General features: G+C 44.3%; 2 protein-coding genes across 3 annotated transcripts in view; one reads left to right on the top strand and one right to left on the bottom strand.

Moving 5' to 3' along the window:
* The window catches only part of LOC139172186 (ankyrin repeat and fibronectin type-III domain-containing protein 1-like), a 445,282-nt gene extending 432,178 nt beyond the window's left edge, over positions 1-13,104 (bottom strand). Inside the window, exon 1 of the mRNA XM_070761028.1 lies at positions 12,981-13,104. Coding sequence (XP_070617129.1) covers positions 12,981-13,054 — 74 coding nt within the window. The 5' untranslated portion in view covers positions 13,055-13,104. The remainder of the gene's footprint in view (positions 1-12,980) is intronic.
* A 26,978-nt stretch (positions 13,105-40,082) lies between these two features.
* On the top strand, positions 40,083-64,362 carry TEDC2 (tubulin epsilon and delta complex 2). 2 transcript variants are annotated; one of them, XM_070761026.1, is made up of 11 exons: positions 40,133-40,269; positions 41,608-41,777; positions 42,837-42,935; positions 43,809-43,861; positions 44,247-44,868; positions 49,755-49,808; positions 55,070-55,154; positions 57,195-57,303; positions 60,144-60,257; positions 62,175-62,404; positions 64,028-64,362. In XM_070761026.1, exons 5-11 carry the CDS (start codon positions 44,342-44,344, stop codon positions 64,175-64,177), a joined length of 1,269 nt encoding a protein of 422 aa, XP_070617127.1. In that variant the 5' UTR covers positions 40,133-40,269; positions 41,608-41,777; positions 42,837-42,935; positions 43,809-43,861; positions 44,247-44,341; the 3' UTR covers positions 64,178-64,362. The 2 variants fall into 2 exon arrangements, with proteins under 2 accessions (XP_070617126.1, XP_070617127.1); XM_070761025.1 differs by lacking the exon at positions 41,608-41,777 and having other exon boundaries at positions 40,083-40,269.
* Positions 64,363-71,562: the final 7,200 nt, after the last annotated feature.

Genomic DNA, 71,562 nt, shown 5'->3' with positions numbered 1-71,562 from the left:
TGAGAAGGGAGGACTCGCTGGAGAAGAGCCTCATGCTGGGAAAGATTGCGGGCAAAAAGAAGAAAGAGACAACAGAGAATGAGGTGGCTGGATGGAGGCACTGAGGGCAGTAGGGCGTGAGTTTAAATGGAGAATGGTAGAGGACAGAACATTGTCCATGGGATGGTGATGGGTCAGAATCCACGACTAACATCAACATCTACCTAATACAGTGGTACCTCTACTTACGAACTTAATTCGTTCTGTGACCAGGTTCTTAAGTAGAAAAGTTTTGTAAGAAGAAGCAATTTTTCCCATAGGAATCAATGTAAAAGCAAGTAATGCGTGCGATTGGGGAAACCACAAGTAGGGTGGAGGCCCTGTTTCCTCCCAGGAAGATTCCTAGAGAGGCCCCATGGAGGCTTCTCCCCACCTTTTCCGGGCCCTGTTTCGGAGGCTTTGGTTTTGTAAGTGGAAAATAGCTCTTGGGAAAGAGGCAAAAAAAATCTGTGAACACCCGGTTATTATCTAGAAAGGTTTGTAAGTAAAGGCGTTCGTAGGTAGAGGTACCACTGTATATAAGTGTTCTGTCTGGGTTCCCCCAGACCTCAACACCAACTGGAAAAAACAGCCAGACACTCTGGTAAAAGCCAAAAGTATTTTATAACTGGAAAAAATAAGCACAGAGGAAAACCTGTTCTTCCCAACAGACAGGATATAATACGGTACAGCAGGGTCCTGATGTCCAGACAATACAGCAAGCTTCTTGCTGGCACACACCCCAAGGTTTCAATAGTCAAAGGCACAAACCAGGATTCCAAGACGCCAAAGTTCACAGTCAGGGTCCCACGACTCTCAAAGATAAAACTCCACAAGCCAGGAAGGGGTGGGGGTCTGCCTTTTAGCCTTTCCCAAGAGCACCACACCCAAACCCAGCTGTTGCCACTTTAATGCTGAAAGTATTTAGCCAATTGATTCCGTCTCTGAGTAGCTCTTCGTTGTCGCAGATCAATTATGGCTTGTGCACTTTCCTCTAAGGGAATCCAGGCTGCTTGCTGGGGAGAGCTCCCCCTGGTGGGACTCTGGCTGTCCTCCCTCTTCTTCAGCCTGGGATTCCTCCTCCTCATCTGTCTGCACCTCCTGTTCCTCAGCCTCTCCCTCTGAGCTGGAAACCGACAGAAGGTCAGCCGTTCCCGGAGGGGCCTCAGACGGAACACAACAATAAGTAGCCCATGTTTGAATCCAGAAGGGTATGGCTAGTTGACAAGAGCTAAATAGCTTGAAATAGATCTATACTAATCTCTTTATTTCAACAACATTTTGCAATGGGGGGTTACTGCCCCTTTAAAAAAAGAAAAAGCAACCATAAATACTTATTTGCTTTAAAAGATGGGAAGGGAGAAATAAGCCCAAGAAATTAATATACCGTATATCAGCGGTCCCCAAACTATGGCCCGCGGGCCACATGCGGCCCTCTGAGACCATTTATCCGGCCCGCCGGTGAGTGACAAGAGCACAGGGAAAAGAGAGAGAAAGAAAGAAAAGGGAAAGAGAGGGAGGGAAGGAAAAGTGGAGAGGAATGAAGGAGGGAAGGAAGGAAGGAAGAATGAAATGAATGGAGGGACAGAGGAAGGAAGGTCTGTTTTGGGGGGAGGTAACTTTTTTCAATTTTTCTCTCAACATACATTCAAACAACACAGTGTACCATCTAATTTTCAATGAATAAAATGCAGTATTTTGTTAGTAACTAATATAAATCATCAAAAAAGTTGCAAGTTTTTTTTCTAATTTTGTCATCCAGTTACATTCATTTTCTTTTAATTAAATTTCCTCCTTAATTTTCCTTCAAAAAGTGCAACAACAATTATATTTCTAACTTATTAACCATTATGCCAAAGTGCTTCCTTCTTTCTTTATTCATTTTTCATAAGCCAAGAAAACCTTGTATAGCCAATCAGATGTTAACAAAAGAAAATTAAAAACAAAACATAAACATATATGAATTTCAGACCTTCTCCCCCCACTAAATAGTACATTCCCATTTTGTTTTTTACTTTAAAACAAGGTATGTGCAGTGTGCATAGGGATTTGTTCATAGTTTTTTTTTAATAGTCCGGCCCTCCAACAGTCCGAGGGACAGTGAACTGGCCCCCTGTGTAAAAAGTTTGGGGACCCCTGCCGTATATTGTCTCTGTTTCAAGAGCTGCATTTCATTTTAGGCACAAAAGCAGGGTGCTTGGAAAAGTTACTCTTCAAATCCCTTACACAGACACACACACAAATAATAAATGTGTTTGCTCTGACCTTTGGGGGGGAAGGGTAAAACGTTTTAAAAACTTTCTCTCTGTTCCTTATTAAACCAGCAGTCCTCGCTCATTTATTCCACCCTCTCCAGACGATATGTTCCCTGCTGCAAATGTGAACTTTCAAGAAACAGGAAGTTTGCATTTTCATGAAGATTTTAAAAAGCCTTAATTTGGGCAGGGAGAGAGGAAAGAGAGAGTGGTGGGGAGAGCATAACCAGGATTTGGGAATTGTTTCCGGAATGAAGGACAACCAGATAGAAGAGGATACGGATGAATACCATAATGTTCACCACCACCCCACTCTAAAAAAAAAAACCCACCCAGCTTCTTTGCCAACACAGTAAGGAATGCTATGGTTACCAAACCATAGTAGGGTTTTTCTCTACTTGCTTCCCAATAAAAAGGCTTCAGTAAAATTCAAACTGGATCACATGCACCATGAAAAGAAACAGAACAAAATTGAGAGAGAGGAAATGCACATATGTAGCCCCAAGACGTAGGGAGCGGAAGGCAGCTGGAAGAGTGTGTGTGTGTGTTTATTTATTAGATTTCTATGCCACCCTTCTCCTTAGACTCAGGGCGGCTCACCACAAAGATTAATACGAAACACGTAAGAAATCTAAATTAAAATACACTCTAAAACCTCAATACTTAAAATTAAGCAATCACATTCACCCCATCATCCCATCATCCCATCATCCCATCATTGGCTGGGGCTCGATATTAAGGCTCAATGGCCCCAAGCCTGTTGGCAGAGGTGACTTTTTAAGACCTTGAGGAAGGCGGAGAGAGTGGGGGCATTGCGAATCTCTGGATGGAGGTTGTTCCAAAGGGCCGGGGCCACCGAAGAGAAGGCTCTTCCTCTAGGCTCTGCCAGACGACATTGTCTGGCTGACGGAACCTGGAGAAGGCCAACTCTGTGGGACCTGACCGGCCGCTGGGATACATTAGGCAGAAGAGGGTCCCGCAAGTAATCTGGTCCAACGCCATATAGGGCTTTATAGGTCATAACCAACACTCTGAATTGCGTTTGGAGACTAATCAGCAGCCAATGAAGCTTGTGGGGTGCTGTAGAGACATAGGCGTATTTCAGAAGGCCCATGTCTGCTCGCACGGCTGCATTTTGCACTATCTGCAGTCTCCGAACGCTCTTCAAAGGTAGCCCCATGTTGGTTAGCTCTGGCCCAGCTCCTGCCCCAAGGACTGTGGATGTGGGGGAGACATCCACATGCTGCAGGCCTGTTTTGCCCCCCTGGTGGAATCTGATGATGAAGGCTCCTCTGACCAAGAAGACATGAGTGACAGGGAGGAGGAGAGTGTGGCAGACAGCTCAGAAGGAGATCAATTATCTAGCTCCTCCTTGGATTCAGAACAAGAGTTAATGATACAGCCACGCATGGGGAGAGGGATGCGTAGGCAACAACAACTGAGAGATTATTATCAAAGAAAATGAGGCCACCTGTGGTTGGGTGGGGCTGTGGTAATTAGTGAGGCTGCTATAAATAGCAGCCTGTGGGTTTGGCCATTGTGGAGGATTATCTCATCGTTGTGTTTCATGACTGCTTTACTGATTTTGACCTTTTGTGTGCTGATTTTTCCCCGCTTGGAAACTAAACCAGAGCAAAGTGTGTTTCACTTTGTGAAAGAAGAAGGACTGTGAATTGCAAGCTAAGTATCACAGAACTGATAAGGGACTTGTACAAATTACCAGTTTGTTTGGAGACGAGTGCTCTTTGCTATACCAAAAGAGGGCTTGGTTTAAGTGAATTTTCATTATAAAGAACATTGTTTTGAATTTTCAAACATGTGTGTGTCTGAAATTTGTAGCTGTGAATTTTTGGGAGGATTCTACCAGAGAGCCCTACAGAACAGTGGGGTGCTGTAGAGACGTGGGCGTATTTCAGAAGGCCCATGTCTGCTCACACGGCTGCAGTCTCCAAACGCTCTTCAAAGGTAGCTCCATGTTGGTGGGGTGGTAGGAGAAAACCCAAAGAACCCCAAAGAATGAGGGGGAGGGTTGTGTCTTTACACTGTTGGTTTTTTTTTAAAAAAAAGCCACTGACCAAACCTGGATCAGGAGAAAAGAGAAGCAATGGAACTATGACGTTTGAAAAGGAGCGTCTTGTAAGAAGACAGATCATTTTGGATGAAGCTGTCCATCCTCACTTATTGTCTTTCATAGCCTTATCTCAACTTCCAGAAGATAATTGTGGTTTGTTGGTTAAGGTGACCCATTATTCTCCTTTGACAACCTTTAGCATTTAAAAATTGAAGGAACAACACTGTATAGGAAGGGGGGGGGACTGGATTTTTTAAAAAAAGGCCTTTTTGATGGCCTCAGCTGGTAATAAGTGGAGAAACTGTTTTCAAGGGCAGCAGAGAAATTTTGAAAAGAACAACATACCGTGTTTCCCCGAAAGTAAGACAGTGTCTTACTTTCTTTTTACCCCCAAAAGCCCCACTACGTCTTACTTTCGGGGTATGTCTTACATTGGAAAAAAATTGAAAGGGTCGCGTTCCCGAAGGCATCTCCCCAGAGTCCAGAAGGGCAGCCGCGGGACAGGAGCCTCGTGAGCCCTTTTCCAAGTTCAACCTCAGGGCTCCAAGCGGCGTGCACGCGTGGAGCCGCAGACGCGTGTCGGGGAAGCGTGTGTCTGGAGGGGAGGAGCCGCTCTGCGCAGTTGGGCAGCCCCACCTGCCTGCTGGAAAGGAGGCGGGCGAAGGAGGGCGCAGCTCCGGCCGCTCGCCTCGGAGCCGGTCGGCCTCGCTGGCCGCTTGCAGCCGAGCCTCGGCAGGACTCGGTTGCTGGGACGAGCGCCTTCGCTGCAAGCCGCCGCCTGCTCGGCTCGCTTCGGACCAGCGCCGTCCTTCGCTTTGCCAAGCCGGGGAAGAGGCGGTGGCGCCGTGGCGAGGCGAAGGCGAGGGGCGCGCGGGGAGCTTGGAAGCGACGTCATCGGGCTCCCCCCGGCAATACCCCCGTGTTTCCCTGAAAGTAAGACATATGTCTTACTTTCAGGGTACGGCTTATATTAGCCGACCCCCCTGAAACCCCCGATACGTCTTACAATTGGGGGTGTCTTACTATCGGGGAAACAGGGTACAAACTGGGGCCCAGACTCCAACATGCAAACGGATGACAAACGTTCATGGAAAACTCCATGAGATGTAAAGTGGTAGTATTCAAAGCAGGAAGATGCAGCCTCCTTCATTCCAGATGCAAATGGACTTTGCAAAGCAACATCACTTCTCTTTATCCCATAGCCTCTCACACCTGCACTTGAAAGAACCATGATTTGACTAAGCCGGGCTTACAAATAAAGACAAATACAGTATATGTGTCCCAGAATATTTTAAGTTTCAAGTTTCAAGTTTTATTGGATTTATATGCCGCCCCTCTCCGAAAACTCGGGGCGGCTAACAACAATCATGAACAATACTGTATACAATAAAATCCAATACTAAAAGCAAATTAAAACCCCTTAATATATAAACACCAAACATACATACAAACATACCATGTATACAGTTGTAACGGCCTAGGGGGAGAAAAAAGTCTTAATTCCCCCATGCCTGGCGGCAGAGGTGGGTTTTAAGTAGCTTACGAAAGGCAAGGAGGGTGGGGGCAATTCTAATCTCTGGGGGGAGTTGGTTCCAGAGGGCCGGGGCCGCCACAGAGAAGGCTCTTCTCCTGGGTCCCGCCAAGTGGCATTGTTAAGTTGACGGGACCCGGAGAAGGCCCACTCTGTGGGACCTAACTGGCCGCTGGGATTCGTGTGGCAGAAGGAGGTCTCGGAGATATCCTGGTCCGATGCCATGAAGGGCTTTAAAGGTCATAACCAGCACTTTGAATTGTGATCGGAAACTGATCGGCAACCAATGCAGACTGTGGAGTGTTGGTGTGACATGGGCATATTTAGGAAAGCCCATGATTGCTCTCGCAGCTGCATTCTGCACGATCTGGAGTTTCCGAACACTTTTCAAAGGTAGCCCCATGTAGAGAGTGTTACAGTAGTTGAGCCTCGAGGTGATGAGGGCATGAGTGACTGTGAGCAGTGACTCCCGGTCCAGATAGGGTCGCAACTGATGCACCAGACGAACCTAAGAATATTTTCTATCAGTATCTTAGATTTGTTTAATATAATCCTTTGCATGAGTTATATTCTCATGTTTTACTACTCAATGTTAGCATATTGTACTGCATTTTAACTTATTATTTATTCAAATTCCCTCTATTTTAGCCAATTTTATTCTATTTTAACCAGTCACAGTTTTATGACGACCGATGTGGTCCTTTTCCTCGCTTTGATATGGTCGATTGACTAATCAAATAAAGTTGATATTGGTGTCCCAGAATAGGGTTGCAGGATCCAATCTGGGCTGGTACAGGGACTAGAGGTCTTCCGAGTTTTGGGATTTGTCCTGAAGTCCACCCTCAGGAACACAGCCTGGGAGATAGAAGTTCCCTGAGGATGGGCTCTAACATCAGTCCAAAAGCTTGGAAGATTAAAATTCTGGTCCCGGTGACCGACCCAGATTGGGTCCTAAACCATGCTTGCCTAGAGTTATGCAACATCCTTTAGATTAGATTACATTCACAGAATTGGAAGGGACCCGGTAGGTCATCGAGTCCAACTCCCGGCCCAGGTAGGAGACCTTACACCATTTTTGATGAATAGCCATCCAATCTCTTCTTTGAAATCCCACATTGCCATAAATCATACGACACGGTTTAGAAACATCAGCGTCCGGGCAGTGGTGGACCTCTACTGGTTTGGCCTGTTTCAGGTGAACTGCTAGCCACAGCAGTGGGAGGCGCCACCCAAATGTCCTCACGGACGTTCTGCGCATGTGCAGAAGGTTCTGCGTATGCACAGACGTGCCATGCGCATGAATCAATAGCAACAATACCGTATTTTTCAGAGTATAAGATGCACCTTTTGCCTTCCTAAAAGAGGCTGAATATTTGGGGGCGCCTTATACTCTGACTGTAGTTTTTTTTAAAAAAAGTTTTTGGGCCATAACTAGGTGCTAACAATTTCCAGGCTCTTAACTTGCAGACTCTTTCATTGTTACTCTCTAGGAAGAATGTTTTACAAGGCTTAAGTCTAAGCAGGCTTTTTTTCATTGCTCTACTTGCTCTGAATGTTTCTTTCCAGCCCTAATGAAGTCCTAACAATCTTCCCAGCTCTTACCTGCTTGCAGGCTCTTTCATTGTTACTCTCTCCAAATAAGGTTTTTTTTAAAGCCGTAACCAGGGATAAAATAATGTACTGAAGCTGACCAGAGTTAGAACACTAGCCAGATTAATACCTGGTAGACAGATTCCCCCCCCCCTTATTTTCCTCCCCAAAAACTAAGATGTGTCTTATACTCCGGTGCATCTTATACTCTGAAAATACGATAAGTGAAACCCACCACTGCGTCCAGGGGAATGACGTATTTATCAAATCCGAAAGCTTCCAGTTTCATTCTGATGCATTGCAACTTACAATGCTCAACATACTCATGGTGCGTCTAAAGCTACCAAAAAAACCCCAGTCATACATTAACATGATGAGCCAGGGTGGTGCAGCAGGTAGAGTGCTGTACTGCAGGCCACTGAAGCTGACCGTAGATCTGAAGGTCAGTGGTTCAAATCTCATCACCGGCTCAAGGTTGACTCAGTCTTCCATCCTTCCAAGGTGGGTAAAATGAGGACCCGGATTGTGGGGGCAATAGGCTGGCTCTGTTAAAAAGTGCTATTGCTAACATGTTGTAAGCCGCCCTGAGTCTAAGGAAAAGGGCGGCATAAAAATTGAATGAATGAATGAATGAATGAATGAATGGATAAATGAATAAATAAACAAACAAACTTCAAAATGCCCATATTATTTAAATGGCCACTTCATATTTTTTTTTACTTCCCCTTTTAACACCTCAGCTGTCGAGGGAATGTGCCCTTGCACAGTATAATTGTCACCATCACATATTAGCCCACTAGTTTCACCAATACAGGAATAAACCAAGGCAACAAAAGGTACATTACAGGTAGTCCTCATTTTACGATCACAGCTGAGCCCAGAATGTCCATCTCAAGGCAGTTGAGTGAGTTTTGCCCCATTTTACGACCTTTCTTGACACTTAGTAAGTGATTCACCACAGTTGTTAAAGGAGTAACCCGGTTGTTAAATGAATCCAGCTTTCCTCATGCCCAGGATCTGTGGCCTAGAGGTGGAGCGCTTGTCTCACAATCAGGAGGTTGTCAGTTCGATCCTAGGTAGAGGCAGATGTAGGTTCTTCCGCTTGGGCCGCAGGTTGGACTAGATGACCTGCAAGGTCCCTTCCAATTCTCTTTATCTGTTAAATCATTGATTTTATTTTTTTGCGTGTCAGAGGGTCATAAAAGGGGATGATCCTTGGACAATACGACTGTCATAAATACGAACCAGTTGCCAAGTATCTAAATTTCGATCCCAATGGCCCTGGGGATGCTGCAGTGGTCGTAAGGATGAAGAACGGTCATAAGTTACTTTCTTCAGTATTGTAATTTCAAATGGCTACTAAATGAATGGTTGCAAGTCAAGGATTACCTGGCATATAATGGGTGAACTCAGTGAGCTGCAAATCATGATATACGTATCATTTATCAAATACAACTGACTGGGTTCACCCAATAATTGAAATCTCTATAAAGCATTTAACACAAATTTAACACACACACAAAAAAAATAGTTTGCCGTGAAAGGCTTCTGGATTGGGGTAGAAAGGCAAAAGGGAAGCAGTACGCTCCATCCCATATTTGGGTAGACCAGACTGCCCCGATAAAAAATCCTTAACATCTCCCCTGGTGTAGCTGATAGCCAGGAGAGACTGTGACTTAGAAGTTAGTAACGCTTGTTCCTGTGGAGGAAAGCCATGGAAAATCTAGACGGCATTACTAAAAAGCAGAGACATCGACCTGCCAACAAAAGTGTCTATAGTCAAGGCTGTGGTTTTCCCAATTGCAATGCATGGCTGTGAAAGTTGGACCACAAGGAAGGCTGAGCGCCAAAGAATTGAGGCCTTTGACCTCTGGTGCTGGAGAGGCTTCTGCGAATCCCTTGGACTGCAAGGCGATCCAAGCAGTCAGTCCTAGAGGAGATCAACCCTGACTGCTCTTGAGAAGGCCAGATGCTGAAGATGGAACTCAAATGCTTTGGCTACTTAATGAGAAGAAAGAACTCATTGGAGAAGAGCCTAATTCTGGGAACGACTGAGGGCAAAAGAAGAAGGGGGTGACAGAGAATGAGGTGGTTGGATGGAGTCACTGAAGCAGTTGGCGTGAGCTTAAATAATAATAATAATAATAATAATAATAATAATAATAATAATAATAATAATTTATTAGATTTGTATGCCGCCCCTCTCCGAAGACTCGGGGCAGCTCACAACACGATAAAAACAGTATTATACAGGCACAAATCTAATATTAAAAAAAAACTAAAAACCCTATCATAATTAAAAACCAAACAGCACATACATACCAAACATAAATTATAATAAGCCTGGGGGAAAGGTGTCTCAAATCCCCCATGCCTGGCGGTATAGGTGGGTCTTAAGTAGTTTACGGAAGACAAGGAGGATGGGAGCAGTTCTAATCTCCGGGGGGAGTTGATTCCAGAGGGCCGGGGCCGCCCCAGAGAAGGCTCTTCCCCTGGGGCCCGCCAGACGACATTGTTTGGTCGACGGGACCCAGAGAAGGCCAACCCTGTGGGACCTTATCGGCCGCTGGGATTCGTGCGGTAGCAGGCGGTTCCGGAGGTATTCTGGTCCAATGGACTCCAGAGGATGGTAATGGACTCCAGAGGAAGGCCTGGAGGAATGTTGACCATGAGGTCACAATGGGATGGATACAACTTCACAACTAACATCAACATCTACCTAATATATAAGTAGCCCAGGTTTGAATCCAGAAAGGGTATGGCTAGTTGATGACAGCTAAATAGCTTGAAATAGATCTATACTAATCTCTTTATTCCTTTGTTGGTAAATATAATTTTAACTCTATGAAGCATCTAAAGACACAATGCAATCAGACACTGTAATCTTTAAAATATCCAGGATAATAGTAATAAACTTTTATTTAACGACTAGATATAATACAACTAGCATTACAATTTACTATGCCAACAGTTTAGTATCCCTCATAGAGCCCAGGGCTCTTGTTTGTTTATTTCTGTGAGACTCTCATGTTTAATAATGCACACAGCCACTAAATTCACACCAGCAGGTTCAATGATCTTTCATTAATCAGCAACTCGGTTACAACTCAGAATACAGCACAAACACATCATGTAGAAGCCCTTTGAACAGATCCTCGTGGGTGTTAAAGAACTCACTGGCAGGCAATGAAAAAGGGAACCACATGCCAATCCACCCTTTGACTGAATTAAGTCTGCACACCTTCTTTAAACTAGAATAGAATAGAATAGAATAGAATAGAATTTTTATTGGCCAAGTGTGATTGGACACACAAGGAATTTGTCTTGGTGCATATGCTCTCAACGTACATAAAATAAAATATACATTTGTCAAGAATCATGTGATACAACACTTAATGATTGTCATAGGGGTCAAATAAGCAATGAATAAACTATGATATAAATATGGCTTAACGACAACACACAACTGCCCAGATTCCAGCAACACGATTCGCAAAGCACAAAACATGCTGTTTAAGCTAAAAGCCAGCAACCCCCCAGCAATGCATCATGTGAATTCACCCTCTGCTTAAGGACGGGGTGGGAAGTGGGCTGGAGGCAGATCACATTAGCAAAACCTCTGCTTCCTCCCGTCAGATGGGGTCTGACCTTTTTCCCTTTCGCTTGACGGGAGCCAAAGCAGTGTCTGCTGAAACAAGGGAGAAAGAAACTCCCAACATCCTGGCAAGAGTCAGAAAGGCTCTCCATCTAGCCAACAAATCCAAAAAAACGAGCCCCATAATAGAATAGAATAGAATAGAATTTTTATTGGCCAAGTGTGATTGGACACACAAGGAATTTGTCTTGGTGCATATGCTCTCAGCGCAGTGTTTTTCAACCAGTGTGCCGTGGCACACTAGTGTGCCGCGAGACATGGTCAGGTGTGCCGCGAAGCTCAGAGAGAGAGAGAAAGGAAGAGAGAGAGAGAGAAAGAAAGAAAGAGCAAGAGAGGGAAAGAAAACAAGAGAAAGAGAGAGAAAGCAAGAGAGAGAGAAAGAGAACAAGAGAGAAAGAAAGCAAGAGAGAGCAAGAGAGAGAAAGAAAGAGAAAGAGAGGGAGGGAAGGTGGAAGAGAGAAAGACATAGAGGGAGGTAGGGAGGGAGAGAGAAAGAGCAAAAAAGAGGAAAGAAGGAAGAGAGAAGAAAGGGATGGAGAGAGAGAGAAAAAGGGAGAGAAAGAGGGAGGGAGAGAGAAAGAGAGCGAAAGGGAGGGAGGGAGAGAGAGATAATTTTTTGTCCAAACTTTTTTTACCTGCCCCCCCCCCCCCCTCAATGTGCCCCATGGTTTTGTAAATGTAAAAAAATGTGCCGCGGCTCAAAAAAGGTTGAAAATCACTGTCTCAGCGTACATAAAATAAAATATACATTTGTCAAGAATCATGTGGTACGACACTTAATGATTGTCATAGGGGCCAAATAAGCAATGAAGAAGCAATATTAATAAAAATCTTAGGATATAAGCAACAAGTTACAGTCATACAGTCAACATGGGAGGAAATGGGTGAAAGGAATAATAAGAAAAACTAGTAGAATAGAAGTGCAGATTTAGTAGAAACTTTTATTCTCACTCTGTCTAGAACAAGGCCGTCCAACCTGGGCCAACTTTTAAGACTTGTGGACTTCAACTCCCAGGATCCTGGCTGGGGAAGTCAACAAGTCTTACAAGTTTGCCAAGGTTGGACACTTGGAGATAGAAGAAATCAGAATAGATACCCAACCCCTGCCACGACATCCAAGATGCACAGCTAACCAAAAGCACCTTTTGCCAACCCAGTTCCTTCCCAGAGGGGAAATTTTGGTGCCCATAACTCCCTGCCCTTTGGGGCCAAAGATAGGGGATTATGGGCCCTGGAATCCATTATACCTGGGCAGGCAGAGGATGGACATCCAGTACAGCCAGCACAAATGTTGGGAAGGATGGAGGAGGGGAAGAGGAGGGTAGGGAAAGGAGTGTGTGTGTTTTACTCAGGAGATACCCCTCCCCAAGTACTTTTTCCAAGAGGCAACTGGACTTCTTAAATAACCACAGCTTGGATGACAGGGAATCTCCATGAACATTTAAGTCAGGAAAGTTTTCTGTACGTGGGTCAGAGACGCTTGGGCGATGGTGCTTCTGAGTAAGTTAAGAGTGTGTTGCAGGGAAGAAGGAGAGGAGGAGGAGGAGGAGGAGAAAGAGAAGAGGAGGAGGAACAGAGGAAGAGGAGGAAGAAAAGGAGGAGGAGGCGAGGAGGAGAAGGAGGAGGAGGAGGAGGGGACGGAGGAGGAGGAGGGGGAGAGAAGGAGGGGAGGGATTCTCCCCCTCCAAGAAGAGGGGCTTTACTCAAGAGAGGAGGAGGAAAAGGAGGCAGCCTGCCCGCAACCCTGAGCCAATCAACCCACCAAGCAACCAACCGGCCAGCCAGCCACCCATTACCTTGCCCTCGTTCCCCCCTAAAAAGGCAGGCGGCAGGGGAGCGCGAGGCACCGCAGCGACCTACCCGGGGATGCAAACGGAGCACCGCAGCGCAACGACGGCGGCAGCAGCGGCTCCTTCCACCGGCCGAGGATTCATCCTGCAAGGCAGCTACTACCACCGCCTCCTCCTCCTCTTCCTCCTCCTCCTGCAGAGACTCTTCGCGGGAAGGGAAGCGCAGGCCCCACCCCCACCCTCCAAGCCCTTCCCCTTCGCGGGGAGGGGAGAGGGGAGGGGTAGCCGGCAATTGCAGCAGCTGCAGCCACGCGGGAAGCTTCGCAATTGCTCCGGGGCTTCTCCCGGGGCAATTTGTGCTCCCGAGGGGCAGGTCTGGAGCCAACTTGGGTGGGACGAGGGGAAGTTTCCTTTGCAAGGTTTCCCCTCCGAATTTTCAGCCCGTCTTCCCCGGTCCCTCCTCGGGGAGGCTTCGGGGATCTCAGAAGGGGCTTCAGGAGGCTTCCAAGGCGGCGGAGCCCGGGAGGAGGACGCGCGGTCCGAGCCGCGCGTGCCGCCGCCTCCTCCTCCTCCTTACGCGGGGCAGGCAGGGAAGGAGCCGCCGAGAGTTTCGGCGCGGCCTGTCGAGCCAGTTTGGCTTTGAAGTGATTTTCCACGAAGTACGTCGGCCCGGGAAGATGCAATCTGGCTAATGAGATGGTGCGGGCCAGAGGGAGACGCAGGGAGGAGTGCCGGAAAGGAAGGAAGCACGCGCCGTTTTCCGAAGGCGGCCACGGCGGAGCTGCGCGGCAGAACTCGGCCCTGCGGACGGGAAGAGGCTGAGCAACGAGGAAGAGATTTTTTTTTGGGGGGGGGGGGGGGGCTTTTCGCTTGCCTGCCTGCCTGGTGGGGGGGCTTTTAAGGGAAAGGGGTGCCTGCAAACTTGCAGGGATGCCCAAATTTGCCAACTCTTAAGACCTGTGGACTTCAATTCCCAGAATTCCCCAGTAACTTTTAAGACTTATGGACTTCCAACTTCCAGAATTCCCCAGCCAACTTTTTAGACCTGTGGACCAGTGTTCCCTCTATTTTTTTTGGGGGGGGGGGCGGAAAAGTATAGTGTCTGAGCGGCAGTCCCTTCGGGACTGGGCGGCACAAAAATAATAAATAAATAAACAAACAAACAAAAAACCCACCCTGTTTTGCCTCAAAGAGAATTTCAAAATAAAATACTGTACTGTGTGTCTATAACAGTGAGCTCATAATAGGGCAACTCTATCAATATCAAAATGCCACTTAAATAGTTGAGCTAGTTTCAAACTAGATTTTGATTTTCTTTCTCTCTTCCTTACTCCCATTCTTTTTCTTTCTCTTTTCCTTCCTCTCTTTTTTCTATCTGTTTCTCTCTTCCTCTCTCTCTCCTTCCCTCTCACTCTTTCCCTCTCGGCTTCTGGGCAGGTTTGGAAAACTCTGAGTTGATGATGATTTTTAAGTGAGCAATTGCTCACTGCTCAGCTTAGAGGGAACTATGCTGTGGACTGCAACTCCCAGAATTCCCCAGCTAACTTTTTAGACTTATGGACTTCCAACTCCCAGAATTCCCCAGCCAACTTTTTAGACTTATGGACTTCCAACTCCCAGAATTCCCCAGCTAACTTTTTAGACCAGTGGACTTCCAACTCCCAGAAATCCCCAGCTAACTTTTAAGACTTATGGACTTCCAACTCCCAGAATTCCCCAGCCAACGTTTTAGACCTGTGGACTTCAACTCCCAGAATTCTCCAGCTAACTTTTAAGACTTATGGACTTCCAACTCCCAGAATTCCCCAGCCAACTTTTTAGACCTGTGGACTTCAATTCCAAGAATTCCCCAGCCACCTTTTCCTGGATTCAAGCTGTGCTGACAAGGGAATTTTGAAAGTTGAAGTCCTCAGGTCTAAAAAAGTTGCCAAGATTGAACATCCCTGCTAAAGGATACGTGTAAGAAGACTTTGACTTAGAATAATTTTATTGTCGCTTTAAGTGTACACCCATCGGCATACATTAAAATGAAATATCATTGTATACAATTCTCAAAGGGTCACCATCTCCAATATGCACTACACAAAGATGACAAAAATATAAATAAAAATGTATGCATATATGTACATATGTTATATGAACAGGGGGGGAAAACAGCCTAGTTCGGAAAAATAAATGTATGTGGCGAGAAAAACAAAATCAGGAGTTTACAGATGGAACAATGGATGGATGGATGAATAGATAGATAGATAGATAGATAGATAGATAGATAGATAGATAGGATAGATAGGATAGATAGATAGGATAGAGAGAAAAAGATACTGTAGATAGAGTAGATAGATAGATAGATAGATAGATAGATAGATAGATAGATAGATAGATAGATAGATAGATAGATAGATAGATAGATAGATTAGATAGATAGATAGATAGATAGATAGATAGATAGATAGATAGATAGATAGATAGATAGATAGATAGATAGATAGATAGATAGATAGATAGATAGATAGATAGATAGATAGATAGATAGAATTCTTTATTGGCCAAGGGTGATTGGACACAAGGAATTTGTCTTTGGTGCAGATGCTCTCACTGTACATAAAAGAAAATTACATTTGTCAAGAATAAAACACTTAATGATTGTTACAAAGGTCAAATAAACTATCAGGAAACAATATTAATATAATATTGTAACAGAAAGCTGTTACAGAATCCTGTAGTCCTGTTAGATAAGTTGCTTTGCATAACAAATACAACGTTGCAGTTCAGTTGAATGCAAGTGTTTCATACTGTCACAATGTGTTGGCAATACACATTTTGTGCAAACCAAGAACTGTCGCTAGAGCATAGAATGTGACCTTGGGAAAGGATGTCTCCACTAGATGTGGCAGGAATGAACCTCCCTGAGGCCATAATTCCCTTCTCTTTGGGTGAGAACTCTGTACTGCAGACTCGCATGTTGTGTCCAGTGGTTTTCTCTGTAAAATACAGGGAGTCCTGGATTTATGGCAACCGGGAACAGAATTCCCACTGCCAAGCAAGGTGGTCCTTAAGTGAGTCATGGCAAATTTTTGTCTCCTTTTTTTGCCGCGGTCGTTAAGCAAATCACTGAAGTTGTTAAGTGAATCACCCGGTCATTAAGCAAATCTGGCTTTCCCCACTGACTTGCTTGTCAGAAGAAGTCCCTTGCTCAAGCTTAGGAAGGAGGGCAAGGGCAAACCCACTCCTCAAAAGCCTTTGCCAAAAAAACCTGCAGGATTGGTCCAGGCAATTCCTAGGAATCAACATTGACTTGAACGCGGACATATTCTTTTTATTACTGTAGGTTTCACAGTATAAGATGCACTTTTTTCCACTCCAAAAAGATGGTGGAAATGTTGGTGAGTCTTTTTTTAATATTAACCTGTTTTAAAAATACTAACTTTTAGGACCTGTGGACTTCAATTCCCAGAATTCCTTAGCCAACTTTTAGGACCTGTGGACTTCAACTGGATTCAAGCTATGCTGACAAGGGAATTTTGAAAGTTGAAGTAATTTTTATTGTTGTTGTTGTTGTTGTTGTTATTATTATTATTATTATTTAGATTTGTATGCTGCCCCTCTCCGCAGACTTGGGTCAGCTCTCAGCAACAATAAAACAATGTACAACAAATCTAATAATTTAAAAACACTAAAAACCCCATTATTAAAAGCAAATATACACACAAACATACCATACATAAACTGTATAGGCCCGGGGGAGATGTCTCAATTCCCCCATGCCTGATGGCAGAGGTGGGTTTTAGGTAATTTACAAAAGGCAAGGAGGGTGGGGGCAGTTCTAATCTCCGGGGGGAGCTGGTTCCAGAGGGTCGGGGCCACCACAGAGAAGGCTCTTCCCCTGGGTCCCACCAAACAACATTGTTTAGTCGACGGGACCCGGAGAAGGCCAACTCTGTGGGACCTAACTGTAATTTATAGTCATTTTTATTGCAATTTTCCAATTGAAAAACAACAATAAAACAAACAATACTACATACAAAACAAACATGTACCTCACATATATGTAAAATATAATTCCAATAATACAGCTTTACACTACTGTAATTTCCTTCTCATTTCCATAACTTCCTATTTACGGCTATTGTTATATACTCAAACATTTTCCCCCTCTTTTCCTGTTTCGTATATGCACTGTTACCTGTTATCCCACAGTTTCATGCTCTTATTCACATTTATACACAACCATTTATATTTAAGGTTACATCTCACACATTTCCACTTTTTTGTGGTTGTTGCATTTCTTCACATACTTCATTCTTATTTTAATTTATACATTAATTTCTCTTTTCTTTTTGAGTTGGTCTTATTTATTTATTTTATTTATTTATTGAATTTGTATGCTGCCCCTCTCCGTAGACTCGGGGCGGCTAACAACAATGATAAAAACAGCATGTAACAATCCAATTAATAAAACAACTAAAAACCCTTATTATAAAAAAATATTATATACCGAATACAGCCATTTTTGGCCTCCTGAAGCCCTGCTCCTGCTTCCCATTGGCACGCAGATGGTATGGGAGGCCTGCAGAGTTCTCCTGGGGGCTGCAGGAAGGCAAAAATGTCCCCATTTTTGCAACCAAAAAAAGCCAATTTTTGCAAAAAAAACCTCAGGGCATGCAGAATGTTTGCAAGGCCTACAAGTGCTCCTAGGGGTGGGAAAGGACAAAAAAATATTTTTTCTTACTTACCTCTTTGAAATCTTATGCATCTTATACACCAGTGTATCTTATAGTCTGATAAAGATGGTATTTGATTCCTGGGTTGATGTGAAATACAAACCTAATGGGTTCTGGTCATCATTCATATGAGGTTAAACTGCACTTAGCTGAAGCTCAGATGCAGTTACCATTGGGTTAAAAATAATGATTTGCCACTTAACCGGTCAGCCAAAATTCTGAATCGGATTATATAACCACCATCGGTTGGGACAGCTGACATCACAGCTCTGTGTCATCACACCAACAACACAGCACACCCAGCTTCATTGTGACTTCTACCCAACACCTATTATTAGCAACCACGCCCCACTTATTAGCAACACACACTTTGGAAAGATGGGAGGGTTCACGCCATCAATTTCCTGAATTATCCCTGAGAGGGAAGGGTAAATATTAGCTCAAGATATCGTTTCTTTCATCGGGATTCATTGAATAAACTACGGGTGAGCACATTCATGCATGATAACTATAATAACATGGTTTACAAGCCTGGGAGGCTGGGTTCAACCTCTGAATCATAAACTAATCAGATTGAGTTTGTAGAACGTTAGACTCACACGTGTTTCACTGGTCTGTGGTTTATGATCTAGCCAAAGTGTCTCCCATCTGGATAATTATGCATCAGTTGGTGCAGTGAAGAGAGTTTATCTGTTCAAGAAAAGGAAACAAAAAGATAGGTCAGGCGTAGGATCATTGGGGTGAGTCACAGGAAGCATCAGTACAATGCCTCTGACTTAATGGATTCATTCGGATATTATGATTATGATTGTTGTTATCATTATTATTATTACTTAGATTTGTATGCCGCCCTTCTCCGAAGACTCATATGTAACGGGTGATAATATTTTATTATAAAATATTAGGTGCGTTGGGTTTTATTGTTGCTTTTGTCTTACAAAATGCAATTTCAATTTCAAAAGCCAGGCTGCCAAAAAAGTGTGTTTTGTGGGCAATTATTCAATAATAAATTAGTGGCAAATCGGCATAAGAGAAGAAAATATGTCTAACGAGCATGGAAGGAATGTATCTTTGTGGAATAGAATAGAATAGAACAGAATAGGGAGTAGAGTAGAATAGAATACAGAGTAGAGTAGAGTGGAATACGAATAGGAATAGAGTAGAGTATATAGAATAGGAACAGGAGCAGCTAGGATAAGTTGGAAGGGACCTTGGAGGTATTTTAGTCCAGCCCTCTGCTCAAGCAGGAGAACCTTTACGCATGATGGCGAATCTATGGCGCATATGCCAGATGTGGCACGCAGAGCCCTTTCTGTGGGCACGCGTGGTCATCCCAGCCCAGCTCCAATCACGTTGGTCAACATCCCTGACCTATTTCAGAGAAGTCACTGTCGAGAACAGGGATGGTGAACCTTTTTTGGTTCACGTGCCAAAAGGGTGTGTGTGGGTCTGCTAGCATGTGTGCATGTGCCTACTCCCCTTTCCTTCCCCCCCCACGCATGCACACCCCCTCCGCACTGCCCGCCCTTCCACACATGTGCACAGGCCTTACTGAAGCCTGGTAGGTGAAAAAAAATGCCCAAATGGACAAACCAGAAGTTTGGGAAAACGTATTTCTGATTTGCTGTTGTGCTGTTTTTTGCACTCTGGAAAGTTAAAAAAAAGTTTCCTGAAGCTCCGGAGTGCATAAAACGGCACAACAGCAAACCGGAAGTGTGTTTTCCCAAACTTCCGGTTGGTCTGCTAGGTGATTTTTTTTTTTTTGCCTCCTGGGTTTCAGGGGAGCTTCCCTGAAGCATCCAGAGGGTGAAACGGCCTTCCCCAAGGCCAAAAATCAGCTGACCAGCACGTCCATGCACACTGGAGCTGACACAGGACAAAGTCTCACGTGCCCTCCAATATGGCTCCGCATGCCACCTGTGGCAAGCGTGCCATAGGTTCGCCATCACAGGTCTAGAATCTTCTTAAAAATCTCCAGTTATGGAGTACCCACAATTTCTGGAGGCAAGCTGTTCCACTGGTGAATTGTCCTCACTGTTAGGAAGTTTCTCCTTAATTCCAGGTTGCTTCTTTCTTTGGTTAGTTCCCACCCACTGCTCTTTGTCTGGCTCTCTGGTGCTTTGGAGAATAATTTGACCCCCCTCTTCTAGGTGACAGCCCCTCAAATACTGGAACACTGCTATCATGTAGCCCCCAATCCTTCTTTTCTCTAGACCAGAGGCAGGCAAAGTTGGCTCTTCTATGCCATGTGGACTTCAATTCCCAGAATTCCTGAGCTAGCATGATTGGCTCAGGAATTCTGGGAGTTGAAGTCCACAAGTCATAGAAGAGCCAACTTTGCCTATCCCTGCTCTAGCCCAACCAAACCCGATATTTTGCTTCTCAGATGGTCTCAAAATGAACTGTTGGAAGTCAAGGACTGCCTGTAGTTAGAAAGGGTAGCAGAAGTCTCAATCTCCCTCTTTTGCACAGTGTTTAAGCCAGCAGTGGTTGGTTGGTTGGTTGGTTGGTTGGTTGGTTGGTTGGTTGGTTGGTTGGTTGGTTGGTTGGTTGGTTGGTTGGTTTATTCATTTGTTTGTTTGTTTGTTTGTTTGTTTATCCAATACACAAGTACATAGAAAGAAAAATAGACATGTAGTAATATAAATAAGGGTAAAGTGAACTTAGAGGAGAGGATATATGAAAGAAAGAAAATATATAAGTGAGAGAAAGGAAAGATAATTGGACAGGGGACGAAAGGCACACCAGTGTTTGTTTCTGGTTTGGCCCAGTTCTGCGAACCAGTAACTCCAGTGATGGGAGGCTCCACCTACTAACCGGGATGCTTCTGTGCAGAAGTGTTGCACACACACACGAACCAACAGTAAAGGGTTTTAGAAGTCACTCCTGGTTTGCGCCCAGAATTCATTCTCTGGCTGTAAAGGATTAAGGTTCTAATTGCGACCGACGTTTAATAACAACTGTTACACTTCCAGAGTTCAGGCTTTACAGGGTTTCAATATTGGGCAACACCACTTTATATGTTGATCCATTTATTTCGGGATTCATAGTCTGCTTCTCAGTTCAGCCATTTCTCAAAGGACAGGGCGATATTTTCTGAAGCAGAAATAACATTAAAGGAAATGACAAAAGAACGCAGCGGTGATATCTCAGGGGCCAAGGAAATAATACAAACCTCACATTTTAAATTCATGTTTTATTAAATACACACAAGCACGCACACACACATACCCACTCATATTTTCCCTTGTCCAGAACATTAAACTGGATGCAGTGGGACTCTTTTATTATTCAGTTTATTTTTGCTACAGGCTGTTCTAATCTCTACTCACAAGAACTACTTAACGATCTGTCTCGCTGCAAAACTGGGGTATAACATTATTAAAAAAAACCCATCGATCAACAGAAACCAGCTTCAGGTTCAATTGTTGAATCATTCATCCTAAACAATGAATTAAAAATGAATTGGTGAAAGATGAGCTGCCCAAACTGTAAACTAGAAAGTCTTTCCCGTCATTCTTAGGCTTAATTGTGAAGACAAGGGTGCCCATTTTACAGGTTGTGACATTTTAAACCCTGTCATGGCCAAAGCACCAGCCTTAACTCTCCAAACAAAACAAAACAAAGGGTTACAATCTATGTATTTTCAACTCACAACTGCTTTGAAATCAGCAGTGTGTCATGAAATGGTGGACTGTTACACACCTGAGAAACACAGAAGTTGGTCACTTAAGAATTCTTCCTGCTGTAATATCAAGATCAAGTGAGGTACTAATGCCACTCTATAAAGCCTTAGTAAGAACACACTTAGAATACTGCATCCAGTTTTGATCACCACACTATAAAAAAGATGGGTTGGACTAGATGACCTACAAGGTCCCTTCCAACTGTTAATCTGTTTTCAGCTGCCATCACAGGATGACTAGTTTAATGACCAACATGACTTCAACCATAATTCCAGCTCAATTACGGTCATAAGTTGAGGTTTTCTTGTAGAGGACTTGGAGGTGGTCCTCCAGGAAGGTTCCATCCAATTTTTAGAGAAGGCTCAGAGAGATTTGTAAAGTACTGTGAAGCAGTATAGAAGTCTAAGGACTATTGCTAAATGGGAAGGGAAGGAGGGAGGGAGGGAGGAGGGAAGGAAGGGAAGAAGAGAGGATGGAGGGGGGGAAGAAAGAAATACGGAAGGAAAGAAGGAAGGAAGGAAGGAAGGAAGAGGGGAGGGAGAAAGAAAGAAGGGAGGGAGGAAGGGAGCAAGGAAGCAAGGAAGGAAGGACAAGTCATGGTGATGTAGGGGTTAGAATGCAGTTTTGCAGGCTAACTCTGCCTACAGCCTGGAGTTCGATGCTGATGTGGCTCAAGATTCACTCAGCCTTCCACCCTTCCGAGGTCTATAAAATAAGGACCAAGATAGTTGTGGGGAGCAAGATGCTGACCCTCAAAGCAGCTAGAGAGGGCTATAAATTTATATAAAGTGGTATCTAAGAGCCCATTGTTATGGCTACAATGCCAGTGACCTGAGACCTTGATGATTGCTACCTTGGCCAAAGGCACTGAAGGCACATTTCAAGTCGCTGCAAAACTCGCCACTGTGTAATCTCGGCTTCATTGGCATGCCGGTTCCAGCACTGCAGAGCAAGCTGTCTGAATTTAGAGTTAGTGTTTCAATTAAGAAGCCAACTAAAGGAGCCAACACATCTTCTAGCACATGATAAAAATAGCACAGATCAAAGAGTTGGCACCGAAGAACTGACATGTACAGCCTGCGGCTCTGTCCTTTTGTTAAGCCCTGGGATTTCGCAATTTAATTCTTTATCAGTGAGTTTGGCTTGTGTCTGGATGTACTAGCCCACTCTTTGCTGCCTTGGAGAATGAAATTCTACTACAGCCAGCCTAAATGCACAGCAATGTAGTTTTCTGCACATTGGCACCCAAATAGGGACACAAAGACTATTGCTGGCTTTTGAAGTTAAGCCCATTGCTTTTAAAAACAGTTTGATCTGCCTATTATTACCGCAACAGGTTTTTTTCTTCACATTGAAACACCTGTAAAGAAGATTTATTTCTGCGCACTTAGCAACCTGAAATTGAGAATACCAAGAGTGCACATTATGCTAAGTATGGCTTTAAATGTAGTTTGTGAATTAAGCTACAATTGACTAGGTTTTTGCGACATGATGCGCCATAAACCTTGGGTTACAAACAAACAACTTAGCATTCCTTTACTCAGAAGATAAAACCAGAATCTGATATTTAAAATTAAGAGTTGTATATTGCGAATCATAAATTTTATGATGCTTTTAACAGCATAAATGATACTGGAGGAATGACTAAGCAAATCAAAAAGCTCTTGAAAGGGGAAAATACACCATCTCTCGTACAAGCCACCTCTTTTCATACACAGCAGACAATGATGGCTTGCCTTTTCTCAAATCAAGGGAAGTTGGCTCAGATCTTGACTCTTATATACAATGATTTAAGCAAACACCAGGGATAGACTTCGCTAACACAAGTCCATATGAACACAATGTGGATAGGATTCCGAATAAGCTGGACCAGGAGTGTCAAACTCGGTTTCTCTTTAAAAAAAAAATAAAAATCTTTATTAAGTTTATTTATTTAAGTTTACATATAAAAATAGAAAGAAAAGAAAAAAATAAACAAACAAAACATACAAAGATAAAAATACAAATGAACATACATAAGCTTAAATAACATATAAAATGTATTGTGTTCGTTATATGCACAGATAGATATTTGCTTATCATCAATTAATATTTTCTTTCACTACGTACATTTGTTATATAGAAGACATAATTTGTCAACCATATTGTTGACTATCACTGTCAAGCGGCCTAATATTAGGTACTGTATTTGTATCTAGTGTGTGGAATTGTGGGTTTGTTTTTAGGGGTTTTGTTTTCCATCGATTTATGGTGCAATGTTTCTATATTTTCATTTTATTTGAATAGGCAAGAAAGGAGTGTCTAGTTTTGCTTTTCCTTTAAATTTTTTATGGGTTTTTTTTTCAGTTTGGGCCATTTGTAACATCATGTCTTAGGACCAGATTATTTGTGGGATCATCTTCTGCCTCACATATCCCAGAGACCGATTAGATCCCACAGAGTTGGCCTTTTCCAGGTCCCATCAGGTACAAATTTTGTACCTTTGTTTTATTTCTGTACACTGCCTTGAGTCCATTAGGAAAAGGGCAGCCTATACATTTAAGTATTATTATTATTATTATTATTATTATTATTATTATTATTATTATTATTATTATTATTGCAATACAACACAGCAAACGAGATCACTATGCTGGATTTCGTATTTCATCACCAGTCGGGCGCTTCCCAAGCACCTAGGACTGCGAGATATAGCGGCGAATTATGTTTGCCGATCCCAGTGAAGCGGCCTTTTGCAATTGACAGATGGAGATTTTGTCAATTCCGATGGTTTTCAAATGTCCGCTGAGATCCTATGGTACTGCGCCCAGTGTGCCAAGTACCACTGGCACCACTTTCACTGGCTTATGCCAGAGTCGTTGTAGCTCGATTTGTAGATCTTCGTATTTCACTAATTTCTCTAGCTGCTTCTCCTCAATTCTGCTGTCTCCTGGGATTGTGATGTCGATGATCCATACTTTCTTTTTCTCCACGATCACAATGGTGTGTTATGCTTCAGAATTCGATTATTATTATTATTATTATTATTATTATTATTATTATTATTATTACTACTACTACTACTACTACTATTACTACTACTACTACTACTATTAAATATATCATCAGTGAGACTAAGTTTGGGTAATGAAACATCTGCAAGAAAAAAAAAAGCAAGCTCAGAGAGCCACCACGGACCCCGTAATTCAACGCCGAGCTACAAATCTTCTCCTTCATGGTCACGTTCTGTGTCCTCCCAGGCCTTCAGCAAGGCCCCTCGGCTGTCCTCTATTGTCAGCGGATTGCAACAGATGTTTGAAGGAAAAGGCTTTCCTCACCCCTGTGTCCCAGACTCCTGCTTCCCTCGGGCGCCTTGATCTCTGCTCTGCTTTTCTCTCAGAAAACAAGCACGGCCTTTCACTGCCCCCACCCCGCAGGCCTACAAACAGCCCCCTTTGCCCCGAGAGTCTGGAAGGAGGGGATTGAAAAGGCTAAAGGAAAGGCCACCTATCCCTGGATCCAACCCACGCAGCTGACAGACGGGAAGCTTTGTGTTTTAAGGGCCTCTGATCTCTTCCCCCATCCTCCAGGGGAGCTCGTATTTGGAAGAGAACTTTTGCCCCCTGTTAGTAGCGCATGGGAGCGACTCTCTGAAGAAGGAGGTTGTTAAAATCTTTCTCAAGCTGAGTTCAACATATCCATTGTTTCACAGCCACAGGACAATACTACATTCCTCCCCTATATAACTAGACTTACAATCCTAGGTTTAGAAAGCTTAGAACTACATCGCCTTAAACACGACCTAAGCACAGCCCATAAAATCATCTGCTACAACGTCCTTCCTGTCAACGACTTCTTCAGCTTCAACCACAACACACGAGCACACAACAGATACAAATGTAAAGTAAACCGCTCCAAACTTGACTGCAGGAAATACGATTTTAGTAACCGAATAGTTAACACATGGCACTCACTACCTGACTCTGCAGTATCATTACCTAATCCCCAAAGCTTTACCCTTAGACCAGTGATGGCGAATCTATGGCATGGCTGCCACAGGTGGCACTTGGAGCCATATCTACTGGCATGTGAGCTGTTGCCCTAACTCAGCTCCAACGTGCATGTGTTTGTTGGCCAGCTGATTTTTGGCTCACCCAGAGGCTTTGTGAGAGGAATTTTGGCTTCCAGAGAGCCTCCATGGGGATGGGGAGGGTGTTTTTACCCTCTCCTGGCTCCAGGGAATGTTTGGAACCTGGGTAGGGCAAAATATGAGCCTATTGGGCCCACCAGAAGTTGGGAAGCAGGCCGTTTCTGGTCTCCAGAGGGGCCCTGGGGGGCGAGAGAAGCTATTTTGAACCTCCCCAGGCATTGAATTATGGGTGTGGGCACTTGCGCATGTGCGATAGCGCACACCCATGCTCTTTTGACACCCGGGGGTGGGGAAAAGGTTCGCCATCACTGCCTTAGACTATCCACTGTTGACCTGTAAATAGTAAGGGGCGTACATAAGTGCTCCAGGCATGCCTTCCGTCCCCTGTCCTAATGTTTCTCTCTCTCACTAGTATCATGTATATAAACATTGTTATATCTTTGTACACTACCAATATGTACTTGACAAAATAAATAAATAAACAAATACATACAAAAATACATACATACATACATAAATACATACATACATGTGTACATACATACATACATACATACATACATACATACATACATACATACTGTGGTTGTGAAACAACAGACAAACACCTCAAATTGAGATAAGCATCACATTCCAAATCAGGCAAAGTTATAAAGAGGTAGGAATTGCAGGAACCATCCGCTCGTGTATATATGAACCCTTTTACCGAAATCTTTATTTATAATCCCACTCAAGATTACTCCTGCCTTCGGAGCTTTATTGAAAATTAGTAATTATGCAAGGTAGAATTCCTGCTCTGCTCATAATTCTTTGATGCCGGTTTTAGACACCTTGTTTAAATGTGTTCATTCCCTTGGATTTATAATAGTTGCTGTACACCGCACATTCATTCTGCTTGCAATTGCTTGCTGGTTTATGGTTTTCTGATCGCTCTTCTACTGCTGGTTTTTTTATGGAAACTGCTGTTTGCTGAATATTTAAAGCCGTTTTCCTAATTGCTGTTAGATTTTTACCTTTCCTGAACCACCTTTGATGCTTTAACTGGAGGGGGGGAGAAGCCCCTTGAACATGGTTAAGTATGCTTCGATGAATTAAGAAGCATTTCTCATCATTACGGGCTATAATGGAATATTGGATGGGTGACTGCGAATATTAAAATGCAATCGGATTTAGCAAAAAAAGGGGTCGCCAAGACTTTCTAAAATATTAATTCCTTTTTTTGTGTGCCATCAGGCATTGTGTGCCATCAGGCATTATTTAGGTGTGAGGATTATTCAGATGCTATTTGCACCTTGTAAATATTGTGGTCGAGTTGATGGAAACCCGGTCTCATAATCGGAATATTAATCGAAAAAAATGAATTGTATCCTTCGGTGAGTAAAACCATTGCTTGAACTCAATCTGTATAGTATGGAGGACAGAAGGAAAAGGGGGGACATGATCGAAACAGTTAAATATGTTAAAGGGTTAAATAAGGTTCAGGAGGGAAGTGTTTTTAATAGGAAAGTGAACACAAGAACAAGGGGACACAATCTGAAGTTAGTTGGGGGAAAGATCAAAAGCAACGTGAGAAAATATTACTTTACTGAAAGAGTAGTAGATCCTTGGAACAAACTTCCAGCAGACGTGGTTGGTAAATCCACCTGAATTTAAACATGCCTGGGATAAACATATATCCATTGTAAGATAAAATACAGGAAATCGTATAAGGGCAGATTAGATGGACCATGAAGTCTTTTTCTGCCGTCAGTCTTCTATGTTTCTATGCTTGCTTAGAGTTATTGTCGCAGAGGTAAATGCTTCACAACAGACCAGCGGCCTTACCTATATAATCGGCTAGGGCAGGCATGTCAAACTCAAAGCCCGGGGGCTCAATGGGTTGTGGGTGGCCTTCCAAGGTGGGTAAAATGAGGACCCAGATTGTTGGGGGCAAGATGCTTACTCTCTGTAAACCGCTTAGAGAGGGCTGCAAAAGAACTGTGAAGTGGTATATAAGTCTAAATGCTATGCTAAATGCTAATCTTTTCTTCTTTCTTCCCCCAAAAGAATTGGTTGAGAAAAGATTAGAAAAGTTTCTAATAAACCTCATTTTCCACAGGCATATTGTCTGCCTAAGAGAGTGCCAATCTAATCTGAGGTTCAATGGCATGCAGGTGTCTAATTGGGACACCTGTGTTTTCCACCAGCAGCTTTCATGTCAAAGACTTTGGGATTATCGGAGGCAGTCTAACTGGTCCTCGGTTCCTTGAGCCGTTCAAGGTAATGCTTGCAGGCAAGCTCAAGGGCCGACTTTGATTATTTTATAATTTCAGGTGTAGATTTAATGAACAAAGAGGCAGTCAGAACCTCAGGGAGGGAAAGAGAAAGCCAGATGTGGCAAAAATGGCTGCTTTCTATTGTTTTCAAGGCTGGAAGCTGGAAAAACTAGCAATCTAGGTGAATGGCATACGCCTTCATATTGTGCTTCCAAAATAGTGGTGGGTTGCTCCCAGTTCAGAACGGTTCTTAGAACCTGTGGTGGTGGTGGGAAGCTCCACCCACCTACCCAGGATGCTCCGCCCACATGCCCAGGATGCTTCTGCACATACACGAATCGATGGCAATCTAATTTAGAACCCACCACTGTTTCAAAGTTTTAGGAATACGAACTTGTAAATGATGGCTATAAAAATCTGTTTTATTTTCCCCTCGTTGGAGAGTAATACAGATAAATCCTTGACTTATGACCACAATCGCACCCCAACTTCCTGTCGTTAAACAAGGCAGTCGTCGAGTGAGTCCTGCCCCGTTTATACGACCTCTTTGATATTGGCTGGGAAGATCAGAAATGATGAACACCTAACCACAGGATAGTGCAACTGTCATAATTACCTGCCAGTTGCCAAGCATCTGAATTCGGATCACCTGACCCATGGAGAATGCAATAGACCATTGATGGCGAACCTTTTTTGGCTTGGGTGCCAAAAGGGTGCATATGTGGCAATAGCATGCCTGCGTGTGCCCACATCCATAATGCAATGCCCTCTCCCCCATGTGCATGTACACACACACCGCTGCTCCCTCCATGTGCACATGTGCACAGGCCTCAGTGAAGCTTCCAGATTTCCAGTAGGCCTGTTGGGCTGTTTTTTGCCATCCCCAGGCTTCAGGAGGCTTTCCTGAAGCCTGGGGAGAGAGAAAACAGCCGAGAAGAAGGCCGAAAATCTGCGGGCTAGCATGTACATGTGCGCTGGAGCTGACACAGAGCAACACCTCGCATACCCTCAGATATTAATATTATTATTATTATTATTATTATTATTATTATTATTATTACTATTATTATTATTACTATTACTATTATTATTTATTAGATTTGTATGCCGCCCCTCTCCGTAGACTTGGGGCGGCTTACAGCAATGATTAAAAACAATATATATTGACAATATATAATGACAAATCTAATAGTTAGAATCTAAAAGATATGGCTCCACGTGCACCTGTATCATGCGTGCCATAGGTTCGATATCACTACAATAGATGTGTGAAAACTGATTGTAAGCCACTTTTTTCCAATACTGTCGTAACTTGGTTGCACTTGTTTGCAATTAACAACTGACATGTATTTACGACAGTTTCACTGTCCCCGGATTATGTGATCGCCATTTGTAACCTTCTTAGCTGGCTGCCACAAGCGAAGTCAATGGGAGTGGAGCCAGATTCGCTTAACAACCACCGATTCAGTTATTTATTTATTTGTTTGTTTGTTCAATTTTTTATGCCGCCCCTTACAGAGCGGGGTGGCATACAAATCCAATAAATAATAATAATAATAATAATAATAATAATAATAATAATAATAATAACAATAACAACAACAACAACGTGTTAGCAATAGCACTTTTTAACAGAGCTGGCATATTGCCCCCACAATCCGGGTCCTCATTTTACCCACCTCGGAAGGATGGAAGGCTGAGTCAACCTTGAGCTGGTGGTGAGATTTGAACCGCTGACCTACAGATCTAGCAATCAGCTTTAGTGGCCTGCAGTACTGCACTCTACCCACTGCGCCACCTCGGCTCAACAACTGCCGTTATTCCCTTAACTACTGTGGCCAAAAAAAAATGGCAATTGAAGTGTTGGGCTCATTTGTAGTTGTGATGACTGCCTCTGTCTCTGTGGTGTTAGAATTTCCTTTGCTTTGCAAAGCTTTGGGAGGGGTGATAAATGTTTTAGTTATTTTAGGTCATTCATCTTACCTGCTGTGATGAACTCCAGCCAGCTTGTAGAACAAATTACCTGCAAGGGAGAAGAATCAAAACAAGGACCGTATATATATGTTTTTCCACGGCGCACAAGAAGCAAAATGTTTTATTCATAGTTACTTCTCCATGATGAATAAAACCATGCTGGTTTGCATAACGTTGGCCTACAGTTCCCTCAAATACGGACATGCATATAAATAAAACAAATAATGAGGAATTCAAATATAATCACATCTCGGTGCAGAGAAAGTGACCCTCTCTACCGCCTGCACTCGTTCTAATTTTCATCGTATTGTCTCAAACCCAATTTAGATTGAATAACCCTTTAAATTGAGGAAGATATAGCAAGAGCCCTTGATAAACATAAATATTGAGTGATCGCCTCAATGTCCATCCTCCAATATTCCGTGGGAGTTTTAGAAAAAGTTAATAGGGCATAGCTGCTTTACTGACCTAATTAATTGCAAGAGGTTTCTCGATCATCCATCCTATTAAGACATTTTCTTCCCAATGACTCCGAAATGTGAAGGATAATCTGGTTAGATGTGTTGAGTTGTACATAAATTCCACTGAAATGGGTTGGAATTGTTTCCAAGTATCTAAGAAGCAGGGTCAAACTACATTTAGAATGAATGAGCTGAAAGGTACCTTGGAGGTCATCTAGTCCAGCCCCTTGCTCAAGCAGGGGAACCTATGCTATTTCAGATAAGTGAACATCTAGAACAGGGGTGTCAAACCCAATTTCATGGAGGGCCGCATCAGGGTTGTGTTAAACCTTGGAGGAACCAGGGGTGTGGTTGGGGGGCTGTGGCTAGCTCAATGTCACTCGTGTCAGAGGTGGCTATGGTGGTGACCTGGGTTCTCGTCCAGCAAAAACGGCCTCCTGAGCTCAATTTTCATGAACCTCCAAACTCCGTTTTTGCTGGCTTAGGCACCCTGGGCCATTTCTTCGCTGTTTCTAGGGCGGTCCTGTGCAGTCATCGACTGCTGGTTACACGGTCCGGTGCGCAGTCCTGGTAGGAATTTCTGGGATGTGCACACATCTGCACATCCCCAATGTGTGCATGTATGTCCCGCATGAGATTTGGCTTCTGCGTATGCGCATCAAGTAAAAATTTGTAGGAGGATGCTCGCGAGTGAGATTTTGGTAATTTTGGCTGATTTTTTTTCTTCTACGCATGCACTGAGTAGACAGAGAGAGCAGAGTGAGCCCTGCCCAGCCTTAAGCTTAAGTTTCCATTCTCTGCACAGACTCAGAAGTGGTTAACTCCCATTGGCTGGTTTAGTTTTTATGCCTATTCATTGGTCGACTTTGTTACCATTAGCTCTCCCAGTCAGTGTTCCCTCTAATTTTTTTGGGGGGTGGGCGGAAAAGTATAGTGTCTGAGCGGCAGTCCCTTCGGGACTGGGCGGCACAGAAATAATAAATAAATAAACAAACAAACAAACAAATAAAAAACCCACCCTGTTTTGCCTCAGAGAATTTCAAAATAAAATACTGTACTGTGTGTCTGTAACAGTGAGCTCATAATAGGGCAACTCTATCAATATCAAAATGCCACTTAAATAGTTGAGCTAGTTTCAAACTAGATTTTGATTTTCTTTCTCTCTTCCTTACTCCCATTCTTTTTCTTTTTCTTTTCCTTCCTCTCTTTTTTCTATCTATTTCTCTCTCTTCCTCTCTCTCTCCTTCCCTCTCACTCTTTCCCTCTCGGCTTCTGGGCAGGTTTGGAAAACTCTGAGTTGATGATGATTTTTAAGTGAGCGATTGCTCACTGCTCAGCTTAGAGGGAACTATGCTCCCAGTTCCTGAATATCTTAACAAATTCAAGGACTGTTCTATGCTGAACATTGGGTAACAAAAACAAGTTTAAGGTGGTTTACGAAGCCAATCCCTATCTCAGTTCTTAGCTTTGCACTGTTGCACTATTTTATACTATTATCTCGAGCATGAACTGCTACACACTGCCTGTTCTTTGGGATTCCAGTTCCCCTCTCTAAAAAACGGGAGGGTTGCAGAATAATTGAATGTGACATAACTATCGCAGAATAATGTTTCCAGGGTAAATAACAGGGAGAGTGGAATTGCAAGTATTATTACATTGCGTATTGCTCTGTCTCCTCCAGGAATCATGATAGATTCATAGGTGAAAAGCTGGAGATTTGGTGAGGCATAGAATGGTCATATGTCCTCATTTATCTGAAGGAACATCTGGTCCAAATTTAATTTATTCCTCTGCCGTCGGGAGAGCAGAATTCATTTGGTTGCATCCTTCCCCGCAGGGTGCTCCATTTTACAGCTCATCTTTATTTCTAATTGCGCAGATAACACATCAGTTCTGCATATGCAATCCTGGATATCGGGTTGCCTTCCAGGGTGATGTTTGAAGTGGCTACTCTCGGACCCAGCTTGGCAGCGGTTGGCGTAACAATTCCCACAGTAGATGCTGCAAGCAGGCAGGCTCCAGACCTCCAAACGGCAGAGCCAGGCACCTGATAAATTCTGCCCTTGCTAGTAAAACTCCTGATGAGGGGAGAAAATAATTAGTTTGTGAAGTGCCACTTTGCTCTGCAAGCCAATTAAGAAAAAGGAAAAAAAAAAAAACCAGAGCAGCACATCATTTCCCTTAAAACGCCAGCTAATGTGGTCCGTTTGCAAAAATCCGTTTGGCCCTGAAAATAAGCTAGTTGCAGTCTAATGTTGTTTTATGGGTTTGGAGTAGTTTCCCTTCTGCTTACATTACACACAGAACAGCCTTATACAGACACAACATGAGTCACTGGCTTCGCATAAGGCTGCCATTCGAAGTCCGCCTCTTAGGATCTTTGCTAAACCAGAGTGCCTGAATTTTATCAATGGATGGCAAGGAGAGATAAGAACCGTTGCTATGGTCTTGATGTTGCTTAGCATCCAGCTTTGCAGGTTAGAGCTTTTCATCTTTCTCATCCAAATTTGGAAGTAAACAAACACTGAATGACTCCTGAGCATTTCTTTTCCCCCAAAATCATTTTTGCCTGAAATCATATAAGGCAGTGATTTTCAACCTTTCTTGAGCCGCGGCACATTTTTTACATTTACGAAACCCTGTGGCACATTGAGCGGGGTGGGGGGGTGGCTAAAAAAAGTTTGGACAAAAAAAATTCCCTCTCTCTCTTCCTCCCTTTCGCTCTATTTCTCTCTCCCTCCCTCTTTCTCTCCCTTCATCTTTCTTTCTCTCTCTCCATCCCTCTTTCTTTCTCTTCCTTCCTCTCTTTTTTGCTCTCTTTCTCTCTCCCTCCCTCCCTCCCTCTATGTCTTTCTCTCTCTCTCCTTCCCTCCCTCTCTTGCTCTCTCTCTCTTTCTTTCTTTTTCTTGTTCTCTTTCTCGCTCTCTCTTGTTCTCTTTCTCGCTCGCTCGCTCGCTTTCTCTCTTGCTTTCTTTCTCTCTGTCGCTTTCTTTCTCTCTTTCTTTTTCTCTCTCTTCCTTTCTTTCTCTCTCTGAGCTTCGCGGCATACCTGACCATGTCTCGCAGCACACTAGTGTGCCACGGCACACTGGTTGAAAAACACTGATATAAGGTAGAGTCTTGGGAAGTCAGGCTTATAATGAGCAGTGTTTTTAACAATTAACATTCTGCTGGATTTACCTGCAGGTATTTGCGATATAAATGCAGGACAAATCCAAATAAGGTTCCTTGCATATATTGGAATCTCAAATTATAATTGTGGGCCCATGCTTCAAATCAGAAACAAATGATCTTGAATATGGTCATTAGGATAAAAAATGATAACTTGCTAATTTAATCATTCATTACTGTGAAATAACAATAACAAACATAGTGGCTCAGCAGCGAAGACGCTGAGCTTGTTGATCAAAAGGTCGACAGATCAGGGGTTTGAATCCCTAGCGCTGACTAACGGAGTGAGCTCCTGTTACTTGTCCCAGCTTCTGCCAACCTAGCAGTTCGAAAGCACGTTAAAAATTGCAAGTAGAAAAATAGGGACCACCTTTGGTGGGAAGGTAATAGCATTCCATGCACCTTCAGCATTTAGTCATGCCACATGCCACATGACTCCCTAGAGTCGGGAATGACCAGCACATATGTGCAAGGGGAACATTTTACTTTTACTTTAATTGTGAAAAGGGGAAAAGTCAATGGGACAATCAAACAACCTTCTCTATTTTGAAAGTTCAGTGCAACCGCATGCCCTGGTGAAAATATTTGGTAGCTGGTTGGTGAACATAGGTTTAGCTTCCCTTAGAAAGTAATAAATATGAAAGTTGTGAGATGAGTAGAGGGTCTTTGACTTGCAACTGAGACAAACATTTCTATCGCTCAGCGAGACAGTTGTAAATTCATGCTCTGATTTATGACCTTTCTTATTTTATTTATTTATTTATTTGTTTATTTATTTGTTTATTTATTTGTTTATTTGTTTGTTTATTTATTAGATTTGTATGCCGCCCCTCTCCGTAGACTCGGGGTGGTTCACAACACAATAAAACAGTTCATGACAAATCTAATAATTTACAATTTAAAATATTTTTAAAAACCCATTATTAAGCAGACATACATACAAACATACCATACATAAACTATATAGGCCAGGGGGAAATATCTCAATTCCCCCATGCCTGAAGACAAAGGTGGGTTTTGAGTTTACGAAAGGCAAGGAGGGTAGAGGCAGTTCTAGTCTCTGGGGGGAGCTGGTTCCAGAGAGTCAGGGCCACCACAGAGAAGGCTCTTCCCCTGGGGCCCGCCAACCAACATTGTTTAGTTGACGGGACCCAGAGAAGGCCCATTCTGTGGGACCTAATCGGTTGCTGGGATTCGTGCAGCAGAAGGCGGTCTCGGAGATATTCTGGTCCGATGCCATGAAGGGCTTTATAGGTCATAACCAACACTTGGAATTGTGACCGGAAATTGATTGGCAACCAATGCAGACTACGGAGTGTTGGTGTAACATGGGCATACCTGGGGAAGCCCATGACTGCTCTCGCAGCTGCATTCTGCAAGATCTGAAGTTTCTTGCCACAGTTGTTAAAGGAATCGCCTGAAATGTCACACACACATGCATCCCCTTGCAATATTTTGCTTCCTGCGCATGCGCAGAAGCAAAATCTCACCAGGACATATGCATGCGCACGCCAAAGCTGTGTGTGCAACTCCATTTTTACTACTGGCGCATCATCCTAATCCGTACTGGTAAGAACCCGATACTGTATATTACCCTCAAACCATGGTGGGCAGCAGCCGGTGCGGCCAGGTGCTGCATCCCAGTAGGAAATTCCAGGATACATGCACAGCTGCACACCCCCGATGTGCACCCAGGAGATTTGGCTTCTGTGCATGAGCAGCAAGCAAAATCTCAGATGAGGACACTCGCATGAGCTAGATTTGGGTGATCTTCACCCATTTTTTACTTCTGTGCATGCATGGAAGGAAAAATATCGGCAACAATCACTGGAATCTCACTCACATGTGCGTCCTTATGCAAAAATTTGCTTGCTGCGCATGCGCAGAAGCAAATTTCATGCCAACGGACATGTGCATGCCCAATGGGCGCCCGCAATGGCCTGTGAGGGCGCTCCGGTAGGAGGTAAGACGAGTGGCCCTTCACTGCCCTCAAATTTAGAGATGATTGGAGAGATCCAACCACATCTTGGAATATTGGAGAAAGGTCACGGGCAGGGGGTTGGACTAGAAGACCTCCAAAGTCCCTTCCCACGCTTGTCATTCTGTTATTCTGTCCAGCTGCCTTAAATTCTGCTTAAAGACTGCAGAACACTTTGAAATATCTGTAATTAAGACTGTGCTTGAACATTCCTTATTTTGGCCCCAGTGGAAATCATTTTAACCAGGAACCAATTTAGGGAAGCTAATGAAATAATAAACTAATCTCTCAGAAAATGTAATTTTCTAAGAGTTTACTTGTACTCTCTTAACTGAAGCATTGATATTCAATTAGAATTCATAAACTCTATTATTGCACAAGTTTCAATGCCAATTTCTAACCCCTGTTTAAATTATTTTTGAATTAAAGATAATGTTGGTTAATTGTCACTGGAAGAAATTCTCGAAGAATTTAAGGAATGTTCCAGTAACCTCATTCAGTTTAATTTCTGTGCAGTGAGCTAATCTGCTTAACTATGTGATGTTTATCAAAGGATAGAAACTAATATGTGAATATCAATTATTGATAGGACCAAACTGCTGCTTTTTAATAGAAAAGGATTTTTAACCTCCAGAGTACAGGAGACTTCCAGAACTATCTGTAAAATAAAACTTTTTAAAATTAAGATAAAATGTTTAAAACTTAAATCTCTTTCAGTGTGTAGGTCATTGTGTTACCAATGCTGGGTTATGGTTATTATCTTTGAATAAAATGGAATTAAGTCACAAATAAAGCCTATACAATTTGCATCAATTGCTGTTTGAGAATGTGGCCAGGCTAGTGAATTATATATGCTGGCCAAATAGTTAAATAATAGTACACTTTTTTCCCCCTGAAAATTTGGCTTCAAACTATTTGGAAATGGAGGAAAACTAACTTACAAATATTTTTTTCAGACATACATACCCAAAACATGAAATTTGTAGGAAGGATTCTGGACTACCTCCTGTTTGTTACTTGCAAGCCAGGTGTTAGAAATTCTATTCCATATCAATAATATCCAATATATAAAATGCCAAAGCAGTACTATTTTCCAACAACCTTGTCCTGGATTTAATTGCCATTTAAATGTCAGAATGAAATTCAGCATCAGGATAAATTGTAGATGTGTGCCCCCTGCTGGGCAATTTCATATTTGTTTTCTCAATAAAGGTAATCCTCGATTTAGGACAGCTTCCCAATGGACTTTGTCAGAAGTTTAGAAAAGGGGGTCACATGACTCTGAGACATTGCAACTGTCATAAATATGAGTCAGTTGCTAAGTGTCTGAATTTTGATCACAGGACTATAGGGTGCTGCAACAGACGTAAATGTGAAAAGTGGTCACATTTGTCAGTGCTGTTAAAACTGTTACTACATAGTTTTTGGCAATATATTTAAAGGAAATAATAGCATATTTCCTCCCCCCTCCAAATTTGGCTTTGAAATACAGTGGTACCTCTACCTACAAATGCTTCTATTACAAACCTTTCTAGATAAGAACCGGGATGTAGAAGTTTTTTGCCTTTTCTCAAGAACCATTTTCCACTTACAAACTCGAGCCTCCGAAACTGTAACCAGAAACGGCAGGGAGGAGCCTCTGTGGGGCCTCTCTAGGAATCTCCTGGGAGGAAACAGGGCCAGAAAAGACAGGGAGAAGCTTCTGTGGGGCCTCTCTAGGAATCTCCTGGGAGGAAACAGGGCCAGAAAAGACAGGGAGAAGCTTCTGTGGGGCCTCTCTAGGAATCTCCTGGGAGGAAACAGGGCCAGAAAAGACAGGGAGAAGCTTCTGTGGGGCCTCTCTAGGAATCTCCTGGGAGGAAACATGGCCAGAAAAGACAGGGAGAAGCTTCTGTGGGGCCTCTCTAGGAATCTCCTGGGAGGAAACAGGGCCGGAAAAGGCAGGAAGAAGCCTCCGTAGGGCCTCTAGGAATCTCCTGGGAAGAAACAGGGCCAGAAAAGACAGGGAGAAGCTTCTGTGGGGCCTGTCTATGAATCTCCTGGGAGGAAACAGGGCCAGAAAAGACAGGGAGAAGCTTCTGTGGGGCCTCTCTAGGAATCTCCTGGGAGGAAACAGGGCCAGAAAAGGCAGGAAGAAGCCTCCGTAGGGCCTCTAGGAATCTCCTGGGAGGAAACAGGGCCAGAAAAGACAGGGAGAAGCTTCTGTGGGGCCTCTCTAGGAATCTCCTGGGAGGGAACAGGGCCTTCACTCTCCCTGTGGTTTCCCCAATCGCACACATTATTTGCTTTTACATTGATTCCTGTGGGAAAATTTGCTTCTTCTTACAAACCTTTCTGCTTAGAAACTTGGTCATGGAATAAATTGTTCATAAGCAGAGGTACCACTGTATTTGGAAAGGAAGAAAACTTATTTATGAATAAACATTTCAAATACATCCAACATATGTTGCATGTGAAAGGATCAGAAAACCAGAACATATACAGAGTGCAACCTAGCTCAACTTTTGATTTTTTTAAAAAACACTTTTGATTACCTGTTAAGCTGTAACTAGATGTGCCAACTGCAGAGATAAAGACTCCAGTCTGACTGTCAAAATCAGGCTAGTGAAGTAACATTGTAATCTTGCTTGCTGTATGTGAATGCTGTAAACCTTGAAATGTGTTTTCTCAGCAAATGAATGTGAGAAACTCTAAAATGTATTTCTTTTAAGGTGCCTTTGTTTTCCGAAGCGCTGAGAAAAGAATCAAGAGTTTTGCCTGGATTAATTGTTTCCAACATTATGACAATCTATGCAAGTAATATGTGTAGGCTATAAAAAGGAAGTTTTAGTTAGAGCGTGCGCCCATTTTCATCTTTCTGCCTGCTGTTCAAGAGGGGAGGGGGATTAAACAGTTGTCAAAGTTTATTTTTCTGTTCAGAAAAATAAAACTGATTATCAGTAGCCTCGTGTTCAGATTTTCATTGGATTTATCAGATTCTGAGCTGCATTCGGTGAAAAACCTTGCACATGTATGAAGGATTCCGAAGCATTTGGATATACAGTACTCCAAATTGGAGTAAATTTGGCTGAAGTCTTTGGCTGAAGGCTGAGCTGGTCTGTCAATAGACCTGTCCCACTTCCAGGCAGATTTTCCCATTTCAGGAGTTTAAAAACTTCTCTCAGGACTTTCATGCTCCACTCCTAGATGGACTCAGTGGCTTCCTCCTATCTTACAATTTATCACTTTGTCATAGACTGAGAACTTACACACACATTCCTTGTGTGTACAATCACACTTGGCCAATAAGAAAAATAAAGAATATTCTTATGAGTAATTGTCCAACTTGCTCTTTCCTTTTGATCTCCTTTCTCTAGTTTTCTTTCTAGAGAAAATGGACATTTACACTGTTGATCGGAAAGGTCGCCACTTTCAGCGGTTTGAATCCCTAATATAGATCTCCTGCATGAGCAGGGGGTTGGACTAGATGACCTCCAAGGTCTCTTCCAGTGAAGGGCTGCTACTGGAATGGTAAGGTGCTCTGTTCTGGTAGTGATTTTGAAGATGTGTGCGCAGCTGCAAGCTCCCGACGTAAGCACGCACACCCCATGCAAGATTTCGCTTCTGCGCATTCACAGCAAGCAAAATCTCATGTGAAGACACTTGCGCAAGCAAGATTTCAATGATTTTTTATATTTTTTTTACTTCTGCGCATGTGCGGAAGCAAAAATATCGGCAACAATCACTGAAATCTCTCGCACGAGCGTCTTCACACAAGATTTCACTTGCTGCACATGCACAGAAGTGAAATCTCGTGCCGACAGGCTTGCGCACCCTCTATGGCATCAGAGGTGCACTGGTAGCGCCAAAGACAGCAGGCCTTCCCTGGTCCCTTCCAACTGTGTTAGTTTTACTGATGAGAATAACAGGACTTCTGTCTTTCTCTCTCTCTTCCACCTGGAGCACTTCCATCTTGGGTCTCCTTTGAGATAAAATCTCTGGTAATTTTCTCAGGGCTTTGCAAATGCAAACCAGTTTATTCCAATATATTCTATATGTGGTTTTTTCAAGGGTGGCATCCAGACTTAGATTCACCTCTCCTGCTAGGTGGTGGTTTGTTTCAGTCAGAAATTGTGGAATGAGATGGAACGCAGAGCTGGGCACTTGGGTTTATGAGGCACGAAGACTTGGCTGCTCACATCTCGCCGAGCCAAACAAACAAACAAACAAATATAATAATCTGATGTTTGACCGGAATAGTAAAATGGCTTATTTATTTATTTTTTAAAAAATGAAAGGCCGCCTCAGACTTTAGCGTCTCCCTCACAGCAACCGTTGCTACGAGCAGACGTTCCGTTGCTAGGGCCTTCCTGGCAGCTTACAAAAGCCAACATTGCGACGTTTTTCTTTACCCAAAAAATAAAAAAAGGAATTGGGGACCAAACCCCTCCAGAAAAGTTTATCGATTATTAAAGAATTAAAACATGGGAAATATCCGCAGTATCTTTAATAACGGCCCTCCTAGTCAGTCTAAATCATTCCCTATATTCCTGACAGGACGCGAAAGCGCGGGCTGGAGCGCAATTTAAACCATAGAGACACAAAAGGGAAGAAGCGATATATTTTCATCGATATATTTTACCATTTCTGAGACAGAGAGCCACTAGCACATTTTCAATCATTCATTGCTCAATATGTCCTATCTATATACTTAAAAACGGTCAGTAATCTTAGAAATAGCCCTCCTGAAGAAAAAGAGCGGCTAAACCCCCCCCCTCAGAATTCCACCATGTCGTTTTTACTATCTCTAGGAGCACCGGAATGGGGGAAGTCGCTCTAGGCTAGAGTGACACACTCTATGGTTCTCTCCTCTTTGCTGGGGAACCGAAGTGAGTTCGGTTTTAGCCGCTTTTGCGCAAAACGGGCGCTTTGCATACGACTCGCGATTGTTTCTTTGTAGCCTTTCCTCCGCTTTCTTCATGCTGCCCGCTGACTGTGCTCAGAGGTAATTGCTCGTTATTTATTTTTTAAAAATAATAGCCTGCATTTTGCATTTTTGTCCGCCTGGTCCTAAGAACATGGGCTAGGCAGGTATATTTTTTTATTTTTCTCCACCATAGAATAAAAACAATACACAGCTTCAAATACAATAACAATATGCTTATAATCAAACATATACAAAAAAAATATTTTTCTTATTAATCATTCAACGGGGGCTTTTATATCTCTTTCCTCATCTAGAAACTCTATAAGCTTATGCAATATTATAAATTTTTAAACCTCTAATATATATATCTATATATAGATATCCATAATAATAATATCTGTTAACGTTAAATACTGCTGAAGTATTATTGCAAGAATGCAAATTGTTCCGAGTAAAGCTGCCTTTTGCACGTGATCTTGTCCATGCCCAGAGTTGTTCAAGTGATGATGATGGTGATGATGATAACAACAAAAACAGTTGGAAGGGACCTTGGAGGTCTTCTAGTCCAACCCCCTACTTAGGAGCAGATCCTAAGCCAGATATGAACAATAAAATCTGATGAATATTTGCTTCAAAGGACAGCCCAGAGGAAACCATTCTTGGTCAGCGATATTTTTAGTTGACCTTGGAAGTACAACAATCCTCTTCTGTGCAATGAAGAATTAGAAAATAAGAAAAAGAATAGCAGAGTTGGAAAGGACCACGGAGGTCTTCTAGTCCACCGCCCTGCTTAGGCAGGAAACCCTACACTACTTCAGACAAATGGTTATCCAACATCTTAAAAACTTCCAGTGTTGGAGCATTCACGACTTCTGGTGGCAAGTTGTTCCACTGATTAATTGTGCTGACTGTCAGGAAATTTATTTATTTATTTGAATTTGTATACCACCCAACTCCCGAGGGACTCTGGGCGGCTTAACAACCAAAAAATGTAAAATAATAATAATAATTATTGTTGTTGTTGTTGTTATTATTATTATTATTATTATTATTATTATTTATTAGATTTGTATGCTGCCCCTCTCCGGGGACTCTTTTAAAACTCTTTAAAAAACAATCTAAAATAATTTAAAACCAACAATTAAAAACAGTTAAAATTTCTCCTTAGTTCTAAGTTCTCTCTCTCCTTGATTTGGGTTTACCCATTGCTTCTTGTCCAACCCTCAGGTACTTTGAAGAATAGCTTGACTCCCTCTTCTTTGTGGCAACCCCTGAGATATTGGAGCACCACTATCATGTCCCCCCTGGTCCTTCTTTTCAATAAACTAACCATGCCCAGTTCCTGCAATGATTCTTCATATGTTTAGCCTAAAATATCCTAATCATTTCTGTTGCTCTTCTCTGCACTCTTTCTAGAGTCTCAACATCCTTTTTACATTGTGGCGACCAAAACTGAATGCAGTATTCCAAGTGTGGCCTTACCAAGGCATTATAAAGTGGCATTATCACTTCATATGAAACATTCTCCCGGTGTTTTGGAATTGCACCTCAAAATGTCCATTGATCCTCCTCCTTGCTTTCTTTTGGTACAGCCATCCTACAGTACTTCTATTTGCAAGGTTTTATATTTTGGGGATTTTCCTCCAGTTCTTTTCTGCTGTCTCGCTAGAGCAGTGTTTTTCAACCAGTGTGCCGCGGCACACTAGTGTGCCGCGAGACATGGTCAAGTGTGCCGCGAAGCTCAGAGAGAGAAAGAAAGCAAGAGAGAAAGAAAGCAAGAGAGAGAGAGAGAGAAAGCAAGCAAGAGAAAGAGCAAGCGAGAGAGAAAGAGAACAAGAGAGAAAGAAAGAAATCAAGAGAGATAAAAAGAGAACAAGAAAAAGAAAGCAAGGGAGCAAGAGAGAGAAAGAAAGCAAGAGAGAGAGAGAAAGAGAGGGAGGGAAGGAGAGAGAGAGAAAGACATAGAGGGAGGGAGAGAGAAAGAGAGCAAAAAAAGAGAGGAAGGAAGAGAAAGAAAGAGGGATGAAGAGAGAGAGAAAGGGAGAGAAAGAGGGAGGGACAGAAATAGAGCAAAAGGGAGGAAGAGAGAGAGAATTTTTTTGTCCAAAGTTTTTTTAGCGCCCCCCCCCCCCCCCGCTCAATGTGCCCCAGGGTTTCGTAAATGTAAAAAATGTGCCGCAGCTCAAAAAAGGTTGAAAATCACTGCGCTAGAGGGTGTTGTATAGTTCTCCAGATGTTGACGCTGGGTTGGGCATTTTGTCCACCTAACCGTAGGCAGATGTTGGAGGGTGTGAAAGGTCTCTTTGCAGGAGATAAGCAGTTCCAAGCAAAGCTGCCTTTTGCAATTGACTGATGGTGAGTTGGTCAATGCCGGTGGCGTTCTAGTGTTGCTTCACTAGAGATTTTGGGCTTGCAACTAATAATAATAAAAATTATTATTATTATTATTATTATTATTATTATTATTATTATTATTATTATTAACTAAGGTGCCTATCACTGTTGGAACTATCTTTGGGCAGGGAATTGGACTACTAGAAGATCTCCTAAGACCTCCTAAGTCTATGATCCTGCAAGGAAATTAAAAATCAAAGCTCGTTCTACTGGGATATTAAGCAAAAACAGCCTTTTTTGGCTCTTTCCAGGTTGGTTTCCCTCTTCACTCAGGCCTTGGAAGATTGTACAGAGCAGAGGACAAAACTCCAGCGGAAAATTCAACAGTGCCGTGCAGTTCTTGGGGACTGGTAAGCTGGACGTAATTCTAATCTTTCTGTTTAGAGCAAGGGAAGCAAAGAATGGGACCCTCCTCCTCCTCCTCCTCTCTCTTCTACTTCCTTGTCTCTTTTCTCCTCTCCTCCTCTCCTCTTCGCCAATCCTTTTCCTCCTTCTCCCCTCTTTCTTCTCTTCCTTGTCCCTCTCTCCTTTATCCATTCCTCCTGTCTCTCCTCCTCTTTCTTCCTCCTTGTCTCTTTTCTCCTTTTTCTCCTCATTCATTCATTTATTTATTTATTCGTATGCCATCCCTTTCCGTAGACTCGGGGCGGCTCACAACACAATAAAAACAGTTCATGACAAATCTAATAATTTACAATTTAAAATATTTTAAAAACCCCATTATTAAGCAGACATACATACATACAAACATACCATACATAAATTATATAGGCCCAGGGGAGATATCTCAGTTCCTCCATGCCTGACGACAAAGGTGGGTTTTGAGGAGTTTACGAAAGGCAAGGAGGGTAAGGGCAGTTCTAATCTCTGGGGGGAGCTGGTTCCAGAGAGTCGGGGCCGCCACAGAGAAGGCTCTTCCCCTGGGGCCCGCCAACCGACATTGTTTAGTTGACAGGGCCCGGAGAAGGCCCACTTTATAATCTTCACCAATCCTCTTCCCCCCTTCCTTCTCTTCCTTATCCCTCTTTCTCCTCCTCCTGGAAGGAAGCCATCCCAAGCATGACTATCGCAATGGCACAAATCTTCCAGTCTTTCCTATGTTCCTGCCCACATGAAATTATTATAATCATGAGCCACCTATAAAAAATTGGGATGATGCGGAAGAAGTGATGGGGCTTTGCAGTTCTTTGCTGAATGCGTGTCCTCTCTTTTCTCTGTGCTAGGAACTCCGAGAGAAAAGACCCTGTTCCTGAAGAGGCCAAAACTGAGAAACATGGTAAAGGAGGAAGCATCATTCTTTACTAGTTTCCTTTTTTATTTATGTATTCATTTAAACAGTTTATATAGCCGCCAAATTCACACAGAGGTGATTCCGGGCAGCTTCTAACAGTTAAAACTCCATAATAGACACTTGTTAAAATCTCCCATCTTATTCTCCATGGCAGCAACAGCCCCAAATCAGCCTCTTTTTGAGCCGTGCAGTATACAGGTCCTCAATAGAAGGCAAGTTGGCAGCAAATGTTTTTTCTGCGGTTCTGATGATCCTCTGAAGTCTGTGTCAGTCATGTTGGGTTGCAGAACCAAACCATGATCATAAAGTTCTCAAGGTTGGGAAACGTTGATATAATGAATCCATTTTGACTTGCTTCCTTCCCTTGTAGAAACAACAGAGCCTTCAGCTGAGGAGCTTAAGGATCTGGAGCTACTTAACAAAGCCTTAGAGAAAGCTTTAAGAATCCGGTCAAAATTTCACCAGATGCCATCTGAGACCATTAAAGTCTCCGAACCTTCACGTAAAAAGCCACCGGTGAGCCAGCCTGCTTTGGAACAACCTGCACGTCATCCTAAGGACAAGGTCCCCAATGCCACTACCCAGTTGTCTCCTGTGAGTAGAAAGCCGGTGGCGTCCAAAAACCCCACAGCCTACATGTTGAAGGCTCCCTACAAAACTGATGCGATGGTGAAAAGGCCGCCAGTGAAAATATCAGCTGGGCGGACCTCCAGAACATCCAAAACAGCTGGGAAGAAGTTGTCCCCAGCGGGTGTGGCCCCTCCAAAGTTGAAGCCTTGCGCGAAGATAGCCAAGGACAGTCGCGAGAAGGTCCAAGTGGCTGCAAAACCTGCCCCACCTTGGTTTGCCGATGGAGGGGACTTTGCAGGAAGAGGTCTTCAAGACCCTAAGGTCGATCCCGATCTGGAGGCTTCAGGTGGGCCACATCCTTTAAGAACAGACCCACCAAGAAAAGGAGCAAAGCCTCCAACTTCCACTCTTCAACAAATCGGGTAGGTTGCCTCCCGTCCTATCTCCAAAAATTTGTCTCCAGCTAGAGATTTGCTTTTCTTTTGGACCTGACCTGTTGGATAGGCAGTGATCCATAATTTCTGTTTTGTGAGTGCAACACACTGGCTGAATTCTCTCTTTAGTGGCATTTTTGTTTGCTGAACATGGCCTGGCTATAAACAGCAGTTAAAATTTCCCTGTCTCTTTTTCAATCTACACCAGTGTTTCCCAACCTTGGCAACTTGAAGATATCTGGACTTCAACTCCCAGAATTCCCCAGCCAGCAAATGCTGGCTGGGGAATTCTGGGAGTTGAAGTCCAAATATCTTCAAGTTGCCAAAGTTGGGAAACACTGATCTACACTGCTCAAAAAAAAAATAAAGGGAAGGCTTAAAAAACAGAATATAACTTCAAGTAAATCAAAGTTCTGTGAAGTCAAACGGTCCACTTAGGAAGCAACACCGATTGACAGTCAATTTCACATGCTGTTGTGCAAATAGAATAGTTGTGCAAATGAATTATTCAATGAGAATATTTCATTCATTCAGATCTAGGATGGGTTCTTTGAGTGTTCCCTTTATTTTTTTGAGCAGCATATATTGGCTTCTTTGGTCATCTTTGAGCCTGTTTGGCCTCGTGGTTAAGGCACCAGGCTTGAAGCCATGATATTTTGAGATGATGATGATGATGATTATTGTTGTTGTTGTTGTTGTTGTTGTCAGTACAACACAGCAAACAAGATCACTATGCTGGATTTCGTATTTCATGGGAAGCGTCCGACTGATGATGAAATAGGAAATCCAGCACAGTGATCTCGTTTGCTGTGTTGTACCGACAACAACAACAACAACAATAATAATAATAATGGGAAATGTTCGACTTGTGATACGAAATTCAGCATACAAATCTCATTTGCTGTGCATTATTGTTTTTTGTAAGTAAAATAATAATAACACCACCAACAGAGTTGGAAGGGACCTTGGAGGTCTTCTAGTCCAACCCCCTACTTAGGCCAAAAGCCCTACACTACACATGCGCAGAAGCAAAAAATTGCTGAAATCTCACTCGTGTGAGCGTCCTCATGCGGGATTTCACTTGCTGCACATGCACAGAAGCCAAATATCGCATGGGGGTGCATGTGTGCGCATTGGGGATGCGCAAATGTGCGCTCGGCTCCCATTTTTTCAACTGAAGCTGTGTACTGGTCCACGTAACCAGCAGCCCATCACTGCCAATGGGCCTACCAGAACTTTCAGTGAGGCCTGTGTGCATGCTGTGTGTATGTGTTTGTGCACATGCGCGGAGGGGCAACACTGGGGTTGTGCACAGGGCAGCATTGCAATATGGGTATAAGCTCACACACACACGTTGTCATGTGCCTGTGCACCCTTTTGGCACCCGAGATAAAAAAGGTTTGGCATCACTGCTCTAGGTATAAATAGCAGCACAAATGTTTTACAACTAGGTTTTTCCTCTTACAAAAACCAAAGCATCCAGGAACGGAGCAGATGATTAAAAGTCTGTTTGGATAAAACACATTGACGCCTTCTGCCAAGCAGAGGAAGCCAGCCACATCCTCAAGCTTCCAAAGCAATTTTGCAAGCTAAATTTGCTGCATAATTTATGCCCCTCCATACGAGGATGATCTGGGGGCTTCCATAAACCTTGGCTCCATCGACTGGGCTGGAGCAAGTAGGAACAGGAATGCAGTACAGTGGTGCCTCTACTTAAGAACGCCTCTACTTACGAACTATTCTAGATAAGAACTGGGTGTTCAAGATTTTTTTGCCTCTTCTCAAGAACCATTTTCCACTTACAAACCCGAGCCTCTGAAACTGTAACTAGAAAAGGCAGTGAGAAACTTCCGTGGGGCCCCTCTAGGAATCTCCTGGGAGGAAACAGGGCCAGAAAAGGTGGGAAGAAGCCTCCGTGGGGCCTCTCTAGGAATCTCCTGGGAGGAAACATGGCCAGAAAAGGTGGGAAGAAGCCTCCGTGGGGCCTGTCTAGGAATCTCCTGGGAGGAAACAGGGCCAGAAAAGGCAGGGAGAAGCCTCTGTGGGGCCTCTCTCGGAATCTCCTGGGAGGAAACAGGGCCAGAAAAGGCGGGGAGAAGCCTCTGTGGGGCCTCTCTAGGAATCTCCTTGGAGGAAACAGGGCCAGAAAAGGCAGGGAGAAGCCTCCGTGGGGCCTCTCTAGGAATCTCCTGGGAGGAAATAGGGCCAGAAAAGGCGGGGGGAAGCCTCCATGGGGCCTCTCTAGGAATCTCCTGGGAGGAAACAGGGCCAGAAAAGACGGGGAGAAGCCTCTGTGGGGCCTCTCTAGGAATCTCCTTGGAGGAAACAAGGCCAGAAAAGGCAGGGAGAAGCCTCTGTGGGGCCTCTCTAGGAATCTCCTGGGAGGAAACAGGGCCAGAAAAGGCAGGGAGAAGCCTCCGTGGGGCCTCTCTAGGAATCTCCTGGGAGGAAACAGGGCCAGAAAAGGTAGGGAGAAGCCTCCGTGGGGCCTCCCCAGGAATCTCCTGGGAGGAAACAGGGCCAGAAAAGGAGGGGAGAAGCCTCCATGGGGTCTCCCTAGGAATCTCCTGGGAGGAAACAGGGCCAGAAAAGGTAGGGAGAAGCCTCCGTGGGGCATTTCTAGGAATCTCCTGGGAGGAAACAGTGCCTCCACCCTCCCTGTGGTTTCCCCAATCACATGCATTATTTGCTTTTACATTGATTCCTATGGGAAAAATAGTTTCCTCTTACAAACATTTCTACTTAAGAACCCGGTCCTGGAATGAATTAAGTTCATAAGTAGAGGTACCACTGTATCTGAAAAGCAAAGGCCCAAAATTCTTAGTTGAAAGCCCTTGCATCCAAATGAGGAAGCTTTACATTATACATTAGCTTGGTCTAGTGGTTAAGGCAACAGGCTAGAAAGCAGGAGACCGTGAGTTCAAGTCCCCCATTAGTCATGAACCCCAACTGGGTGACTTTAAGCTAATCACCGGGAGACAGCGAGTTCTAGTTCTGCCTTAGCCCTGAAAGCCAGTTGGACACACTTTGAGCCATTCAACAGGAGACCGGGATTTTTAGTCCCATTTTAGACATGAAAGTCAATTGGGTGACTAAGGCAATCACTAGGAGATTGGGAGTTCTAGTTCCAACTTAGGCGTGAAAACTGGCTGGATGACTTTGAAGATTTCTAATCCCATTTTAGGCATGAAAGCTGGCTAGGTGAGTTTCAGCCAATCACCAGGAAACTGGGCATTCTAGTCCCATTTCAGGCATGAAACCCGGCTGGGTGATTTTAAGCCAGTGACTAGGAGATGGAGTTCTAGTTCCAGCTTAGGCGTGAAAGCTGGCTGGGTGACTTTGGGCCAGTCAACCAGTCATTTTCTCTTAGTCCAAGAGACTCCACAGGGTTGTTGTGGGGAAAGTAGCAGAAGGAAGAAGTATTGGAATATCGTCACCGCTTTGAGTTATATGTGAAAATAATGAAGGGAAGGGAAGGATCTTGCATTGGCTGCCAATCAGTTTCCGGTCACAATTCAAAGTGTTGGTCATGACCTTTAAAGCCCTACGTGGCATTGGACCAGATTACCTCTGGAACCGCCTTCCTACCGCACGAATCCCAGCGACCGATAAGGTCCCACAGAGTTGGCTTTCTCCGGGTCCAGTCGACCAAACAATGTCGTTTGGCGGGCCCCATGGGAAGAGCCTTCTCTGTGGCGGCCCTGGCCCTCTGGAACCAACTCCCTCCGGAGATTAGAACTGCCCCTACCCTCCCTGTCTTTCATAAACTACTCAAGACTCATTTATGCCGCCAGGCATGGGTGAGTTAAGATATTCCTTCCCCCTAGGCCATTACAAGTTATGCATGGTATGTTTATGTGTATGTTTGGTTTTATTATAGGGGTTTTTAGTTTTTTTATTAATTGGATTGCTACATGCTGTTTTTATCATTGTTGTTAGCCGCCCCGAGTCTGCGGAGAGGGGCGGCATACAAATCAAATCAAATCAAATCAAATCAATCAATAAATAAATAAATAAATAAATAAATAAATGTAAAATAAAATAAAATTGCTTGCAGGTTGCTAGTTGAATTTTTCTGCTTGAATTTTTGGAGCTCCCTGAAGACTACCATATTTTTCAGAGTATAAGACGCACCTTTTTCCTCCCTAAGAGAGGCTGAAAATTCAGGTGCATCTTATACACTGAATGTAGCTTTTTAGAGGCTTTTTTTGCTAACGATTTTCCCAGCTCTTAACTTACAAAATCTTTCATTGTTATTCTCTGCCAAGAATGTTTTCCAAGCCCTAAGTCTTTGCAGTTTTTTTCATTGCTCTACTTGCTCCCAAACTTTTTTTCCAGCTTTAACCAGGTGCTAACGATGTTCCCAGCTCTTACCTGCTTGCAATCTCTTTCATTGTTACTCTCTGCGAAGAATGTTTTCCAAGCCCTATTTTTTTGCAGGGTTTTTTTTTTCATTGTTCTACTTGCTCCCAATGTTTCTTTCCCACCCTAACGAGGTGCTAATGGTTTTCCCAGCATTTACTGGCTGGCAGGCTCTTACATTGTTACTCTCTCTGAATAAGGTACCGGATGAATATCTGGAAAGCAGATTCTTTTCCTTATTTTCCTCCCCATAAATTAAGGTGCATCTTATATTCTGGAACATACGGTAATTTGAACAAAGAAACTGATCAAAGCTGCTTTCCTAGTTAAGGACGAAGAGAATGATCTCAAAACTGTGTAATAGCCATGCCAGAATTGAACAATAGAAATGATTTGCGATGGTTTCCTTACCTGACTTCCAAAATTCAATCCAAAGATGAGCTGAAATTTCTCTTGGTTTCCAATATTGCAATGGATTATAATGCCAAGCAATTTTTAATTTTTTTTTGCAGGTCTTCGCTGAAACTGCCCCTTCCATATCAGAAAGCCTTTTCCAAGTATTTCAGGTAAATTTACCCAAATTAGCCTAATCTGCAAGTCGGATAAATTTTAAGGTCTTTCTGGTTGGTTGGCCAAGGTTGGGTTCGTTTGCAAAAGGGACCTAGGATTCAAAAGTGATATTGTGACCTTAGTTCTGGGGCCGTCAGAGGTGTGTCAGGAACCTATGGACAGCCCTGTAGCCAGTAGGTTTACCCCAGAAGTCAATCTATACATCTTAAACAAATACTAGGGGTGAGAGGATAGCTGTTGTAGTCCGCAGAGCTGGCAGCAGATTTGGACAGTGAGGAAGTTGGGGAGGAACATGGGCCAGTCCTAGAGCCTGGGGAAGGCTGCGTGCTGCTGTGTATAGAATTATTGTACGCTACTTCTGCAAAAGGCAGCAATTCAGCCCAATTGTTCTGCTGGTAACTCACATAACATCTAAGGTACTGTTCCACTAGGGCAGGGGTCGGGAACCTATGGCTCGCGAGCCAGATATGGCTCTTTTGATGGCCATATCTGGCTCGCAGACAGGGCTCCTAGCACTGAGCTCCCGCTCGCAGCTGTCCCCTGGCTCCTGCTCGATGCCACGGTTTTCGGCGCTGTCCTGCTGGGCCCCAAAGACGGAAGGCAGGAAGAAGGAGAGCTCCATTCTTCTCGCCTTTTTCCCGCCTTCCGTCTTTGGGGCACAGCAGGACAGCGCCGAAAACCGCGGCATCGAGCAGAAGCCGGGGGACAGCTGCGAGCGGGAGCCCCAGGAGGGAAGTACCGGCAGCGCCCCGCCCAGCTGAAGCTTCACTGGCGTCGGCGGCAAATGTCCTTTGTGGCCCGGTGGGAGGGGGGGGCTGCAGCGGCCGCAGGCAGTCGCAGGGAGATGGCGGCGGCGAGAGGGAGCTCCAGCTGGGCTGGGGGCTCGGGGGGGCCATGAACGCCGCCCGGAGCCAATGGCTTCTTTTGGGCTTACTTGAATTCCTGCTGCTGGTAAGCGCGCGCGGGTGGCCGGGTGGGAAGGGCGAGGCGCGAGGGGGAGGCAAGTGGAGAAGCGGAGAGAGAGAGAAGTGGACCAAAAGAAAGAAAAGGGAAAGAGAAGGAGGGAAAGAGAAATGGAGAGGAAGGAAGGAGGGAGGGAGGGGAGGGGAGGGTGGGAGAGAAGGAAGGAAGAGAAAGGAGGGTAGAAAGAGAGGGAGAGAGAGAAGAGAGAGAAAGGAAGAGGAGAGATAGAAAGGAAGAGAGAGAAAGAAAGAGGGATAGAAAGAGAGAGAGTGAGAGATGCTCAGTGAGCCTTTCTTTGAAGTTGCCTTTCTTTCTTTCTTTCTTTCTCTCTTTCTCTCTTTCTCTCTTGCTCTTTCATTCTTTTTTCTTTCTCTTGCTTTCTTTCTTTCTCTTTCTTTCTCTCCTTCCTTCCCTCCTTCCATTTCTTTCATTCCCCCTCTCTATTTTTATTTCTCTTTCATTCTTTCTTTCTCTCTTTCTTGCTTTCTTTCTTGCTCTTTTTCTTTCTCTCTTTTACCTTCCCTTCCTCTATTTCTTCTTTTCTTTCTCCTTCCTACCTTCTTCCCTCCCTCCCTTCCTTCAGTCCTTCCTCTCTTACTCTCCCCTTTCATAAGTTTCCTTGCTTCCTTCCTCTGTTCCTGTCCCTTCCCCCTTTCTTTCTTTCTTTCTTTCCTTCCTTCCTTCCCTCCCTCCATTTCTTGCTTTCCTTCTCCTTCCTCCCTTGTTTCCTCCCTCATTCCCTTCTTTCACTCCTTCTTCTCTTACTCTCCCCTTTCACACCTTTCCTTGCTTTCTTTGCACCCTTCCTCTGTTCCTGTCCCTTCCCTCTTTCCTTCCTTCCTTCCCACCCTCCGTCCATTCATTCACCCATTCCTCTCTTGATCGCCCCTTTTACCATTCCTTCCTTCCTTCCTTCCGATGTGGGCCTGGGCCAGCAGAGTAGTTTGCTTTTGCACCCCGTCTCGAGCTCCCTTGGTGCCAACCCGGCCCTCCCCACTTCAGAGAGAAGGGGGAGAAAGAGAGAGAGAGAAAGAGAAAGAGAGAGATAAAAAGAGAAAGATAGAGGGAGGGAGAGAAAGAGATAGAAAGAGACAAAGAGAGGGGGAGAGAAAGAGAGAGAGAAAGAAAGAGAGAAAGGGAGATACGTACGGCTCTCGCGGAATTATATTTCAAAATATGTGGCGTTTACGGCTCTCTTAGCCAAAAAGGTTCCTGACCCCTGCACTAGGGCGTTAGCTCTTTCTGCTGCTCCATTTGTGGAAGGGTGGAACACAGAAGTGAGTCCTTGGGTGGAACCCAAGAGGCAGAGCTGGGGCCAGGGCAGTCTAGCAGTTATCAGCTGCCTTTGGAGTCAGCCATCAGTGAGGCAGAGGAACAGCTGGTGCTAGAATTCTAGAAGATCTAGAATTAAGGAGAACTTTCCTGACAGTGAGAACAATTCATCAGTGTAGTGGCTTGTCTATAGGAGTTGCAAATGCTCCAACCCTGGAGGTTTTGAAGCAGAGATTGGTCAGCCATTGCCCAGAATGGTACAGGGGGTTGGACTAGAAGATCTCCAAAGTCCCTTCCAGCAGTATTACTCTGTGTTCTACGTCTACACACTTTAAAGCTGTCAAAATTGAGAACCACTCATCTTAAGGAAGAGATCTACAACCTTAGCGATTTTAAGACATGCAAACTTCAACTCCCTGAATTCCCAGCGCTGGGATGGGGAATTCTGGGACTTGAAGTCCACACACCTTAAGGAAACCAAGGTTGGAGACACCACCACCACCACCACTGGAGAGATCTTGCACTGCACATTACTAGAAATTTATTGATTGATTGATTGGATTTGTATGCCGCCCCTCTCCGGAGACTTGGAGTGGCTAACAGCAACAATAAAACAGTGTACAATAGTAATCTAATACTAAAAATGATTAAAAACCCATTAATATAAAAACCAGACATACCGTATTTTTCGCTCCATAAGACGCAGTTTTTTTCCTCCCAAAGTAGGATGAAAAATCAGCCACGTCTTATGGAGCGAAGATGCAGGCAGGGAGGGGGGGGAGGCGCTGGAGCAGAGGGGGGGGGCGGCGATATACTCATCTGGAGACCGCCGTCTCTGTCGCCGCCTCTCCTCTTCCCAACCCCGAAGAGAGCCGCACCTTTCGGCCTCGGGAAGTGCTGGGCCGGGGGACGCCTCCACCCCGCAGGTTTAGGAGGCGGAGCAGCACCGGAGGAGCTTTGGCGGTTCCGAGCCTTTGGGAAGGCTACGGGAATCGCTTCAGGAGGCGGGGAGGTCTCGAAGACCCAAAACCCAGCCAGTCGCTCGCAGCCGGCCGCCGCCTGTGCAAAGTTTGGCTGCGAACTCGGCTGGCTAGCTGCTGCCTGGCCCCCTCCCTCCCGGAGGAGGGTCTCCCTTCGCACCACCAGCGGCGCTCCCCCCGCCAGCCAGCCAAGCCCCGCGCCCGCCGGAGCCGGCTCTTCGCTCTTCCCCCGCTGCCCGCCGCGTTTGCAGGAGGTGGGGAGGGTCGCCAAGGCCAGGAGGGACGCCGCTGCCCCCCCTTCCCTCTCTCCGCCCACCGCTGCGCCTCCTGCTGAGCCCCCTCGGCCCCGCGCGGCGCCTGTCAGAGGAAGCTGCCCTGTCCCGGCCAGGATCCGGGGGCGAGGTCGTCAGGGTTTGAGGGGCCCTAAACCGCCCACAGCAGAAAAACAGAAAAAATAAGGGAGAAAGAGAGAGAGAGAAAGGAAGAGGAGAGATAGAAAGGGGGAGAGAGAAAGAGGGAGAGATAGAGAAGGAGAGAGAAAGAGAGAGATACAAAGAGAGTGAGTGAGAGAAGGAGAGATAAGAGAGAGAAAGAAAGAGGGACAGAGAGAAAGAAAGAGAGGGACAAAGAGAAAGAAAGAGAGGGACAGAGAGAAAGAAAGAGGGACAGAGAGAAAGAAAGAGAGGGACAGAGAGAAAGAAAGAGAGGGACAGAGAGAAAGAAAGAGAGGGACAGAGAGAAAGAAAGAGGGACAGAGAGAAAGAAAGAGGGACAGAGAGAAAGAAAGAGGGACAGAGAGAAAGAAAGAGAGGGACAGAGAGAAAGAAAGAGAGGGACAGAGAGAAAGAAAGAGGGACAGAGAGAAAGAAAGAGAAGAACAGAGAGAAAGAAAGAGAGAGTCAGAGAAATGGAGAGGAGAGATAGAAAGGGGGAGAAAGAGGGAGAGATAGAGGAGAGAGAGAAAGAGAGAGATACAAAGAGAGTGAGTGAGAGAAGGAGAGATAAGAGAGAGAAAGAAAGAGGGACAGAGAGAAAGAAAGCGAAGAACAGAGAGAAAGAAATAGAGGGACAGAGAAAGGGAGAGGAGAGATAGAAAGGGGGAGAGAGAAAGAGGGAGAGATAGAGAAGGAGAGAGAGAAAGAGAGAGATACAAAGAGAGTGAGTGAGAGGAGAGATAAGAGAGAGAAAGAAAGAGGGACAGAGAGAAAGAAAGGGACAGAGAGAAAGAAAGAAAGAGAGGGACAGAGAGAAAGAAAAAGAGGGACAGAGAGAAAGAAAGAGGGACAGAGAGAAAGAAAGAGAGGGACAGAGAGAAAGAAAGAGAGGGACAGAGAGAAAGAAAGAGGGATAGAGAGAAAGAAAGAGAGGGACAGAGAGAAAGAAAGAGAGGGACAGAGAAAGGGAGAGAGAGAAAGAGAAAGAAAGGTAGAGAGAAAGAGGGAGAGATAGAAAGAAAGAAAGAGAGAGGGGGGCTTGTTTGTATATTTTCCCAATTCCCCTAGGGCAGTGTTATTGTAATAAATATTTTAGCCTACTTTTTGGCTCAAAATATTTTTTTTCTATTTTCCTCCTCTAAAAACTAGGTGCGTCTTATCAGCAGGTGCGTCTTATAGAGCGAAAAATACGGTACATACATACATACCATGCATAGAATTGTAAAGGCCTAGGGGGAAAGAGGATCTCAATTCCCCCATGCCTCACGGCAGAGGTGGGTTTTAAGTAGCTTACGAAAGGCAAGGAGAGTAGAGGCAGTTCTAATCTCCGGGGGGAGTTGGTTCCAGAGGGCCGGGGCCGCCACAGAGAAGGCTCTTCCCTGGGTCCCGCCAAGCGACATTGTTTAGTTGACGGGACCCGGAGAAGATCCACTCTTAGAAATCCCTAAGTAGTCTTCAATTCTGCAAACAGTAGTATGTGTAACTGGCAAGAATATCTCAGTCTCTTCCTTCAGGCGTTAACAAGGCAGGCTTAAAGATTGGAGCATATCCCAGGGGGTTTTGGGGGGGGTCTTATTATTTCTCATTCTTCTGCTTCTTGACACAAAGGTTGCTGGAGAAGTGCCAGGATTTGAAAACAGTCCCTGAGGCAGCTACCACCAAGAGCCAGTTTTTAGAGAAGTTGCAAGCTACGGTATCCTTTTGGCTAATTTGGCCGTTTTGTAGCAAAGGTAAAAATGTATCTGCAGGTATGATAAGGGCTAGCTGTCTGGGTTTCCCTGGTCCTGACACAGGTATTTTGTTACGTCTGCTTTTAATCTTTTTTAATCTTTTTCCCAGAATGCATTTCCTTAGGTTTGAACGAGGTTGTTCATTCAAACTTCCTTTGGCTTCCCAAAACTGTTCCGATTTTTATTGATTTCTCACATCAGTCTCTGTTTTGATTCGAAGTAATATAAACTTGAATATGGAATAGTTTTCATTGGTGACCCACGTTATATAGTTAAGATATTCCTTCCCCCTAGGCCATTACAAGTTATGCATGGTATGTTTGTGTGTATGTTTGGTTTTATAATAAGGGTTTTTAGTTGTTTTATTAATTGGATTGTTACATGCTGTTTTTAGCATTGTTGTTAGCCGCCCCGAGTCTACGGAGAGGGGCGGCATACAAATCCAGTAAGTAAGTAAGTAAGTAAGTAAGTAAGTAAGTAAGTAAGTAAGTAAGTAAGTAAAGTAGTATGTCACAGAAGAGAGCACATCCCCTCGCCTTTTGCAAATATTTTAAGCACATCTTTTCACGTGACAACACTGAAGAAATGGCACTTGGCTACAATGTAAAGCAGTGAGCATACATTTCGTATAACAGTGTAAATGTGCTGTCTTCTCTTTGGGCATTATCACTTAGGGCTGTACTCACTTTCGTTGCCAGCAGTTTAGACATTAATGGTTGTGTGTTGCATTATTTTGAGGTGAAAGCACATTTACGCTGTTATACAAGCTGTATACTCCCTACTTTACATTGTAAACAAGTGTCATTTCTTCAGTGTTGTCCCATGAAAAGAGATATTCATTCATTCATTCATTCATTCAGCAAGATTTACAGGATTTACTGTATATCCACCCAACTCCAATGGACTCTGTTGTTGTTGTTCTTGTTGTTGTCGTTGTTATTATTATTATTATTATTTATTAGATTTGTAGGCCGCCCCTCTCCGCAGACTCGGGGCGGCTCACAGCAGTGATAAAAACAATATACAGTAACAAATCTAATATTAAAGTTTAAAATAACAATTTTACATTAAAAAGCCTAAAAACCCCAGTACATAAAAAAGCATACACACAAACATATCGTACATACAGCTACATAGGCAAGGGGGGGATGTCTCAGTTCCCCCATGCCTGACGGCAGAGGTGGGTTTTAAGAAGTTTACGAAAGGCAAGGAGGGTGGGGGCAGTCCTGATCTCTGGGGGGAGCTGGTTCCAGAGGGTCAGGGCCACCACAGAGAAGGCTCTTCCCCTGGGTCCCACCAGATGACATTGTTTAGTCGATGGGACCCGGAGAAGGCCAACTCTGTGGGACCTAACCGGCCGCTGGGATTCATGCAGCAGAAGGCAGTCTCGCAGATATCCTGGTCCGGTGCCATGAAGGGCTTTATAGGTCATAACCAAGACCATGAATTGTGACCGGAAACTGATCGACAACCAATGCAGACTGTGGAGTGTTGGTGTAACATGGGCATACTTAGGGAAGCCCATGATTGCTCTCGCAGCTGCATTCTGCACGATCTGAAGTTTCCGAACACTTTTCAAAGGTAGCCCCATGTAGAGAGCTTTACAATATCAAGAGTAAAAAAGTAATAGTAGTAGTAGTAGTAGTAGTAAAATAGAAAATTAATAAAAACACAATAGTAGCCCTTAAAAATGCATACATACTCTCAGTCATTCATTTAAATATTTACAAAATGTGGCAGGGTTCTGCTCACTCCTGTGACCTACCATATATTCCCCAGACAGATGGAAATTCTCGTGCTTGGAGTCTTGACACATCTGCAGAACCTCAACTTGCAATAGCTGCTGTAGATATTAAAGGGGTGGAGGAGACAACTGAAAGAACAACAACTGCAGGGTTCTTGATGCTCTCTGAGCTTGATAGTTTTCTTACAGACGCTTCCTTACCAAACTAGGTAACAGCATCAGTGCACAGTATTGTTCCTTTCCTTAAGCAGATGGTCAGTTCTTCTCTCCTACGCCAGCCTTTACCCCGACGGAGGTGAAGCAGGAACTGGTGCATCTACGTGACCTTCACTTGCTCATCACTGAGCACATGGAAGCTGAAAGCCCAGGTGAGAAGAGGCTACCACACCAATTTCTTCACACTCACTTGGGGCATGGGTTTACAAGGGAGTCTAGGAACACAGCAGCCACCAAATCTTTGTTTAGAGCAGGGACGACCTGTTTATTTTATTTATTTATTTATTTATTAGATTTGTATGCCGCCCCTCTCCGCAGACATGGGGTGGCTAACAACAGTAAAAAAGACAATATAAACAAATCTAATATTAAAAGTAATTTAAAAACCCCAATTTAAGAAAAACCAATAATACATACAGATATACCATGCATAAATATTATAAGCCTAGGGGGAAAAGAAGTCTTAATTACCCCATGCCTGACGACAAAGGTGGGTTTTAAGGAGCTTACGAAAGGCAAGGAAGGTGGGGGCAACTCTGATATCTGGGGGGAGTTGGTTCCAGAGGGTCGGGGCCGCCACAGAAAAGGCTCTTCCCCTGGGCCCCACCAAACGACATTGTTTAGTCGACGGGACCTGGAGAAGGCCAACTCTGTGGGACCTAACTGGTCGCTGGGATTCGTGCGGCAGAAGACGGTCCTGGAGATATTCTGGTCCGATGCCATGAAGGACTTTATAGGTCATAACCAACACTTTGAATTGTGACCCGAAATTGATCGGCAACCAATGCAGACTGCGGAGTGTTGGTGTAACATGGGCATATCTGGGAAGGCCCATGGTTGCTCTCGCAGCTGCATTCTGCACGATCTGAAGTTTCCGAACACTTTTCAAAGGTAGCCCCATGTAGAGAGCATTGCAGTAGTCGAGCCTCGAGGTGGTGAGGGCATGAGTGACTGAACAGTGACTCCCGGTCCAGATAGGGCCGTAACTGGTGCACCAGGCGGACCTGGGCAAACGCCCCCCTCGCCACAGCTGAAAGATGGTTCTCTAATGTGAGCTGTGGATCGAGGAGGACGCCCAAGTTGAGGACCCTCTCTGAGGGGGTCAGTGATTCCCCCCCCCAGAGTTATGGACGGACAGATGGAATTGTCCTTGGGAGGCAAAACCCACAGCCACTCCGTCTTATCAGGGACGGTATGTCTCGGTGCAGCTAAGCTGCGAGACCTTCGACATATGCAGAGCAGAGTTTAAGGTAAGAGTGTGGATGTGTGATACAGCCAGTAATGACACAGACTTAATATGCTAAACAAATATTATTTACATATATCCATATTTACAAGCACAAAGCAGAAATAAACAACAAACCGCACATAGCAGCACGAAGCAGAAATATACTCCCCCCTCAAAGTAAAGGCAAAGAATGAATGAGCTCTCCAGCATCATGATTGGGAGAGGGTGCTGGCGCCCTCTTATGGCAAACCAGCCAAAGTCCTTAAAGGTATATTGCATCTATAAAGGTACAAACTACAATTGGTAGTTTACATACATGGCAACCCCAAATACTGCTGAGTACTAACATGACCAACCTTGTCAACTTTAAGACCTGTGGACTTCAACTCCCAGAATTCCTCAACAGGGAATAGGAAGGGAAAGAAATGGATTGGAATGGAAAGGAACAGAATAGAATAGGAACTTGGAGGTTGGGTAAGCATTGCATTATGTGTGCGCACGCTTTCATCATAAAACATAGATTAGCCATCACTGCCCTATACCATCTGTCCAATCTCTTCTTAATAAACATTGAATGATGGAGCTCCCGCAACTTCTGGAGGCAAGCTGTTCCACTGGTTAATTGTCCTCACTGTAAGGATGTTTCTCCTTAATTCCAGGTTGCTTCTCTCTTTGATTAGTTTCCACCCATTGCTTCTTGTCCTGCTCTCTGGTGCTTTGGAGAATAATTTGAGCCCTTCTTCCTTGGGGCAGCCCCCCGAGATATTGGAAGACTGATATCATGTCACCTGTAATTCTTCTTTTCTTTAGACTAGCGCAGGGGTAGGCAAAGTTGGCTCTTCTATGACTTGTGAACTTCAACTCCCAGAATTCCTGAGACAATTATGCCAGCTCAGGAATTCTGGGAGTTGAAGTCCACATATAGAAGAGCCAACTTTGCCTACCCCTTGTTCTGCCGGGCTCTGTGATAGGAGCCTCCCGAAAATTCAAGGGTACAAATTTCAGACACACACACGTTTGAAAATTCAAAACAATGTTCTTTATCCCAAAGTTCAAAATAAACTAAGCACTCTTTTTGTATTGCAAAGAGCACTCTTCCCAAAACAACCGGGTAGTTTGTGCAATTTCCCTTAAGCAGTCATTAAGTACTTAGCTAGCAGCTGTGAAAAAGCTTCACACCCCTTCTTCCAACGAAGTGAGACACACACACGTTGCTTTGGTTTGGTTTCAAAGGCGTGAAAAAGCAACAAAGTCCAGCAACACAAGATTCCTGACGAACTCCGATCAGATATTCTTCCACAACAGCCAAACCCACATGCTGCTATTTATAGCAGCAGCCCTAATTACTGGAGCCCCACCCAAACACAAGTGGCCTCCCTTATTACTTGTAATATGTTCTTACTTGGTCTCTTCTATGCATAATTCTGTGCTTGCGTGAGTCCAAAACGTCATCATCCGAATCAAAGGAAGATAAGGGAGATTGACTGCCTGGGCTGTGTGCCAAGCCCTCCTCTGCTGAGTCACTCCCACCTTCTTCTTCGTCCGAGGAAATTAAACTCTGAACTGATTCTGTCGGCAATAACACAGGCCTGTGACATGTTGAAGTTTCCCCTGCATCCACCTCCCCATTCCCTGGGGCAGGAGCTGGGCCAGAGCCAACCACAACACCCCTGGACTAGCCAAACCCAGATCCGGCAGCCGTTCTTTGTATGTTTTAGTGTTGGCTTGGAGGGCTGTTGTCTTACCTGCAGTCTTTCTTCTCAGAGGCACTTGGAGAAAACCCAACCTGGGACCGAGAGCACGAAAGCCTTGTGACTTTGCAGGCCCTACAAGAGGTGGTAGACCAGCATCTCCGCAAACTGGACCAGATGCGAGAAGGTGAGAGTTACTACTCCGAGGGCATTGTTAGAACTAAAGGATGCTCCGTTTTGTTCAACCTATGTGCTCTGGATTCCATGGCTTCCTTCCATGGTGGTAGTTAGTTTGAAGTTTGCTCTGTTTTACAACTTTTCTTGCCAACAGTTGTTCAGCGAATCTCTGTTAGTAATACGGTTGTTAAGTGAATCTGACCTCCTGCTTCATTTTGCTGGTCAGAAGGTTGCAAAAGGGGAATCACGTGACCCTGCAACAGTGTTGGTAATGACCTTTAAAGCCCTACATGGCATTGGGCCAGAATACATCCGGAACCGCCTTCTACCGCACGAATCCCAGCGGCCGATAAGGTCCCACAGAGTTGGCCTTCTCCAGGTCCCGTCGACCAAACAATGTCGTTTGGTGGGTCCCAGGGGAAGAGCCTTCTCTATGGCGGCCCCGGCCCTCTGGAATCAACTCCCCCCAGAGATTAGAACGGCCCCCACTCTCCTTGTCTTTCGCAAATTACTCAAGACCCACCTTTGTCGCCAGGCATGGGGGAGTTAAGATATTCCTTCCCCTAGGCCATTGCAAGTTATGTATGGTATGTTTGTGTGTATGTTTGGTTTTTATAATAAGGGTTTTTAGTTGTTTTATTAAATTGGATTGTTACATGTTGTTTTTTATCATTGTTGTTAGCCGCCCCGAGTCTGCGGAGAGGGGCGGCATACAAATCCAATAAATAAATAAATAAATAAATAAATACCAGTCAGTTGCCAAGGGTCTGAATTTTGATCGCGTGACCACGAGGAATGCTGCAACCATCATGTGAAAAAGTACGAATCTAATAAATAATAATAATAATAATAATAATAATAATAATAATAATAATAATAATAATAATATCATCACCATCACCATCATCATCAACCTCTGTTTTTTCAGGGTCATTATAATTTCAGTCCCTGAACGAATTACCCTATTTTTCAGGCTATAAATGTTACCAGAGTATATAAGACAACCTTAGTTTTTGGTGGGAGGTAAATAAGAAATAAAGCTGATTGGCGGGTGGGTCAGCCTCCCAGAATGCCTCCAATCAGCTGTTCCCAGAGGTGAATTTTAGCAATAGGTTCATTGATTGTGAGGTCTACTATTTTTTCCCCCTGCCTCTGAAACCCCCATTTCAGAGGCTTTTTTCCTCTGTTTCATAGGCTTTTTTCAGCCTCTGAAATCTCCGTTTAAGAGGCTGGGCGGGGTTATATTTAGAGTATAAGACGCACCCAGATTTTCATCCTCTTTGGGGGGGGGGAGTGGGTCTTATACTCTGAAAAATACAGTTCCAGTCTTTTCAATGAGAAATAAATCAAACAATGACTTTGCACTTCGCTGACTGGACATGGGGTGGAAATGTACCACTGGGTATCATCTGCATACTGATGATACCTCACCCCATGTCATGGGAACTCGGGAGGGGTGATTTTCATGCGGGAACAGATGCAGCCACGAAGCATTTTTTCGGGGAGTTCGAGGCCATCCTATACCCACCCACCTGGGTGGACTTGGAGGAAGGACTTGCCACACTAGCACAATCTGAATGGGCAACGTGACATGTTTGTGGGTGGGAAACACTTTTCACTCAGATTCAGGTTTCCCAGCGAAGGTGTCAGGACGGCTCTGGAAATAAATGGGAACTTTGAATAATACTTCAACTCGGACTCTGATTTAGTTTAGAATTTAGATGTTACCTGGAACCTTGACACATGTGTCATCAGAGAGGGCGGTGCGTGCCATAGGTTCACCATCACGGCGCTGCACCCTTTCTGACCAATGGCAGCCCAGTCTCTTCTCGAAAGCTTCCAGGGATGAAGCCCCCACAACGTCTGACTTGTAATGATTGTATATCGTAATAATATTGTAACCAGGAAGCTTTTCCTTCTCTGACAGCCCTGGTGTCCCATGCGGAGTTTGCCTCGCTCTGCATGAATGAGGAAGAGGAGGATGACCACGATTCTTTCGGCTTCTGTCCCGCTTCCCTCGGAGAGCAAAGCTGCTCGGATCCCGATATACCAGGGCCTCCCCGACTCCTTTTTTACTCCAGCTTGGATGAGCTGAAGGACATGGAGGCTTTAAAACTGCAGGTGGCGATGCTGGAGCAGAAACTTCAGATCCAGACGGTAATTTGGCTCCCGTCTCTTTTTATTTTTGCCCAGGCTGACCATTGCCGGGATGAGAAATTCAGCAGAGTAGTATCTTCATCTCTGAATCCTGCTGGACTTTATGAAGACGGGAGGAGAATAAAGGCTCCCTGCTGGCACACTGAATTCTGGGAGTTGAAGTTCACACATCTTGAGGTTGACTCTGGTCTAGGCATCAGAGCTAATTATCAGCAGTTAGCAGACTGTTGACCCTGCTGACAGAGTGGGTAGAATGTAATATTGCAAGCTAACTGATTGCTTACTGCCAGGAGTTCGATCCTGACTACCTCAAGGCTGACTCAGACTTCCATCCTTCCGAGCTGGGTCAAATGAGGACCCAGATTGTTGGGGATGACAGGCTGACTCTGTGAACTGCTTAGAGAGGGCTGTAAAAGCACTGTGAAGTGGTATATAAGTCCAAACGCTATTGTTATGTTCCTGCCTGCCTGCCTTCCTTCCTTCCATCCATCCATCCAACCCATCCATTCATCCATGGTGCTCAGTGGTTAGAATACAGTATTGCAGGCTAACTGACTGCTGACAACCAGGAGTTCGATCCCGAGTGGCTCAAGGCTGACTCATCCTCCCATCTATCTATCTTATCTATCTATCTACCTACCTACCTATCTACCTCTCTATCAACTACTTACCTATCTATCCTATCTATCTATCTATCTATCTATCTATATCTATCTATCTATCTATCTATCTATCTATCTATCTATCTATCTATCAGATTTCTATGCCGCCCTTCTCCTGGGACTCAGGGCGGCTCACAATAAACATACTAACATGAAGAAATCTAATATTAAAATATACTAAAAATCACTACTAAAAACATACAAAAGTCTAGTTTAAATAAAATTCTAAAAACCCCTACATATTTAAAAACAAACATCCACATTCATTCTAATATTCTTCACTCATAGGCCAGGGTAGGTGTTTAAAAATTCTCAGTGACCCCAGGCCTGTCGACAAGAATGTGTTTTCAAAGCCTTGCGAAAGACTGGGAGGGTGGGGGCAGTATGAATCTCCAGGGGGAGTTGATTCCAGAGAGCTGTGGCCGTCACAGAGAAGGCTCTTCCCCTAGGCCCCACCAGATAGCATTGCCGGGCTGACGGGACCTGGAGAAGGCCAATTCTGTGGGACCTGACCGGCTGTTCGGATACATAAGGCAGGAGGCGGTCCCATAGGTAATCTGGTCCGATGCTGTGTAGGGCTTTATAGGTCATAACCAACACTTTGAATTGCATTTGGAGACCAATCGGCAACCAGTGCAGCTCGCGGAATGCTTGAGAGGTGGGTAAAATGAGGACCAAGATTGTTGAATGCAATATCCTGGCATTATAAAACCACTCTGAAAGTGCTATGAAGGACCGTGGGGCAGAATGTTATGTCTCAAGTGCTATTGCTTATTACAAGAGTAGGCAAAGTTGGCTCTTCTATGACATGTGGACTTCAACTCCCAGAATTCCTGAGCTAGTATGACTGGCTCAGGAATTCTGGGAGTTGAAGTCCACAAGTCATAGAAGAGCCAACTTTGCCTACCCCTGGCTTATTACACCTTTTTCCAACGCTGACTGTTGTCCGTCCTCTATGCAGGCTATGGAAACGGAACTCCTTCCCCTTCTGGAACCCGGACGCCTTCCAGAAAGTTCTTGGCCTTCGACGATCCGCGCCGTTTATTCCTTGCTGTGCGAAAGCGGGGAGCACGTCCCTGTGCTGGTGGAGGATGAAGAACTGTCCAGCTGAGCCGGGGTGAAAATGGATGACCAGCAGCCATACTCGGGAAGCTGTGAACTTTTGGCCTCCGTCCTTAAATTACAGCCCTTTCACGACAGGTGATGGTCAGCGGCAGGTCCCTCCGCCTCTTCATCCCTGCATGAACATGTCCAGAAAATAAATAAAGTTTTGTACCTCTTTATGAACTTTTAAAACACGCATCCTTTCTTTCCCCAGCTCCCCCTCCCCTGTTTAAGGCTCTTCTGCCAAAACTCAAGACAAGGAATAGCTTGGCTTACGAACGTCTTCTTTCAAGCCGATCTTGGCTCTGCTTGGCGAGTTTGTTGTCATTTCTCTTTAAGTCTGAAATCCAAGCTGAACTCAGAGGCTGTTTGTGTGGCAGGGATTGTGCCTCGGGCCCATAAAATGTGCTACAAATCCTTCTTGGCGTTCGTTTGCTGGCAAAAGTTGCATTTCATGCAGCCCTGTTTTGTAAATCCAAACTCTTGAGTGAGATAGAAAGAGAGAGAGAGAGAACGGCCATCGGATGGCTTTCCATTTCAGGACATTTTGTCCTTCTTCCACCTAGTCAACTGTTTCTCAACCCATGGCAAGTTTAAGATACAGTGGTACCTCATCTTACAAATGCCTCTTCTAACGAACTTTTCAAGATTCGAACACGGTGTTTAAGATTTTTTTGCCTCTTCTTCCGAACTATTTTCACCTTACCAACCCAAGCCGCTGCTGCTGGGATAAAGGGGTTTCTTTTTTGAAGAAAGAAAAGGGAGGGGCGGCTTGGAGGGGGAAAGACTTTGCATTAACAAAAGTAGGAGAACAGCGTGCTTGCAGAGGCACCGAAAGGGTGTCTTTTGAAGAAAGAAAAGGGAGGGGCGCCCCCCTTGCCTTTCTTCCTTCCCACTCACCCTTTAGCCTAGCCTTGCTTCTTCCACCCGCCCCCTTTAGCTGCTCCTCCCTGCCCTCTGTTCGCCTCCCTTCTAAAGTTTGGGATTTTCCTGAAGGATTTGCACGCATTATTTGCTTTTACATTGATTCCTATGGGAAACATTGTTTCGTCTTACAAACTTTTCACCTTACGAACCTCCTCCTGGAACCAATTAAGTTCGTATCATGAGGTGCCACTGTATATGGACTTCAACCCCTAAAATCTTCAAGACCACTTCCTACCATATACTTCCCAGCAACCAACAAGGGCCCATGGGGCTGATCTCCTCCGGGTCCTGTCAACCAAACAATGCCAACTGGCGGGACCTCGAGGAAGGGCCTTCTCTGTGGTGGCTCCAGCTCTCAGGAACTAGTTGCTTCCCGGAGATCTGTACCCTCTCCACCCTACTGGCCTTCCGCAAAGCTGTAAAGACCAGGCTCTTCTGGCAGGCCTGGGGCTGTTGACCAAATGAGGGAGGGAAGGAAGGAAGGCCTAGCAATATCACTTAGACTTATATACCACTTCACAGTGCTTTACAACCCTTTTTAAGCGGTTTACAGAGTCATCCCATTGTCCCCAACAATCTGGGTCCTCATTTGACTCACCTCAAAAGGATGGAAGGATGAGTCAATCTTGAGCCGGTCAGCATCAAACTCCTGGCACTCGGCAGAGTTAGCTTGTAACACTGCATTCTAACCTCTGCGCTACCAGGAAGGAGAATGAGAAAGGGAATTAGGAAGGAAGGTAGCACTTAAGACTTATATACCACTTCACATGGCTTTTACAGCCCTCTCTAAGCAGTTTACAGAGTCGGCATTTTGACCCCAACCATCTGGGTCCTCATTTGACCCACCTCAGAAGGATGGAAGGCTGAGTCAACCTTGAGCTGATAAGATTTGAACTGCCAAACTTCAGCAAGCAGTCAGCTGAAGTAGCCTGCAATGCTGCACTCTATCTATCTATCTATCTATCTATCTATCTATCTATTTATTGGATTTGTATGCCACCCCTCTCCGCAGACTCGGGGCGCCTAACAACAGTGACAAAAACCAGGATGTAACAATCCAATATTAAACAACTAAAAAAAAACCCTTATAAAACCAAACATACATACAAACATACCATGCATAAATTGTAAGGCCTAGGGGGAAAGAATATCTCAGTTCCCCCATGCCTGATGGCAGAGGTGGGTTTTAAGGAGCTTACGAAAGGCAAGGAGGGTGGGGGCAATTCTAATCTCGGGGGAGTTGGTTCCAGAGGGCCGGGGCCGCCACAGAGAAGGCTCTTCCCCTGGGTCCCGCCAAACGACATTGTTTAGTTGACGGGACCCGGAGAAGGCCCACTCTGTGGGACCTAACTGGTCGCTGGGATTCGTGCAGCAGAAGGCGGTCCCGGAGATAATCTAACCACTGCGCCACCTCGGCTAGCCCTAGTCGTTCTCTTTGTTGGACATATCCAATTCCTACCACCGTCTATTTGTGTGATTTAGCCTTCAGTCTTCTTATCATCTTTGCAGCTTTTCTCTGCACACTTTGTAGGGTCTCAACTTCCCAGCATCTTTTAACACTAGTTTATTGCTTCACACATGCGTACAACAGAAGATTATGCTGTCCGTGCCTGGAATGATAGAAAGCAAATGGCTGGGTTTTGCTCCCAAACATACTTGCCACTCTTGTTTTTCTGATTCTACAAACACTTGATTAATTCACACTATATCCACCTGGTGGCTCCCGAGTGCATCAGATTAGCCGCCTCCAAGAACAACAGGCTGGTAAAATATTCTGGGATGATCAATACGCTTACCGCCTCTGAAGGATGCCAGGTAGAAAGGAGACTGGGAGATCTAGTCCCACCTTACACATGAAAGCCAGCTGGGTGACTGGACCAATCACCCGGAGATTGAGAGTTCTAGTTCTACCTTAGGCATTAAAGCCAGCTGAGGGATTGGGCCAATCACCAGGAGACTGGGAGTTCTAGTCCTGCCTTACAGATGAAAGCCACTTGGGTGACTGGACCAATCACCCGGAGATTGAGAGTTCTAGTCTTACCTTAGACATTAAAGCCAGTTGGCTGACTGGACCAATCACCAGGAGACTGGGAGTTCTAGTCCCGCCTTACACATGAAAGCCACTTGGGTGACTGAGCCAATCACCCGGAGATTCAGAGTTCTAGTCCTACCTTAGGCATTAAAGCCAGCTGAGTGAATGGGCCAATCACCAGGAGACTGGGAGTTCTAGTCCTGCCTTACAGATGAAAGCCACTTGGGTGACTGAGCCAATCACCCGGAGATTCAGAGTTCTAGTCCTACCTTAGGCATTAAAGCCAGCTGAGTGAATGGGCCAATCACCAGGAGACTGGGAGTTCTAGTCCCGCCGTACACATGAAAGTCAGCTAAGTGACTGGGCCAATCACCAATCATCTTCAGAGTCTTTTGGAAGAGTATTAAGGTGAGTGGTGTGGTGGCCTACACCACTCATCCTTTCAACCACGATGCTTTCTACTCCTGCCCCCCCCCCATCAGCCAGTTTCTGTTAGGCCAGAATTTGCTGCCAAGAAACGCATCTTATGCCTCGATGAAGCCGTGTTCTAATTCCCAAACGGTGGTTGCATCTTAGGCCTGTTCTCCTATGTGAGAGCAGGCGAGACCTACACTCAATGGCGGCCTTCTGACCCTGTCAGCGGACCCTCAGCCTTAGGGGCCAATTAATTAACCAGGCCTCCTGCTTCCCTCAATCTCACCCTTCTAGCTTAAGGACCAGAGTACCTCCGGAACCGCCTACTACCGCACGAATCCCAGTGACCGATAAGGTCCCACAGAGTTGGCCTTCTCCAGGTCCCGTCGACCAAACAATGTCGGTTGGCGGGCCCCAGGGGAAGAGCCTTCTCTGTTGCGGCCTCGGCCCTCTGGAACCAACTCCCCCCGGAGATTAGAACTGCCCCTTACCCTCCCTGTCTTTTGTAAACTACTCAAGACTCATTTATACCGCCAGATAGCTCCTCCCCCTAGGCCATTACAAGTTTTGCATGGTATGTTTGTGTGTATGTTTGGTTTTATAATACAGGTTTTTAGTTGTTTTTTATTATTGGATTGTACATGTTGTGTTTATTATTGTTGTTAGCCGCCCCGAGTCTGCGGAGAGGGGCGGCATACAAATCCAATAAATTATTATTATTATTATTATTATTATTATTATTATTATTATTATTATTATTATTATTATCTTTATCTGGGGGGGGGGTTTGCTTCCCTCTTTCTCTTTCCAGGAACAAAACCCCACTTTTTAGTGGGACGAAGGGGAGGGTGTGATGTCGCAAGCCACTTCTGCAGAAGCAATTGAATCCAGAGAGAGAGAAGAGAGGACGGGGTGAGGGAGGGGGTGATGGTGGGGGGTGTTGAGTGGGATTGCAAGCTTAATTGAATCCATTCAAAAATTGGGGGAAATGTTCCATTCTCATTCAATTCAAGGGGAGGTTTCAAAAGCCAGAGGACGCTGGGACAAAGGGCCTTTCCCAGAACCTACCTTTCTAAAGGGAGCCTAGCTAAGAGGTTCTCATTTCCCTCGCTATGTTTTCTCACAATTGTAAGCCACACACACAAAAAAGCTCTTTGTGCTTGGGAAAGCTTAATGAAGTGCCCAGGGAAATGGGCACTTCTGATGCGCGTGAAGGATGTGCCGGTTAAATGCAATGTTTGGAGACTTTGCATCCCTGAGGACAGACCAAGCTTGGGGTGCAGGAATTCCCATGTATTCCATCCATATTATGTCCAGTTAAAAATAATCTGGGTTTGGGGCGCACTATTGTAAAAATGCTTTAACGCATAAAACTTAGCATGAAAGACTTCATGAACTCAATCTGTATAGTCTGGAGGACAGAAGGAAAAGGGGGGACATGATCGAAACATTTAAATGTGTTAAAGGGTTAAATAAGGTTCAGGAGGGAAGTATTTTTAATAGGAAAGTGAACACAAGAACAAGGGGACACAATCTGAGGTTAGTTGGGGGAAAGATCAGAAGCAACATGAGAAAATATTATTTTACTGAAAGAGTAGTAGATGCTTGGAACAAACTTCCAACAGACGTAGTGGTAAATCCACAGGAACTGAATTTAAACATGCCTGGAAAAAACTATCTATCTATCTATCTATCTATTTATCTATCTATCTATCTATCTATCTATCTATCTATCTATCTATCTATCTATCTATCTATTAGATTTGAATGCCACCCCTCTCCATAGACTCGGGGCGGCTCACAACAATAACAAAGACAATGTAAGAACAAATCTAATAATTTAAAAAACACTAAAAACCCCATTATTAAAAGCAAGCATACACACAAACATACCATGTATAAACTGTATAGGCCCGGGGGAGATGTCTCAGTTCCCCCATGCCTGATGGCAGAGATGGGTCTTAAGAACTTTTAAAAAGGCAAGGAGGGTGGGGGCAGTTCTGATCTCTGGGGGGAGCTGGTTCCAGAGGGTCGGGGCCGCCACAGAGAAGGCTCTTCTCCTGGGTCCCGCCAAACGACATTGTTTAGTCATTGTTTATATCCATCCTAAGATAAAATACAGGAAATAGTATAAGGGCAGGCAAGATGGACCATGAGGTCTTTCTCTGCCGCCAATCTTCTATGTTTCTACCTAGATCTCCTAAGCCAGGTGTCCCCAACCAGGTGTCTGTGTAATACAATATCCAAAAGACCACAGTTTCTACATTCCAAATTTATTTTAAAACATTATTATTTATTTATTGTATTTATATGCCGGTCACTCCAAACAACTCCAAAGTAGAAAAGAGCCAATTTGTTTCAGTAGCTGGATTTGCCCAACACATAGGGTATTCTGCAAAAGTAGTTTGTATGGGTAATTTACAGTTCATTGTCATTTAAGATTCATTGAATCTCACCAGGCTCAAGGTTGAATCAGACTTCCATGCTTCCGAGTTCGGTAAAATGAGTACCCAGATTGTTGCGGGGCAAGAAGCTGGTTCTGTAAACCAGAATAGAATAGAATTATTTTCCCCCTTTTTTCCCCTCCTTTTTTTAAAAAAACCCAATAAACTTTTTTTTTTAAAGAATAGAATTATTAATTGGCCAAGTGTGATTGGGCACACAAGGAATTTATCTTTGGTGCACTTGCTCTCACTGTGCAAAGAAGCCACTGTGTAAAGCATGTATATAAGTATTGCTGTTAAGGGCAGATTCCATAAACCACATTTAAACTATGAAGAAATGTAAACAAGACAGCCATTTATTAGTTTTCATTTTTGGATGTACCTCTTGAAAACATTTAACTTACTGGCGGGAAGAGTGGAAAATGGAATAAATTGTTTCAAATTTGGGTTCAACTTGTTTCCCAGGGCAAGACCCCGTGTATCAAAAATTATAACATTTAAGCATAACTCCTGGAAAGCAAAACAAATCCATTCTGGATTATTTATTTTTCTTTAAAAAAACTGGAACAATAACAAATTCAATATCTGTGCAACAAAGTAAAACCAAGGGCTGCCTGGCAAGATTATAACACGGAGAAGATGCAACAAAACAGAAAAGGGGGGTGAATTTTAGAGATGCCTGTGGTTCTTAGAACCAGATCACATTCCACATTCCAATATACCCTGGTGATGGGGGTGATGCCCCTACTTATAGAGGTCTTTCAGTCCCTGACCTTTCACTGACACTCACCCTGAATGAGCCCGGAAGTCAAGCTTCTGCCTGTCTCATTGAATTCCTGAGTGGACATTGTGGGAGACTCACACTAGAAGTCCTCTCTGGGGTTGCCCATTATTATTATTATTATTATTATTATTATTATTAATTAGATTTGTATGCCGCCCCTCTCCGTAGACTCGGGGTGGCTCACAACAATAACAAGAACAATGTAAGAACAAATCTAATAATTTAAAAAACACTAAAAAACCCATTATTAAAAGCAAACAAACACACAAACATACCATGTATAAACTGTATAGGCCCAGGGGAGATGTCTCAGTTCCCCCATGCCTGATGGCAGAGATGGGTCTTAAGAACTTTACGAAAGGCAAGGAGGGTGGGGGCAGTACTAATCTCCGGGGGGAGCTGGTTCCAGAGGGTCGGGGCAGCCACAGAGAAGGCTCTTCTCCTGGGTCCCACCAAACAACATTGTTTAGTCGATGGGACCTGGAGAAGGCCAATTCTGTGGGACCTAACCGGTCGCTGGGATTCGTGCGGCAGAAGGTATTCTGTTCCGATGCCATGAAGGGCTTTAAGTCCCTGAGTAAGCAGTGAGGGCGAATCACACTGGAAGAGACAACAGCGCTCAGCTAGAAGCCTCCTCCAATGCCTGAGGACCCCCCCAGTGAGACTCAGACTGGAAGGGAATCCTTTGGGATCACCTCCCTCCCATCTTAGAAATAATGCCAGTACCAGCCAAACTTCTTAAAACCGAAAGTGAGGCAATTGGATACCAAGTAAACTACTCAAGACTCACT

The sequence above is a fragment of the Erythrolamprus reginae genome, chromosome 9, assembly GCF_031021105.1.
Source record: "Erythrolamprus reginae isolate rEryReg1 chromosome 9, rEryReg1.hap1, whole genome shotgun sequence".
Lineage (NCBI taxonomy): Eukaryota > Metazoa > Chordata > Lepidosauria > Squamata > Dipsadidae > Erythrolamprus > Erythrolamprus reginae.
This window is presented reverse-complemented; position numbering and strand designations above follow the sequence as displayed.

Excerpts from the sequence above, each read along its gene's own strand:
- TEDC2 (XM_070761025.1), top strand. The coding sequence starts at position 40,244 with ATGCTGCCCGCTGACTGTGCTCAGAG. Across the intron at positions 44,869-49,754 it reads TCCACTCTTCAACAAATCGG|GTCTTCGCTGAAACTGCCCC; the intron begins GTAGGTTGCCTC and ends TTTTTTTTGCAG. Across the intron at positions 55,155-57,194 it reads TAGAGAAGTTGCAAGCTACG|TTCTTCTCTCCTACGCCAGC; the intron begins GTATCCTTTTGG and ends GCAGATGGTCAG.